Raw genomic sequence first — 72089 nt, 5'->3', positions numbered from 1 at the left:
GTATTTTCTACGCTTTCCATTTAAGATCTCGATCTAAAATGCGCCAAGTCATTGCATACGTCAGTTCGAGTTGCTGTGAACGGCGCCGAATCGACTCTCCATGCACTTCGAGTATACTCTCAGCTACGGCTGTGATATTTTCTTCACTGCGTGCTGGACGTGGTCTATTCGGTCGAATATTATCCAGTTGTGACCATTAGTTGACCGAAGCGCACGAAACACTGTTTTTACAGAACGTGAACTTTTACAATAAAGTTGAACGATTTGTAAATGGTGTTCATGATGAAATGTCAAGCAATACAGAACAAAAATAACATGACAGCTTGATAAGACTCACGCCTGATCTGTCAATAAAGGCTATTGGAAAGAGTACCTCTACTATCCCACTGAATATATGTATAAACTTATTAAGATATAACAGCTCCTGTTTTTTTGTATACCCTGAACAGGGTATATTAAGTTTGTCACGAAGTATGTAACACCCAGAAGGAATCGTCGGAGACCTTATAAAGTATATATATAAATGATCAGTATGTTGAGCTGAGTCGATTTAGCCATGTCCGTCTGTCTGTCTATATATATACGAACTAGTCCCTCAGTTTTTAAGATATCGTTTTGAAATTTTCCAAACGTCATTTTCTCTTCAAGAAGCTGCTCATATCGGACCACTATAGCATATAGCTGCCATACAAACTGAACGATCGGAATCAAGTTCTTGTATAGACAACTTTCACATTTGACAAGATTTATTAACGAAATTTGGAATGTATAATTTTCTAAGGCAACAATGTAATCTCCGAAGAAATTGTTCAAATCGGTTAACTATAGCCTGTAGCTCCCATACAAACTGAACAATGGGAATCAGGTTCTTGTATGGACAATTTTCACATTTGACAAGATATATTCACGAAATTTGTATTATTATTTTCTAAGGCAACAATGTAATCTCCGAAGAAATTGTTCAGATCGGTTAACTAGAGCATATAGCTGCCATATAAACTGAACGATCGGATTCAAGTTCTTGTATAGACAACTTACACATTTGACAAGATTTATTAACGAAATTTGGTGTATGTTATTTTCTAAGGCAACTATGTAATCTCCGAAGAAATCGTTCAGATCGATTAACTATAGCCTACAGCTGCCATTCAAACTGAACGATCGGAATCAAGTTCTTGTATGGAAAACTTTCACATTTGACAAGATATATTCACGAAATTTGGAATGTATTATTTTCTAGGCCAACAATGTAATCTCCGAAGAAATTGTTCAGATCGGTTAACTATAGCCTATAGCTGCCATACAAACTGAATGATCGGAATCAAGTTCTTGTATGGACAACTTTCACATTTGACAAGATTTATTAACGAAATTTGGTGTATGTTATTTTCTAAGGCAACTATGTAATCTCCGAAGAAATCGTTCAGATCGATTAACTATAGCCTATAGCTGCCATACAAACTGAACGATCGGAATCAAGTTCTTGTATGGAAAACTTTCACATTTGACAAGATATATTCACGAAATTTGTATTATTATTTTCTAAGGCAACAATGTAATCTCCGAAGAAATTGTTCAGATCGGTTAACTAGAGCATATAGCTGCCATATAAACTGAACGATCGGAATCAAGTTCTTGTATAGACAACTTACACATTTGACAAGATTTATTAACGAAATTTGGTGTATGTTTTTTCTAAGGCAACTATGTAATCTCCGAAGAAATTGTTCAGATCGGTTAACTATAGCCTATAGCTGCCATACAAACTGAACGATCGGAATCAAGTTCTTGTATGGACAACTTTCACATTTGACAAGATTTATTAACGAAATTTGGTATATGTTATTTTCTAAGACCACAATGTAATCTCCGAAGAAATTGTTCAGATCGGTTAACTATAGCATATAGCTTCCATACAAACTGAACACATAGTTACTAAAAGAAATGCACCTGTGAAGGGTATTTAGCTTCGGTGCAACCGAACTTAACGTTTTTTCTTGTTTTTGAATGACATTAAAAATACCCAAGAGTTCTATTTTATTTTGATTTTTTTAGTTTCCTTTTCGTATATTGGTAGTCTAGCAACAAATAAAGTCTCATGCAACATTTAAATACATACTTCCTAGTTTTATTTCCCACACAAATCTTATTTGTTGAAGCACTAATTGGCAAAATATCTTTTGTGCGATTTCCAATTACTAGAATCAATGGTGCATACATTTGTGGCATAATTTGTGTTTTTTTTTTTGTTGGTCCGCTGACACTCGAGATTTTACCCTGCACTTTTCCCGCGTGAATATCTGGTGAGTAAAGGTATACGGAAGTACTTTTTGCGTAGTACTAACTCACATAAAAGCCAACAAACAAAAGTAACCGCTTCTCATTTTTCACCAGCAACACACAAGAAGAGAAATTGTAAAAGGAATGTGTTTTTTGTTTGTGTTGAGAGTTGTTGAAAATTTCAATTTCCCTCATACAAAGCGAACGCAACATTAAATGTGGTTTTTTAATTTCGCTCATTCAAATTTTCAAGCACTTCAACTCAGTTACTTGGATACTTCAACATCACAAAAGGCAAAGGCATATTATTGTTTAATTTTCCTAACCCAACAAGCAGCGGAAAGAACGCTTCGCAAGGGTGCAACAGTATATCGTAAGGTAAGCAAAGAAATGTCGCGCATGCGCATGCGTTTGTAACCCATAGTAGTGGCAGTAGAAGTGAAATTTACCTAAATGCGCATAAAAGGCGTCAACAACTTAAGTGGCAATTGTTGTCAGAAGCGTCACGGCTTGTCAGCAACATCAGCAGCGTCAGGGATCGTCTTTTTAGACATGGAGTATTATTGTTCTTGATATATGTAATTCATAAATTGTAAAGTATACCGAATAATGGAAAAGAAACAATGAAAATAAAATATGCTGGCTTGATAACCGCAATAGGGAACGTACGCATGAGGACATAACTTATGTCAGGAAACCTAGTTCAGTTGTTTTAAAGGACTTGTAATACTTTTTTTCTTTGCTAGATGTAATGTTGAGAAATTAGAACAATAATGTTGCAAGCTGATAGCGTAATGAGGAAGTAGGACAGACAATTTATAAGTAACAGGACGAGTTTGATCTAATGACCATTATGTACATATCATTCATAAGGGATAGGTATTTATAAATATATAAAAATGGTGTAACTTTGTACTTGGTTACTGCTAATAATTTTCTAACTTCACTTAAGTTTTAATTAGTGAAAGGTCTACCACCTAATACTGCCAATTCTGTTCTATGGTGTGTTTGTCTGATAGAGGGCGCACGGAAAAGCCACAATCGCTAAAGAGCTAAAACGTGTTCAACGACAGGCACTTATTAGTATCTATGGTGCACTACGTACAACCCTTAATACCATTTTATACACAGTTCTTGTGAACATATCTGCTAAATGCATTGCTGCGAAGGTTACTACTTTGGGAAACCGGGCCCCTCAAGAGTCCCAGAGAGGGGCAGTCCGAAATCATCAAGAGCTTTTTTACGGATGTATCTAAGCTTAAAGAAGGGAAGGTTGGCGTTGGAATCTCTTGTTTCAGACTACCATACCACTGCAGTATCTTGCAAGCAGAAGTGGAAACCATCAAGGTAGCAGCAGCTGTACTTTTCTGCAGTGCGGCTTCTTTCAGAGGGTAGGCATCCAGTCCGTTAGCAGAGCTGCTTTACAGGCATTGAGCTCACAGCTAGATAAGGATGATGATGTAAAGCCAATGAGTTTGTAAGAAAGAGCACTCAATTTCGAATTATATTAAGATGGAAATGAGCAGGTGTTCCACGATCTTTGTGCACTCGGACACTGAATCTATGAATCTCGCGCGAGCTCAGTAAGTGTTGTGTCAGCAAACGGCACTTGTAGGGTTGCCAAAGCCTTCTATCCAAGAGTGCTACATAAAAGGTCAATTAAGATCTCAATTTGATCATAAGGAAATCAAATGATTACCACATGTACAAATTTGTTTTATTCGAAAAATAAAAACTCAGTCCCAAATTTAGCACCAAAATACAAATTTGTCTGCGAATGTCCCAGTTAGAAGGCGCACTCGAAGTTTTCAAAGCCTTAAAAGTTACTACTACTAAAGCTTTACCAACCAATCTCTGCGGAAACATTTTGTTTTACCATTCAATGATATACTAGATTTGAAATAAATGGAGAGAATCAGGGCGATAACCACACCACACTCAGTAATAACGGTAATGTTCCAAATTAAAATAAAGTGTGATTATCTTCTGAAGAATAACCTCTGAACACACAAAATTTAATTATAAGATGAAGCAGTATGCTTTCTGTTTATCCGTGGATTTTTCAACAGGGCTAATTTCTAAGGGGTTTGATGTATGTACATATATAGGATTTTCAAAAAATCGATTAATTTACTATTTATTTCGACCTAAAATCGAATTTTTTCTTCATTTTGTGAAAAATTGTTTTAAATTTTATTTATAATACAACGTGTTCCTAAAATCACGGTCCGATAGCCGTCATTTTATTTTAAAATGTCAACGCACATTTTTTATTCGTTCAAAAATTTAGGTTGGGACATTTCCATTTTATATCTACATTAATAGTGAATTTATTAATTTATAAACGAAGACATTTTTATTTTTTGGTTTTATATAGCATTTTTTATTTCATAAATTAAATTAATAGAGATAATATTAAATTTAAGAATTATTCTTCATCAGGTTTATTTTTTCAACTGGTGCTCTACTATCTAGAACATTAAGTTATTTCTAAGGAGCCGAAAATAGTTCATTGCATCCTCGTTAACCGTCTTGCTTGCTCCACAAAATAATGCTATCCATATCTGGTACTAATAGTAGTTGTCACAATTATAGTACGCATATTTTATACGACCTTTATCAAGTAATGATCGAATGAGTAAAATTTTGATAATGATCTCGGCTTTTAAACCAATCAGAAGTGTAATTTTTTCACAAAAAACTTCTTTTTCTTTTGAGAGGCCGTCATTTTATCGAAAGTAAAAAATTTTATTAGTCTTTCGAGCTTTATCTGTATCCACCTACCGTAAAAAAATAATTATGGGATTTTGGATTAACCTCTTCAGACCCTGGGTACACATATGTGCACTTTAAATTTCACTGAACTTAATCATCTTAGTGACATCTTATGGTAAAGGTTTGTACTACAAATTCTTCTAAAGCTATCAAACTTTCCACTATTTATCACTAGGTGGCCCTAAACACTTAATTTTTATGTATTTATCTAATTTGAATATGACAGTTGAGAATTTGTGCAAGAGACGCCTACTCAGTAATTTTGAAAATCAATAAAAAATCAATTGTTCACTTTTTTTTTGGTAATTCAAAGTGGATACTACAGTTGAAGTGTTGGATTATCGTGTGAAAAGGTAGGTTTTACATTTTTCTTAATTCCACCCGCGTAACTTTTCCTTATTTTCTGTGGTGCACATATGTGTACCTCAGGACTAAACATTAGTTTTGTGTAATGTATGACCGATTTTCAGTTTCAACATGGACGACCGAGAAATTGAGGCGTTATTGAATGATAGTGACTTGGACTTCTCTGGAGATAGCGATGACGAGTACCTACCATCAGATTTCATGGAAACGGACCGCGAGGAAGGTGCAGATATCATGGAAATGAGTGGCGAAGAGGGTGCAGATGTCATGGAAATGGATGGCGAAGAAGATGCAGGTGTGGAACTGGTACAGAACGAGACGAATTCAGGAGAGGAATCGCAGAATACACTGCGTTCAGCGTTGTGGCGCACTACTGAAATGACTCCTCGTGGGCCAGACATTTCAGAGGATGTACTTGATTCGGAGGGTACTTCAGACATGAATATATTGTACTGCTTTTTTGAGTATCTGGGCCTAGAATTCTGGGAGTTAGTAGCAGAGCAGAGCAACCTATATTCGGCACAAAAGCGGGATTTAAAATCGTTGAACACGAACGCTATTGAAATGATTAAATTTGCAGGCGTGCACTTGATGATGGGCAACCTCAAATATCCTCAAGGTAAGCTTTACTGGAATAGAGAGTTATGTGTGCCTATTATTGCGGATACAATGAACCGAGACAGATTTTTTGAGCTTCGAAATTATCTACACTTTGTAGATATAAATAAGCCAAATGCTGATGACAAACTATGGAAAATAAGACCACTAATAGACCCCATTTTGAAGAGATGCCATAAGTTGTCACGGTCTAAGCATATGTCCATAGACGAACAAATGATTCCATTTTCAGGACGATGTGAATTTCGCCAATATGTGCCTTCTAAGCCAAATCCTCTTGGTCTTAAGAACTTTGTACTGGCTGCCCGAGATGGGCTGGTGTTGGATTTTGAGATTTATGTTGGCAAAAATACTCTACCCCAAGAGGTTGTGAAAAGTCTTGGACTAGGAGCAGGCATGGTAGAAAAACTTTGTCGCACAATTGTAAACAGCTGTGTTCTGTACACCGACAGGTTTTTTACTAGTCTAAAACTGGCCGAGCTTTTGCTACAAAAAAATAATGGCATTTTTCATCCAGCATCCAGCAGTTATTAGAAATTACAACACCTGTATGGGTGGGATTGACTTATGCGACAGGCTAATTGCTTACTACCGGTGTAGTATGCGAACAAATAAATGGACAGTTAGAACTTTCTGTCATTTCCTTGACCTAATTGCCGTCAATTGTTGGATTATGTACAGGCGTTGCTGTGCTGAAGAAGACATCCAACGCAAGGACAAATTAGAACTACTCCCATACAGACTTAATCTGGCCAAAGCGATGATGAACTATGCAGGCGGAAGAGTTGAACTTCCTGGAACCACTTCTCGTTCCAGCATCAGTGCCTCTAAAAGATCCCGTTTGAATGCTACAGATGACGAATTAGACAATGTCGATGAGCCTCCTGCAAAGAAACGCCGCCAGATTATCCCACAGCCACAAACCGAAACCAGACTGGACAATGTTGGTCATCTGCCGAGATTCGTAGACAATAACTTCGCCTCAAAATGTCGTCATCCGAAGTGCTCTTCACGCTGCCGCACCATTTGTGTAAAATGTAATATCTACCTATGTATATTAAAAAATAATTGTTTTGAAGACTATCACACCATGAAAAATCTCAACTCGAAATAACATAAGTGAGACCTGAAGTACACATATGTGCAACCGATTTTTTCCATACTTACAAATAAAATTTTTTATATCTTTCAAAGCATGTGTTTTTTTTATACCTCCCCAACTACAAAAAAACCAAAAAAACCTTAAAACCATGTTTAGATCATGCTCGGGTCTGAAGAGGTTAAAGGTATTAAAGCAGTTAATCCGGATTAATTCAAGAGTTAGTGAAAATAACTCCGTAGCTAACACCCATTTAATCCTCAAAATTTTAGAGTGGTAGCTGCATTTTCGTTCGCAACATTGTTAAAAATAGACAATTTTTATCTATTGTTAATGAAAAACAAGCAACACTGACAGTTGTTTTTAAAATTTTCTATAATAAAACAAGAAGTTTTATGTTACGATGCAGTTTTAAAAATCAAGCGAAAAGGACTCAAATTCTCGGATCTTGTGGAATGGAATGATGAATGCAAGTTTCATGTTTTTGGGAATGGTGGTAGACCCTATATCAGGCGACCATCGCTATAAAAAAACTGTCAAGCATGGTGGATCATCAGTCATTGTATGAGGATATTTTATTTCATGCGGAGGAGAACCACTTGTACAAGTTGAGGGCAAACTAACCGGCAGTATGTACAGAAACATTTTACCAGAATATTTAAATGGAAATAACGCCGATGATTTGTCACTATCTTGGATTTTTCGGCAGGATAACGACCCAAAGCACTGCTCAAAGATCGTTAAGAACTGGTTTCCAATAAACCGATCAAGTGTCTTGAGTGGCCTGCCAAAGCCCGGACTTAAATCCTATAGAGAATCTATGGGGGATTATTAAAAGACCAGTTGCGGCGAGGTAACCGTCAAATAAGGCAACATTGTGGCAAATTTTAAAGGAAGAATGAAGCAAAATTACTCCGGACCAATGTAACACACTGGCCCGTACAATGAGCCAATGCTGCAGGGAAGTAATTTTGCAAATGAGATTCCTAACAAAATATTACTCCAAATAAGGTAAGTTATTTTGGACATCGAATTCTTTTATCTGACAGTTTATTTTTGCAGGTGACTTAATTATATGAGCACGAAAAATACATACCAAAGAAGAAGAAGAAAACAGGTTCTGGCTTTTACATTGAAATTTAGCTTTAACAAAACTATGAATACAGTAAAGTTTAAGTAATTTCTTTTAAATTTGTGAAACATTTTTTTCGTTTTATCAATAAAATTCAACATTTATGAATTTGTACACCTTAACGTTTATGTGGCTTAATTATGTGAGCACAAGCGTATATTAATCAGAAATGTTTTTCACTGCCTTCATGGGGATCGGCTACGCGTTAAACGAAATACAAATTTTTCAAAATCAATCGTTTATTATTACAAAACATTAAAATCTGTAAATGTTTATTATTTTATTTATTTAATATAGTGCTTCTTCAACAAACTTCTCTTTTCTTTCTTGCAAGTTCTTATAACCCCTTAAACGAATTACATAATATGCACAGTAATTGATTGACTCCACCTAAATCCTACTCGTCGGTTTGGTGGAAAAATTTACCCCTTCCTTACTAATATACATATATCAAAAGATAGTCCTTAAATAATTAAAGTTAACTTATGGAGACATCTTTAAAAGTAATAATCGTAGCTGCCTCCAAGCGCCTGAGCATCGAGTAATCGAGAAATTTAAATCCTCGACTCATGTATGTACTTATATACATACATATTTCGTCTGGAAATTCAGTGAAACAGCATAAAAAGCACACAAAAATAAAAGCTTAAAGGAAAATTAACAAATCTATATGTATGTATGGCATCCGCTCACAATTTAACGCTAGTTTACGACTTTCCACCAATTCACATAAGCAACAGCAGTCGGGCATAATTTGCACCGTTATGAAACTAAATATTTCCTTTGTTATAACATATGTATGTATGTATGTATGCACACATGTATAACTGTTTGCTCAAGTATTGCGGTACGTGGTTATTTGTTGCAGCTGCGAACAAAGAAAAAAATATTCACTCGCTGAGCAAATATGCAGCGTTTTGCAATTGTTGCTCGGCATCTACCCCCAAGATTTGCACGAAAAAGGTAATATTAGCAACATGTTTTCCCCACTGAAACTATTGTTTGTGGGTAAATGCTACAAATAGCATTTCAACGAGTGGTTGGGGATTTTTTTACGTCGACGAGTATATGCACAATTTCACATTGGTGTAGTGATATGGAGGAAGAGTGCTAAGATAAAATAACTGTGTATTCCTTTAACGCTCCATTTATAACTTCTTTACTTTATAAAGTCGCACTTTGCAACAAATCTCCCTCACTTTACTACTTATACCCACGCCAAGAGGTCCTTTAAACATTATCCGCCTCCTGTGTATTACTAACTTTTGTTCGTGCGCTTCGCAGGGTTACATATAAATTCTACCTTTCTCTTGTATGTTTGTATACATGATGAGTCGTTTTGTTCCAGTTTTGGTTATCTCTAGCACGCTTAACTTTATTTTATGATTTTAATGAAATTACTTCTTATTCCACCGCACAGATTTTTTCCTTTATGACCTCCTTAAGTTCCTTTTTATGCTCACCCTTACTGTTTTAGTTTGGTACTTTTTTATGTTCTTTTTATATTTTGAGTGCGTTGCATTTATGACCAAGGAAAAGTTTTTATTGCTTATTAAAATACTACACAATACCCACAAGTGAAAATATGCCAGAATATATACATACTTGCTGTGTTTTTGCTTTTGTTATCTGCACCACTTCTTATACCAAGGTCTTGCAAGGTAGACACTAAAGCGAGATGTAAGTCGAACGCTTCAATGTGTATTTTTGTCGAGTTTAGCAATCGCGACCAGCTGAGCCTAATAGGTGCTTGAAGACACATAGAAAGCATTGTGAAATCATCGAGGAATATATGTATGAATAGAAATCTGGAATACATCAGCGTTGTATATTGATCAAATATTGGGAGAAAATATTTTAACTGCAAAATTTTATATAGGTACAAACTTACAAACACATTTCTGTTTAAAATAGATATACAGACCTTTTTCTTCTTTACTGGCTTAGATTTCATTGTGGTCGTTTTTTATGTGATGAGTCCCAACCCCAGACAACCACAACCCTTAGGAGGGATGGTTCGCCTCACTTTAGCTCGCCTTCAAACGCATGTCCTTTGGCTACCTAGAGGATACTTGGTCTAGGACCGGAAGTAGTGAGCTGTTTGAGCCATATGTTAAAGAGTCGTTTCTGGCCACTCCCAAGTGATTGGCAATCAGAGAACTTTCCTTAATTGCGTGAACTTCTACACATTACTCCAATTAATTAATTTGGTATTCGAAATAATCGGTTTGCAAAATATTTACAAAAAAAAGTATTTAAAATATTTCAAGGATTAAAATTCTTGACGATTACTGCTGCATTGCAAAATTTCTTTCGAGTGAAAATTTTATTGACGATAATAGAAAAACTACGCTGGTGCCAAATCTGAAGAATATGGTGGATATGAGTTCATATCGAAGAGAATTTGTTATTGTTTTCATTAGTTCGAGACACGAAACATTGAAAGCACGCATGGTACCGACTTTGTATTGAACTTTCGCAAACCTCAAAAACCATGTTCAACACGTTAGGTTGAAATCTTCAGAATGTCTTTTTGATGTTTTCGTCCCCCGGCCCTTTATTCATAGAAAGTTGGTATTTCACTAACTCATGCAACTCTCATCGATCCAATTTTTCAAAATATGTGTACTAAATGATATTCTAAGGTTGACGACTCTATGTCACTATGTCCTATGTCACTAGTTCCGATAAATGAGCAGCTTCATTGGGAAACGTGCAAAATTTCAATTTGCGTATATAAAAGGCCAATTGAAAAGTCCCGGCCGACTATAGTAAAATACATTTTTATACCCTGAACAGGGTATATTAAGTTTGTCACGATGTTTGTAACATCCAGAAAGAAGCGTCGGAGACCCTATAACGTGTATATATAAATGATCAGTATGTTGAGCTGAGTCGATTTAACCATGTCCGTCTGTCTGTCTGTCCGTCCGTCCGTCTGTATATATACATACGAACTAGTCCCTCAGTTTTTAAGATATTCTTTTGAAATTTTGCAAACGTCATTTTCTCTTTAAGAAGCTGCTCATTTGTCGGAACGGCCGATATCAGACCACTATAACATATAGCTGGCATATAAACTGAACGATCGGAAACAAATTCTTGTATGGAAAACTTTCACATTTGACAATGTATCTTCACCAAATTTGGTATAGATTATTTTCTAAGTTAACAATGTAATCTCCGTAGAAATTGGTCAGATCGGTTAACTATAGCATATAGCTATCATACAAACTGAACGATCGGAATCAAGTTCTTGTATGGAAAACTTTCACATTTGACAATGTATCTTAACCAAATTTGGTACAGATTATTTTCTAAGGCAACAATGTAATCTCCGAAAAAATTGTTCAGATCGGATTACTATAGCATATAGCTTCCATACAAACTGAACACATATGTAGTTACTAAAAGAAATGCACCTGTGAAGGGTATTTAGCTTCGTTTTTTCTTGTTTTAATGCGTTTTTTTTATTCAACATATCAAAGTTCCCTTCAATGGTAATACACTGATTACAGCGACCCTCTAACTTTTCGATATCATTTTTGTGGTACGATTTGTTCTTTGTTTCAAAGTAGGCTTCATTTTCGGCGATCACCTCTTCGATGGACAAAGATTTCTTCTGAGCTACTACTTTTTTGAAATCTGAAAACAGGAAATAGTCGCGGGGCCTGATCTGGAGAATACGGTAGTTGCGGAAGTACTTTGAAGCCTAATTCATATTTTGATTGTTCCTCCTTTTTAGTCAATAAAAATTATTTAATGCGCATTCCAAAATACAGACGCCACACCCTTCCCAGCCGACCGTTGCGTTTTCCAATATTTTGAAGCGGGTTCATCATATGCAGTCTACTCGGATGAATGTTGGTTGGACTTCGGAGTGAAATCATGGAGCAAATTTTCATTCATTGTCACATATAGAAGCAAAACCTTGGGTTTATTACGTTTGAACATATCCAAACACTGCTCCGAATCAACAACTCGTTTATGTTTTTCGTCAAAGTCAGCCAGCGGGAGGATGGAGTCATGTGTAGAAGTTCACGCAAGTAAGGGAAGAAACAAACGAATTTTTTACATATTGACCAAGTTAGTTAGAAGGCGAAACATCCCGGGTTCGGGACCCGCCACGTAAGAAACGACCCAATTAAAAAGCGTAAACAGCCTCGAATGCGAGAACCCCCTTTTGACGACGACATCACCGCCGTTCAAGAAATGTGATGGACGGGACAAGGACTGAGGCGAGTAGGTCCTTGTGGCCTTTACTACAGTGCCCGTATAAAGGAGCGCAAGTTTGGTGTGGGATTCGTGGTGGGAGAGAGACTCCGTCGCCGAGTACTGTCATTCACCCCGGTGGATGAACTTCTAGCCACAATCCCCATCTCCGGATCGATAAGTCACCAACCAGATCGATCATGTTGTGATAGACGGAAGACACGTCTCCAGTGTTCTAGACGTGCGTACGCCTCGAGGTCCTAACATCGGTAACAGTGGTCCCGCACTATCTTTTTTCAGCCAATATTGGCACCCGCCTCTGTGCACAAAACGCACGTCAACAAACACAACGAAAGTTCGACGTCGAGAAACTGCAAGCACAACAGACAGCCGAACGACGAGGAGTGCCGTTTCGCAGTGGAGAGAAAACAGACTGTCTACCTCGCAACGTTACAATCGACCACAACGCGTGCGGGATGGGTAAGATACCGAAAGTTGAAGAGGGAAGCGAGACGCATTAGCAGACAGAAAAAGAGAGAGGCCGAAAGGCGTGAGTATGAAGAGCTTGAAAAGCTGGCCGACAGGGGTAATGCTCGAGAATTCTACGAAAAGATACGGTGACAGAAGGTTTCAAGACCGGAGCATACTCTTGAAGAACCCCCAGAGGTGATCTTGTTATCGATGCCCAGAGCATACTTAAATTATGGAGGGAACACTCAAGCCTGCTGAATGGCAGTGAACGTACAATGCCAGGAGAAGGAGAACCCGATTCCCCAATCGATGACGATGAAACAGATGTTCCATTGCCTGACCATGAAAAAGTTCGAAAAGCAGTGTCCGACAACTCGTCATCAAATCAAGTTTTTGCTCAACTGTGCCTTTTTCCTTCAAAAACAAATAACACGGGAGAAAAGTATATGAAAGCTATTTTAAACAGAAAAGATGTATGTTCAGCCCATATCAGATATACCTTGGGATATTTTTTACAAATATGTACTTCTATACGTACTATATAAACATCTCTTTTCAAGCGAAGCACTATGACGCTTATTTGAATTTATTATACTGTGATGGCATATATTATATAACTACCATATACAGTATATAATGTAATCTATGTACATATATATATACTTACAAATATTGACAAAACCACGGCGTCAATACCATCGCCGTCATCGCCTGGACGTCAACACCAATGTCGTTGTCGTAGATTGACAGATTGCAAATTGATTTTCATGCCAGTGTCAAAATTCTGTCAGCTCGCAAGCCCCAAAGCAAAACGCTATTTGACATGAGTGATACGAGCATCGAGTGGAGTGGAGGAAAAAACATTTAGTGCGAGAATGGATTTCAGAAGGAGAGATAGTAGAAATTATGCAGAAAAATCCCATGATAAAGCAATTTTAGGTTAGAAAGGATGTTGAGAAAAATGTGGCATGGCGCTTTGGTTGGATCGCATACGAAAATGGTAGCCATATACCACACTTACAAGTTCAGGCTGTGCTCTGCGTATATGTGTACCCTAAAGGAAAAGTTTGGGACTACACAAATTGTTTTCTAGCTGTGTCAAAGTTTCTTTGATCTCGTAGCCGATCTTAAATTAAAAACAAAAAACTATTTTATTACAAAAGATGAAAGGTAATGTTTATCGATGATCTGTGGAGGATAACAAAAAGTTGTGTTTTTTTTTATATAAAAATTTATACTACAAAGTGGCTTAAATACTTAATGCTTTTATCAATACCTGACAAATATATCTGTGAAAGTTGGTCCAGCCATTTCGGAAAAAATTTCCTCACTCGTTTCGGTTTCGGGAGCAGATTACACTAAATTAAAGAATCCTAACAAATACGCTCATTTCTCCGAGGCAGATCAATTGCAAATTTTCGAAAAATATTTTCAAATTAGGTATAATTTGAAATTCATAAGTGTATGTAACCCCTCAAAGCATACGTTTTCCTACAGGGCGAACCAACATCAACACACCAACATAAGCGTCGTTGTATGTGTATGTGTATCGGTATATTTGAAAAGCCAACGCGCAACCCATCAACAACTTATTGGCATGCAATCCAATATGTATACGGATATGTGCATACAAACGTGCCACCATACAAAGCGGTGACTTGTCAAATATGTCATTCAAAATGTTCATACTTCTACTTTCGCATAAAGCTTCGACTTTTTGTTGTTGCTGTGGTAAATGTTGTGGTTATGGGTTTGTTCTTTGTTTTGCTGTGGAAAATTGCAGTCATGTGTGAAAAATGTTATTTGAACTCACACAACAGCACATATAACAAGAACACAAGCAAATATATGGCCTTACAACAAACACAACAACACTTACTTTGCAAATATTTGCACAAATTGTAAAAGCAGCACTCTCAAATTTTCGCAAAATTCAATTGACGATGGAATCAAAATTGGCAAATACTAAAAGTGGTTGTTGTACCTTAGCAATAAGCTGGAGAACACTTGCATTGAGATTGAATAACTTTATGTCAGTCAAGAACTAGTTCTTTACGGCGTTGTACTCGTCCAATAATCTGTGCCGACTTTGAGCGACTTTTCTAATCTGTTTGAACTTTTGATTCACGATATGGGGCTACCAATGAGGTTGTGTTGTATCTGGTACGTATGTTGCTTTATATAATTCGGGATTTGGCAACTCCAGTGTAGGAACCCGATGATTCACAACTTGATCGCATATTTGACATTTTATTCAGAGCGTTTTGACATACGAGTGTTATTTGTGTTGTTTACAGTTACCTAAAATATACATTTCGGCCAAAATATGGAATTAAATCGCGAACATTTTTTACAGTTTTCAGCCTAGATTATCTCTGCAACAGTGCTTCGATTAACTTAATTTAATTTAAGTCCGTTCGTGGTCGTAGAGCACTACAAGAAGAAGTTCTGATGTTATTCCGGAAACTATTGAAGGTGTGCGCAAACTGATATTGCAAGATCATCATGTGTCCTATCGTGAGATTGAGACTACTATAGACTTTATTGGGAGCAGCACACAATTAATATTGCAGGATAATTTGACTTTAAAAAAATTAGTTCGCGTTGTTTACATTTTTGTACCAGTTGTGTTCGAGAAATCAAGAAAACCAACTGCCGAAGACCGATTTCTCTTCACCACGACAATTCGAGCTCTGAAATTGCACTTTTGAGGTCTTAAAACAGGTCTTTGGTAAGTAATCCACCGTAAAGTCTTGACTTGGCACCGAACGACTCCTTTTTATTTCCGTAAGTAAAAGAAAAGCTAATAAGTCAACGTTATACCTGATGGTATGATTGCTACTTTCAGAAGGTATGTTTTGAAAAACCTCAATCAGAGTGGCAAAAGTGCTACGAAAATTGTTGCAAACGCAAGCCAAATGCATATGGTACTTACCTTAACGGAGAATATTTCAAAAATAATAAAGCGATTTTCGATGATTGAAATTGTTTTTGCTCTCTAATCCCGAAATATAAATGATAACCTTTTTCACAAAAGTTTTCTTGGCTATAAAGCTAAGCTACTATGTATTGGTTATATTTCCAGGAATTGATATAAATTTTAAATATATTCTATAAAACCAAGTTACGATTAGAAAACTCACATTACTCAACTACTAAATGCCAAAATGTTCTTTTAGTGTGTTTCAGGTAAAAGTTTTGCCAAAAAATTCAATATCTTATATGGCATCTAACATAAACTATGGGTCATTTAACCGTTTAATCAGATATGTTTATGAAAATATTATATTTGTTTGGAGCTTAAACCGATTTATTTCGTATTATTATTTGATAATAACCATTTATTGGACAAGGACAGACAATAATGATAGAGCCACGTTCCAACTAAAAGATTGAATGGGGTCCACAACGGCTCCACAACGGCATAGAGAGTTTGAAAAGTTATAGTTCGACTTCGTGATTTTAAGTCGTGTGTTTTATGCCAAGCTTTATTCCAACAATATCGTTGACTCTCTATTTAAATACTGTATAATCAAAGAGTCACAAATTGTAGCGAACTAATCAAGAACTTTTCCACCACTTACGCATTTCAGACTAGTTTTAAAATAGTTACTTAATGGTTTGTAAATAACTAGACTTCTTAAGGACGTATATGTATGTATATAACTGGAACGTATATGTATGTATGAATATTTTCATTTACGTAATCGCATGTACCTCTCTGGATGCCTGCAGCCTGATCAAAGGAGCTAAAAATTAATTTAGCCAGCTTTCAATAATACGCCACAAACATGCCCTCAAGTTAGTTGAATGTTGTATTCATAAAATTTCGTCGGTGCGTGTGGTTGTTATTATGCGTGTGCATAAGAGAGCTGTCAAGTTGACGTAAACATACACCCACCATAAGTGACAGCTATGCTAACAACAACAACGTGCATAAAAGTACTGCAGCATGGACGCTGCCTTTTTATTGCTGTCACTCCGTTGTGCAGTTAGTGATGTTGCTATAGCTGTTGTTGTTGTTGCCGTTGTTTAGTTTTACCAACGAGATGTAATAAATTCTTTGCCTCCCCTTTCGATCTATTCCTTTACTTTCACCAATTGCCGCCTTGCCAATATGAGAAATGTCATCTGTTTATGATGGCTTTTTGACATCTCGTTATTGAAGTTGGCACAGCAGTTGCGTAGCATAAACTATAGGGTGCCACCATGAGCCCTATCCGGTGAAAAGTTTGGTGAAATGGAGCAACATATTAGATATACATATGTATATATGTACATGCATATATATATAACTGCATATAGCAGCCGCTCTTTATTTCAGGTTTTACAACAGAGGATGGAGTTGCCAGATAAAACTGTAGTACTTATTACTTTTGGTCTATTAGTGACTTGAAAAAATATTTCTATCACTTCTTACATAAGGGGTTATATCCACTTGTGATTTTCAAAAAATCGATTTTTTTGTTTTTTCATTTTTTGAATGTACATATATTCAAGAATATTCTCTGAAAATTTCAAATCGATCCGACAATTAGTTTCGGAGATATGAGCGTTCGAAAGTAGGCGGAGCACAATCCGGAGTAGCCGTTCCCGAAACTTTAAACGCGTTTATCTCAAAACGGTGTTTTCAGAGTCGGTGAGGAAAATTTCTCCGAAACCGCTAAACCGATCGGTTTAAAATTTTCACACGACTAACTCAGATATATTTTTCAGGTAATGATCGAAGGAATAAGGTTTTGGACAATAATTTCGATTTTTTAAGCCACTGTAAAAAGTTTTCATGAAAAACTGAATTTTTTTTTGAACAGCCGCCACTTTGTCAAAAATCAAAATTTTGACTAGACCTTCGATCATTACTTGCATTTGCATAAATAAACCGCTGATTGTTAAAGTACATTAAATTCTGTTTAAGTACATTTTTTCCATTATGTATAAAATAAAATACCTCTTTGGAAAAAATTCACAAAAAAACCTTTTTCTGCCTCGCAAGTGGATATAACCCCATAATACAAGTATACACATATGTAATTAAATTCAGCTGTTGAACTTATATAGTTATTCTTAATAATTAACTTCCGTAATGGTTTTCTACGAAATTTTATTAAGAGTATGAATTCATAGAAATATTTGTGATTCATCTAAATGTTTAATATATCATAAAATAAAGGGCCAATAGGACTGCGTCACTTTAGTTACGGTTTTTAAGAAAATATAGAATATACCCATGTGTACTTATTACGTAATTATAACGTAATTTTGAAATTAATTCTCCAAACTTATTGAGATCATCTTGGAGTTAATGCCATAAAGTAACAAATGAGGTAGTTTTTCTTGACCGTGATGTCTGGGATACAGCAATCCTACCCTTTCTTGTCATCGTGCTGTTTCCTCCATAGAATAGTATTCTTTTGAATTCCATCATAAAGACTACAGTGCCCTGGGTATTTACTCCCTACCAGTTCTGGGAAAAATTTGCGTTCCGACTTTCCTTCTTCTCTCGAAATCTGCTTTCCGCTTATTTTTTGTTGTCGCGTTCCGAAGGGTACAAATTCAACAAAGATGGGAGAGAAAAGTCCTGTGATGTTCGCCTTTTTGTCTTTTGAATTTCGCGGCTATGTATAAAGCGCTACAGAGGTCGTATCTGGCAATACTATACATCTTGGAAAGTTCTTGACATAACCTACAAAATGACTTTATGCATAATTAATTTAGATATTGCGTCCAACAGTTATAGACGTGTAAACATGGTTTTGTGGGATGGTACTCTATCACTTCGAACTGCGGAGGAATGGTTTCGACGATTCAGAGCGGGTGAAAACGACACCATGGATGAGCCAGCCGGCGGAAGACCTGTACCGACGAATACCGATTAAATCATGTGGCATCTCGTGACATCGCCCAGAAGATGAGAGTTAGTCACCAAACCATTTTAAACCATCTGCAGAAGGCTGGATACACAAAAAAGCTTAATATTTGGGTGCCGCGGATATATTAAAGCGGATGGTAACTGGCGACGAAAAATGGACCACATACGACAATAACAAGCGAAAATGGTCGTGGTCGAACGTCGGTGAATGGTCCCAAACAGTGGCCAAGCCGGAATTGACGGCCAGGAGGGTTTTGCTGTGTGTTTGGTGGGATTGGGAGGGAATCATCTACTATGATCTGCTTCCATATGGCCGGTCGCTTAATTCTACCATTTACTGCGAACAACTAGACCGCTTGAAGCAGGCGATCGACCAGAAGCGTCCAGAATTGGCCAACAGGAGGGGTGTAGTGTTCCACCAGAACAACGCCAGACCATACACTTCGTTGATGGCGCTCGTCCGAAGCGACGAGAGCTCGGAAAGGAAGTTTTATCGCATCCATCATATAGCCCGGTTATATCGCCAAGTGATTACCACCTGTTCCTGTCCATGGCGAACGCCCTTGTTGGTGTAAAGTTGAACTCAGCAGAGGCTTGTGAAAAGTGGCTATCCGAGTTCTTCGCAAATAAAGAGGGGGGCTTCTACGAGGGGGGTATTATGAAGTTGCCGTCTAGACGGAAACAGATTATCGAACGAAACCTCGCATATTTAAACTAAATCCGATCACTGTAACACTTTTTATAAAACATTGAATAAAGAGCAAAAAAGCGGAAGGGAGATATTTTACAACCTTATATGTATTTGCACGTCAACTATATCTGTTTTGTATCACTCCAAAGTATTCAGCTGGCGTAAGACCAAACCACCAGCGCAGGGTCCAAATGATATCCAATAAAGAAATGAATAAGACAAGTGCACCGTGTGTATATGATTTATTCGTGTGCGATTAACCATTACAATTTCTTAATAATATAAAGGAAAAAGAGATTTAAATAAATTTTTATGCTACATAGTTATGTGATCTATTATATAAATTAAGTTCTAAATGATTTTTATTGTTTAATAAATCTTATATTCTCCATGAATATATATTTTTATAAATATGTTTGTGGTTCTATTTTGTTGCTTTTAGAATTTTGATACATTTTAGTTATATAAGTATGTATTGGGAAATAGCAAGTTTTTCCGAGTTTAGAATCAAATGTTTGGTTCATTCTTAAAGTGTTCGTTACATTGTTTATATATTTAATATAGTATTTGTTATATGCAGTCAATATTTTAAAATATGATCTCAATTTTCCTTTACCTAAACTTTGCTTTTGCACCATGCTCTCTACTCCCTTCTCCACTGTTTATGATGTTAAGTTGCTTGCTCTTCCTTTTGCACTTCTTCATTTGCTCGCTTCTCCAAAGCTGCTTATTGTTGCTGTCAATTCCGTTCAATTTTCCACTTTGAGGTTGCTGTGGCAGCAACCATTGACATCACAGTCCAACAGTTCAATATTCACTCTCAATTGCTAAGCAACCAACAGCAATTTCGTTGCTGCCTTCTGTGGCCTCCTGTAAGTACACACTCGTTTACGGCTCCTTCAATTTGCTTTGGCTTGTATTGAATTTCTTTCAGCTGTCAACATAGATTTCATGCACTCGCATGCCTCCAGTGCCGATGCTTAAGTGGCGCTGTTTTTGCTCTTGTGGCTGATATTATTTTTGTTGGCACTTTTAGCATCTCCTCTACCTATACCTACATACATATATTTTATTTTTACAAGTAAGTATTTTCCTTCTTCTGCTGTTGTCGTTTCCATCAAAGTCTGCCAGCATTTGTTCGGTTTGCTCTGGTTATTGTTGTTTTTGTGTTGTGTTGCTTGGCCTTGGTTGCCGGTATCAACATCCGTACAAGTAACCACAACCAGAGAGCGGCTCCATCATCATCGCCATTATTATTGTCATTCTTGTCGCTGTCATCGCCAACGAAATCGGTATTGCCATCATCACGTTTGCTATTATTATAATCATATTGTTATTGTTGTTGTTATTGTGTAATTATTATAGCCATCGCGCGCGCATGATCCTTGTCAATGTCAATTTGATCGTTTGTTAGCCACAAAAACCACTTGTTTGTTTGCTGTCGTTGATTATTTTGACATACTGTTAGTTACCACCTAATAGAGTATGAATTAGAAAGCTTCCGAGCTTAGAGAGTGTTATGTACTACCATGGTATCATGGCGGATGGAAACGCTTTAAGTGTAAAATTGCTGGTGTTTTTTATATTATTTACTAATATAGCATTACTACATATGCTAATATTACCTCTATCAATCTATGGATATACTTAGCTCAGTAGCAGGACCAAATAAGTTTTTGTTCAATAAAATTTACAAGTCGAAAGACTTAGATAGTTTAGGTCAGCTTAGGTTAGTAGGTTGGTTTATGTGAGGTCACGAATAATTAAATTCCACTTGCACACATAGAGACGCTTGTCCGTTGCGATACTCAGCACTCTTAAGTATGGAACAAAAAAACCTTCGCATATCTACAACTCGCATGGAGTCGACCATCAATTTATTGAGCAGGCTAAACTCTACTCCAGTCTATTCGCCGGGTTCGTAGTAAGTATGGCAACCGATATGCTCCTAGCTTAGTCTCGCGAGAACTGGACAGCGCGTCCTTCAAATAAGTTACGTTCTTCAAAATCTTTTTCCTCATTGCGTGAGTGCCAATGGGACAGTGTTCAGTTAGGATACCTAAAATTGCGGCTATGTTAATCTTGTTGCTTCATGGATCTTTTATATTTCATCATGGACTGGAACCCCACAATGGCTGGTTGCTGACCAACGCTTATTGAGCACGCACGAGGTGGATAGATCCAGCGCCCAAATGCACGGAGACAGTTAAACACAAGCTCGTTCCAAACCTGATGTGATTCGGGTACCAGTGCTTTTCCTGCAGGCTCATCGGCTTTCCAGTTTTCAACGATTCTGGCATGGTCAGGCACCCAGACAAATTTAATATGGAAGTAGTGTTGCCATGCATTCTATGAAGAGACTTGAAACTAGGATATATTTTCTTCTAGAAAATAATTTCTGCATACATTTTAGTTATTCAAAGGAATCGTGGAATATTATATGTATTCTCGGTTTCTAAAGGATCTAGAATATTTTTTATCTCGGAATAAATACAAATGTAGTTTATAAAAGTATTTTTAAAAAGCCCAAAGAATTAGTTGTGTCTTTAATAGGAAGTTCCCGTAATCATTACTTTTCCACCTGGATTACAATAATGTCATCTTGAGAGAAGGTATCAAAAACCGAAGCAAATATTGATATTAAAAGCGGCGTATGTACAGCTTTGATAGATTCTGTCTTCACACTGGAATTTGATTCAAATGGAAGGCACTAAAGTTAAAATAGAAATTGTATGAGGAGGCGTAGAGGCTTCCTCGGGCTTCATTTTGCTACCAAAATAACCTCGCTTTCTCGGTATTATAAATTTACGGCTTTTGTTTATTTAACGCAGTCTGGATACGACAGATTCCTGCGCAAATCAAATGTAGTCTACTTTTCACAAAAAAAAATTCAAGTTTTTTACTGCAACAGTGCGACATAAGCACGGCAGAAGTCATACGAATCAGCTCATAATACAAAGTCAACTAGCAAAACACCAACAAACATATCCAGGACCTGCACGCAATGCTATGTATATGCAAGACAGACATCCAATAATTCCAGTGATTTTATTGAGGTCGTAAAAAAACTACAGCGACACCAATAAAACTCAACAACAACAATATGAAGAATAGAGCAGCCTAATAAAATTAAAAGCGAAAATGAAATGTGGAAGCTGATGAAAAATGGCAATTATTGACAAAAAATGACAGCCGATATTATGATCGTAAAAAGAAACATTTGACGCCAACAATAAGATGGCTAGAAAAGCAGAACCCTCATAAAAAGTTAACAATGTAGGTACGCTGAACAAGGCAAAGAACGATGGAAAAGAGAATACATTTGCTGGTTAGGATGGAATCCAAATAGTTAGCGTAACCTACGCACATGACAGAAATATTGACATTTCGGATAAACCGCTGGTCTACATATAACCGTTACATTTGAGAATTTCTAAACCACGCACACAATGCTGTTGTGTCAATAAAACAAAAACAAGTCGTAAAAATATCACGAAATGAAAAGTAAAATAGATAAACAAAGAAACACTTGGACAATGACAGGTCCCGCAGCTCCCGTGACATACGAAATCCAACTAAAAAGCCAGCATTAGAATCCGAGCTGACGTTTCAAAATGACAGTTGTGGCGATAACACGCACACGAAGCTCTGCGCACATCAATAAGCATAAAATTGACTTTTGTATTACTTTTTTACGACACTTTTAAGTCTCACGTTTGTTGTCTGCAGCTAAGAGCTGTCAATAAACTTTCAGATTATGACATTATTTATATGACACTCCCTGACAAGGCTATTGTGGCCGTATCATGGACATGCCGTTGGTCAGCCCAGCCCATTGTAGACATCTATGCCAACGCCAGCCTGGTTAATGTTTTGAAAAATACATACATACATATATAGTTGAGTGAGTATGTAGATAGAGTAAAGGCTAATGGTCGCCAGTTTTTGAATTCACTTTACTCGAACATATGAAATGACTTAATGTGACATGCAGCACGGTTGGCGGTCGACCTATCATAAGCGGCCTGGCACAGTCAAGCTGGCTATTCAGTCGTAAGACCATCAACGCCGAGCCACAATGTTCAGCCGCTTGAAAGTGTTGTCATAAAATATTATTTCGCTATAAAATTAAATTCATACACGACCAATTCCACCATTAGCCGATGAGCACCACACGAAATACATGCCTATCACTTTGGCAGTGTTTTTCATTATATTATATTTTTGTGTCCATCTCTATTGATATCTTGTGTCTGGATTAGCGCAACAGTGCATGCCGTCGCCCGTGCTGCGCCAGTGAGTGAGGTCGCTTTTGACATTAAGTGTCAATGAAATCAATTTTCAAATCGTTAATCTGGTAATTTATACGCCACGAAGAGGCTACCAGTAATGGCTGTGTTTAGACGCTGTTGGTGGCATGTCCCCAAAAGAAATGATGTGTCCATTATGTATGTGTGTCTATAATTGGTTATTTATATAACTGAATGCAGCTTTTGTGTTGCTTTTTCTTTTTTCGAATCTCGTTTGGGTCTTCCCCACAAAGGTGTGGAGTAATATTGCCTCAACATTCGCCATATAAAATACATTGTTCGCTAAATGAGTTTTTATTGTTGGTTAAATATTTGTTATTATTTTTTTAAACTGATTCAGAATATTTTCTACACATTTTGTGAGCGTGGGCTTAATGCATTATTATAAGTACAAGTAAGTTTAAAAAATCATTTGGATGAGTCACTTCATTAAAAAATATTTGGTATTCAAACCTAGGGTTTATAACAATGGTTTGTCATAACTGAAGTTACATACATAAATGGTTGTGGTGACTGCATGTATATTGTTCCAATTTGGTGAATTTATTTTATCTCTAAAGTTTTAATTATATGAATGACGATCAAAAGTACGGTTCGCCCAGATGCTATACCTTGTAAGCCTTCGTCATACGAGTACATGGGCCGCATCCATATTTCAATTATTAACATGGAACCCCAAAATTCCATTTGTCCGGATATTTTGTTATATATACATAGATAATTTAGGAATAGTCAAACGAAGTTTTTGTATATTACGCTTATCATAAAGCATCCCTAATAAAAAAATGTTGGAAAATATGTATTCACCTAGTAACGAATAAACCTATATAGATTCGTTAGTTGCTGTTAAATAGAAATATCGGATATTAAATGTATTATTATTCTTAAAATCAATGTAATAGTACTTAAACTATTTGAATTTTTGGGAAAAACAAACAAATTCTCCAAATCTTTCTCTACACTGAACGTATTCATTATTTTCGAATTTTAAATATAGTACACATGATCACAAAAGGGAGGAGCATTTGTAATTAATTTTTTATAGTCTGAACAGGATTATACGTGAACTAGGTAGGTAGGTACAGGTACATATCAATGCTGCCACTTTGGGCTCAACTACGTTAGACGCGCCATTTTGATGCGCTATTGTTGGATGTTATGCCTATTTTTGGACACGTTTGGTATCTGATGTGCTCCAAATATTATATGTCTGGTTTGTGTTAGAGCTGGATACTTACAGAGAAAGTGGAAGACTGTTTCCTTGCAGGTGCGTCAAATATTGTTTTAGGGCAGACCCATTTTTAACGTGTGTTCTCCAAACGGCCAACGCCCCGGTTTAGTTGCTGTAAGTCTGAAAATACTGTTCTTGGACCTATGTAGTAAGCCTGCTTCTAGAATTTATCATATTTGGGTCATATCTGTTATCTTGCAGTTGGTTATTGATCTCCATCTTCACTGAGCTATTTGTTTATAGTGAGTATAAAGCTCTCTTTTAATCGTTCCCAGCGAACATGATATTAACACCATTTAGAATTCATCTAAGGACGCTCCTAGCTTGGCAAGCTTGTCTGCTTTTTCATTACTGAAAGTGTTCCTGTGGCCGAGAGCACAAGCTAAAGACAGATGGAGTTGACTCCCCAGTGAGCTTAAAGTCTTTCTGCAATTTCTAACTGACCTGGAATTAACTAGTGGCGTCGACAACACCAGCAGTGCTGGCTATCCCTGTATATGGTTGCTCTCTGTGTCCCGCTGTTATACAATAGAACACCAAATGCCCTTTCTATACCTAGTACTTTCGCTTAGAATATGCTTGCAGAGTTTGGTAGGTGGATGAGAACCCCCCCCCCCCCTGCAGTCCAGTATGAACCTGTCGGTATAGATAGATACTGCATCAACTTCTACTACCAAACTTTTTTTCTGCTCACGTTTAGAGGGCATCCTCACCTGGAAGTGGCTTTTAAAAGCTAACCTTGAGGAAATATAGTCTGATTTATTTATAATATGTTTAGCTAGTTCTGAAGAGCGCTTTGTTCATGAACTTTCCTATTCTAACCTCTTAGTACTTGTATAGCATAATATGCTGCTACTCTCCGAGTAAATACGTCAATAGACTTGGACTTGATCTTATAGCACCGGTAACATTCTTCGTACCCCTGTGATTTTTCTAATATTATAGTGTTTCTTTAGAGCTGGCCACCAAACCAGTGCTCCGTATGTCAGAATTGGCCTTTATGACGGCCGTATACATCCACATAACAATATTTGGTTTAAGGACCCAGTAGCTGCTAAGTATTTTTTTGCAGATGTAATAGGCCATATACGTTTCTTTTGCTCTTTTTCAATGTTAATCTCGATTTCAACTCCCACATATATTGCTGGAAAGTTACGATAAGAGGATGGAGTCATATGTAGAAATTCCGCAAGACAGGAAAGTTCTCAAAGTACCATTCACTTGGGAGTGGCCAGAAACGATTATTTTACATAATGCTCAAGCAGCTCACGCATTCCGGATTTAGACCAAGTATCCTCTGGGTAGCCAAAAAACATCCGTTCGAAGGCAAGCTAATGTGAGAAGCGAACCATCCGTCTAGGTTTTTGCGCTGAGTTTGGGAATCGCCACGTAAAAATCGGCCCAATAAAAAAACCAAAAGCCTTGGATAAGAGACCCCCCTTTTGATGACGACTATGGCAAACGCATTAAGGATTACGATTTAAGGACATGCACTTGGTGTATCCGGTCCCTTAATTCGGAAGGAACCGCTGCCTAGCTGATTGATGTCCTCGTAATGCATTGTAAGTAAAAGCTGACAACACCGCCGCCCAAGAAGTTCGATGAACGGGAAAAGAACTGAGATGAGTAGGTCCTTGTGGCATTTATTATAGTGGACATATAAAGAAGCGCATTCGTGGTTGGAGAGTGACTACATCGCCGAGTCCTCGTATTCACCCCGGTGGATGTACGTCTAGCCACAATCCCCATCAAAGCGAAGTTCTTCAACATATCGCTGATTTTCGCTCACGCATCAAAGTAAGAGAAGGACGATGTGGCCAAATATGCCTTCCATGAGCGCTTGGAACGCACCTAAGAGAGCTGCCACTGCCACGATGTCAAAATCGTGCATGGCGACTTTAACGCCAGGGCGGGCAAAGAAGGTGTCCTTGCCACTACGGTCAATAAATACAACCTCCTTGATGAAGCATACCAAAATGAGTTGAGGCTGACCGACTTCGCCGGGGCCCGAAATACGGTTAACTGTTGTACTAGATTCCAGCATGGAATCATTCATCAAGCTACCCGGATGTCTCCGGATCGAAAACCACCAACCATTATGATCATGTTGTGATAGACGGAAGACATGATTCGAATAGCAATTACCCGTGTGAAGGACAACAAGGCGGCGGCGGCCGATGGATTGCCGGCCGAACTTTTCAACTATGGCGACAAAGAACTAATAAGGAGCATGCATCAGCTTTGCAGAATATGGTCGGACAAAAGCATTATCGACGATTGGAATGGAAGTCCGCCCAATCTCAATCCACAAAAAGGGAGACTTCACAATCTAGGCCAACTATTACGGGAGAAGCCTCCTCAACTACGCATATAAGGTTTTCTCGAGCATATTGTGTGAAAGAATAAAACCCACAATGAACAAACTGATTGGACCTTATCAGTGTGGCTTTAGACCTGGAAAATCAACAACTGATCAGATCTGCGCCAAGTCTTGGAAAAGACCCGTGAAAAGACGATTGACACACACCATCTCTTCGCCGATTTCAAAGCTACTTTAGACTGCTCGAAAAGGAGCTGCCTTTATGCCACGATATCTGAATTTGGTATCCCCGCTACTAATACGGCTATGTGAACTGACTTTTGAGGAATACCAAAAGCTCCGTCAGGATCGGGAAGGACCTCTCCGAAGCGTTCGATACCAAATGAGTTTTCAGGCAAGGCGACTTATTATCGCGTGACTTCTTCAATCTGCTTCTGGAGAAAATAATTCGAGCTGTAGAGCTAAATAGAGAAGGTACAATTTTTTATAAGAGTGTGCAGCTGCTGCCGAATGGCGATGATACTGATATTGATCTAAAACTAAATATCTCCTATCATCATACAAACAGTCGTCTCACGCGCTATGTCACTGCTAACAGTCATAATTTCGAAGCCGTTTCGTCTATCTTGGAACCAGTATTAAGACCATCAACAATGTCAGCCAGGAAATCCAACGCAGGATAACCCTTGCCAACAGGTGCTACTTCGGACTTAGTAGGCAATTGAAAAGTAAAGTCCTCTTTAGCGGCCAAACTCTATAAGTCACTTATTATTCTCGTTCTGCTATATGTCGACATTACTAGTTTCGAGAGAAATGTTCTGAGTAAAACATCGACATAATTCAGCGAATTAAGAGACAGCGGCTATAACCGCTAGGTCATGTCATCTGTATGTATGAAAACACTCCGCCTTTGAAAGTATTCGATCCAGTAACCACCGTGGGAAGCAGAGAAAGACCTCGACGATGTTAAAAAGACTAACAAACAGCGAAGAGGCAGAATGACTGGCACTAGTCTACGTAAATAAAGAAGATCACTGCTTCAGTGCAACTGAAGTTAAGGTTTTCTCTTATTTTTTGAAAAGTTTTTGTTTATACACTTTTCGACAGTTATTGCAAAAAATCTGAAAACAATTTTGCGGCTCGCCGGGCCCTCTGAGAACTCAGGACGCGAGACGAATTGCCTCCGATATCCCCCTCCTTCACCACATTATTAAAACTGTTGAAAACTACTAAAAGTGCCTGTTATTGCGAAATAAAGCATCTTGCAAGGCAATTTTTTGTTTTATTCAAACGGCATTCCAAGTTTCCATACAAATAATACGTAAAAAACTTTTTTTATAAAAAATGCCATAACTTTTGAACGGGTACAAGGTTTTACTTCGCTCATTCTTGAAACGCATAAAATTCTTCAAAGGAATTTTCTTAAATTCCCTTTGAAAGTGATATGACTAAAAAACAAGAAAAAACTTTAACTTCGGCTGCACCTAATATACCCTTCAAAGGTGCATTTATTTTAGTAACTATGTGTTCAGTTTATACGGAAGCTATATGCTACAGTAATCCGATCTGAACAATTTTTTCGGAGATTATATTATTACCTTAAGCAGTAATCCATGCCAAATTCCGTGAAGATACCACGTCAAATGCGAAAGTTTTCCATACAAGCACTAGACTCCGATCGTTCGGTTTGTATAGCTGTATGCTATAGTTAACCGATCTGAACAATTTCTTCGGAGATTACATTGTTGCCTTAGAATATAACATGTGCAAACTTTCGTGAAGATACATTGCCAAATGTGAAAGTTTTCCATACAAGGTATTGATTACGATCATTCAGTTTGTATGGCAGCTATGTATATGTTATTGTGGTCCGATATTTGCAGTTCCGACAGATGAGCAGCTCCTTGAAGAGGAAATGACTCAATGTTCATTTATATATAGACTTTATAGGGTCTCCGACGCTTCCTTCTGGGAGTTACAAACTTCTTGACAAACTTAATATACCTTGTTCAGGGTATAAAAATATGTGTCGGTGGCTTTTAAAATTGAACTAAAAAAAATCTTGCTTGAAATCTTGCTTGAAAGATTTTTTCCGATATATAGGTTCATTTTATCCATAATTTTTTAGTTTTTGGCTCACCCTTGGTATATCTACATACAAGTATGTATACGAAATATCATATGAAACAACCGCTGAGTGAAGAACTTCTTCTAAATATTTCACTTTAATTTAAAAATTAAGCTACTGACATTTAAAGATCGGTTCATAGGTATATTTTTCCGATTAAAAAGTTTTTAAACTGCAGGTTTTAAAGTTACGAACCGTTTTTACCGTTATTTTGGCGCCCTAATTTTCGTTGTTGTTTTGCAAATTATTTTTCGTTTACTTGCGAAAATAACCGTACCCTCATTTATACTCAAAAAACACACACACACGCGAATGTTGCATATGTGTATTTGTATTCTTCTTTGCTTTTCTGCCTTGTCAAATCAATCATTGTCAGTTTTATTGACATAAAACCATAATTTTTCATTGCATGCGCCAATGACATTAATTTTGTTGACAGTTCTTTTGCTAAGCCCATCATCAGTGCTGTCAACGACGCTCACAAATACGTACTTACACGCAAACATTCACACACACACACACTAACGGCATATTTACTGACTAAGTATTTGCGTACGTGTGCGGTGGCTCTGAACTTCGAAGTGTACGCCCATATTAATTGAACACATGCACTGCTTCATTCAGCGACGGCGGCGGCGGCGGCGGCTTGTGACAGCTGCGGCGTGCTGCATATTGCCTGCATGTCATTGTGGCTTTGCTGGCGGCAAAATACACACATACTCATAGCTGTGTCAACACATCGGCGTATGTAAATACGCAGCGCCGCCCGCCCTTGCAAACACCAACACACGCATTCAAAGAGCTGCGGCTGATTTTGTGAAGCAAAGTATTTTAACTCGAAAGTTTCGCATATCTTTTTAGTTTTTAATGCACACATACACACATAATCGCCCGCAATCACACATATGTATGTATGTGCGTGCGTTGCGAGCATCATGCAGCAAATTTTCCCTCAACTAACAGTAATTGAAGTTGTCATTTGTCATTTTGGGTTGCATACGAAATTATGATTTTGACATTTATGTCAATGATAAATTCCCTTTTCACGTTTGATAAGGGTCACTTTGTGACTTCGTTGTACAAATACATGCATGTGCCAACGCACAAACACACACATCCACATATATGTGCTCGGCAATGTTCTCATTTGCACAGTTGTTCAACCATGCACAGTGTGCCGAATAAAACCGTCGACCGCCCCGTGCGCAAGCGGCTTGTCAGACTGTCATACTGTGCTGAGCACATATGTACATACATACGAACATACATATATACTTACAATCATAGCCGCTGCTGCATATCGTACAAATGGGACTGCCATTTAAATTACCATGAATAATTTAAAATTCTTGACGATTTTCCGCTTGGCGGCACATTTACGCATCTGCAAACTGTTGTCACAGCGGTCTCTTTACCTTTCATATTTCGAAACCACATACAAATGCAAATTATTGTATGAACACACACATCCTGGCATACATGCAAACGCACTTGCATGCACTTGAGGCGAGTGTGTGCTCATTTGACATGCTGTGTTGAAAAACACTTCAGTTTCCATCTCAAGTGCCACAAAACAGTGGGAAAGTCGCCATATCAAGATGTATTCAAACACGTATGTGGTCATTTCAATTATTGAAAAGTCATTGTGTATTCAATGAAGATCTCTCCATATTTTTTTTTAAACCTATTCAGGCCATTTAATGCTCATGAGTGTTGGAAAATATTTTATTCCCACTTTTTTGTTACAGGAAGGCAGTTAAACTTTGCTTAAAAAAGCCTTTCTTAGTCATATATATTTGTACATTAGGGTGCGCAAAATTAAAATTATGCCAACTATATCGAATTTATGGATTGAAATGAAATAGGTACAAAAAAACATCATCTCTTCAAGGCGACATTTTTAGTTTAATTTTAAAAGATGTCGGTGAGCACTCAAAGTTGTAAATAACCTGTAATTTGTTTTTTGAAAGACCATAACTTTTGAAATATTTAGAATATTTTTTTTAAAGCTCGGAATCGTGTAGAGCATACAATTTCTTAAGGAATCTACCTCAAGGAGATTTTTTCAATTAAAAAGTATTTACCATATTAAAGAAAAACAAGAAAAAATTGGTATTCCCATCAGACCAATTTTGCCTTCGACAATATGTAGGGACAAATCTCGTGAAAATATTTTGGCAAATAAAAACGGTTTTTCATTCAGAGACTTTATTTTGACCGTTCAGTTTGAATGGCAACGGTTCAAACAAATGAGCATCATTTTTGGGAGAAAAGTGTATACAAAATGTTAGATCGATGTTTCACAAACTAAAGAATTAGTTCGCTCCTAAGTGCAGGGTATAAACAGATAATTTAAATAAAAAAAAGGACGAGGTAGACTAGTGCAGAAGTCTTTGAAAATAATAAAAGAGAAAAAAATTCGTAGTAGGACGAAACCTATTGGAAACGAAATATAAAATAATAAACATTTAGGAAAAAATACTGGCGATCTACGGTTGAATAAGGAAAGGGAGGGCGTTAAGAATGGCTTATCCCGATTTCTGGCAAAACTTCCAGTCCTGTAGAAAAAACTTATATGGCAACGTTGTTGGTAATAAAATTATCCATAACTTTTGCGAAAAAAGTTCTTTCGCGAACACGCTGTAATTTTTTTTCTTTATGCTTGTATATTAACCCAAATATTAGTCAAAATAATATTGTATATGTTTAAAAGTTTATAAAGCACATTTTTATAAAAAAAATTGATTTACGATTTTTTAAATAATTGAATATCTTCATGTTCTAAATTCAATAGCATAAGAAATGGTTTGTAAGATCAAAGCCAGTGGAAATACTAAGTGAAGACAAGTCTCATGCAGAGTCGGTCTTCCTGATACGGAATTCTGGTTCTAGACTAGATATACCTTGACCTAGCACGCTAATTTCTGGATTAATTAATTTGATACAAAGGTTTAACAGCAAATTTCGTCGATAAAGACTTTCCTAATTTTTCTAAGGTATAAAAATTACCATTTTTTTTGTGTTTAAATGAATTAAACTAGCGTCATAATTGTATATCAGCCAAAAGAGTGATAATTTATCGATATTTAAAATATTTCACATAATAATCGATTTTATTTAAGATAAAACATTAGAATAGGTACATGGCGACTGAGGAAGGTCTAGAACAATTTTTTTATTCTAGACTGCATGGTTACTAAACAAGTGTATTAGTTGGTGGTGTTATGTCCATTGTCAAATTAAGATTTTGGCTCCTCTGAAACCCTTTCATACCTGTTTGAATGTAAATCTAAATGAGTTACCACACTTTTAGTAGTTTTTATCTTAATTCACCCATTTTCGCTCTGTCGGAAGAGATACCGAAAATATTTGCCCTGAGATAATTTGGTTAATGTAACTTTAGCGGTTTGGGAAATATGTATTTTGAAGCTATTATCCAATTCCATAATCAATACCAAGCCCCTAGGGCGCCAAGGAATACTTGTACTAAGTTTCATCAAGCTATCTCAATACTTAGTCATGTTTTGGTTTGCACGGACGGACAGACAGATAGTCACTAGAAATTTAGGTCGGTTTGTTATATGAGTCATTCATATATATAACCCTATATTTAACTCGATTAATTTAGGTGATACAATCTACTGTTTAGTAAAAAAATATATGAAACTTTGAAGACACATGTTGCGAGTGTAAATAAGGGGTAACATTGTAACAAATTTGTAAAACGACTTAAAAATGTAAGTGGGATCAAACTCCGACTTTGTCGGTTTTATAGGTAGAGCTTTGTACCATATTTTTATAAGACTCGTCAAATTATTGATTTTTAAATCACTGAAAGTATCGACATGGACGTAGGCGACAACAGAAATATTAAACACTATGATTAACACATAATGCTCCTCACAATCTGTAATATTTACTTATAAAAATAAATACAAGTAGATCTGGCCAGGCGTGTCCGTGTCTGGGATACACATTAAATACTATTTCTATTATTGATACAAGTATTTTTCAAATAATGAATATTCCATTCGGACTTTCATTCAGATTCGTAAAAATAAGTAATTTTTAATATGTTTGTTCACATCTGCATTAGTTGAAAGCTGGATTTACGGTACCTAAATCAGTTCAATTACTTAAACCACGATGATATATTACCTCCTTACAATATAAAACATAAGCGCAATCTACAACTGAATGTGCACATGCCTTCATACATACATACATATATGAAATTTATTATTTGACAGACAAAAAATATGTAAAAGGGTAAAATTACAAAACAATTTGAAACTTCTTAAGCCTAGCAAGCCAGAGCAGATATGTGTGTGAATATGTTGGTGAAATAATTTTCACTCATTTGTCAACATTTGTCAAAGCTGTCAAATATTTGACATGCAACAAGCGAGTATGTGGTGTGCAACTGCAGGGTTGTCTACGCAATGCTGAGTTTACCAATAAAAGCGACTGAAAAAGTATTTTTTTTCTTTCGTAATAGGGTGTTGCTGTATATCTCCCACAGCGGATATGAAGGCGTAACCGGAGAGGAGAGGCAGTTTTCGAAAAAAAGGGTACCAATTTTGCACACATTCATTATTTTACGTTTATATATCAGCAACATCAACAACGCTATTTTAACTGGTGCTAAGTAAACACAAAGGGTTCTCGACGAGTGAACCCATATGCACAGTGGGCTGGTGCTCACACCTTCGCTGGAGTCGTGCAATTGTTGCTGCATTGGTTTTGTACGCATACAATGATTGAATCAGACATAACCCAGTTAGCAAATATTTAATGTTTACTTGTGTTTTACATTTAAAGAGAGAAAATTTGAAATGTATGTTAAAATTCGGATGAATTCGCAGAGAAATTACATTAGTTGAAACTGGAAGACTTACTTACATCTCTCTTAATATATTATTGCAGGTAGTTTCACGTCCAAAACTATGATATTCGGAATGAATTCTCACATTATTTCGACGATTTCGAGTAAATATTATCGATTCATGGTTATCGATCTAGCGTTAGAAGTGTATGAGATGAGGGTCTAAAGTTCCTCGTTATCTGAAAGATATGGAAAATTCTTACCGCCTTGGTAATAGCATAATTTCTTTATAAGCCCTTCATAGATCTGTTATTAATTCAAAATTTTCGAGACCCTCATGCTTAAGGTGAGATTCTGCACTGAAATATCTGGACGAGTGGTCTATATCTAAGAAAGAACGCTACATTTTATAGTACTGAATGTACTTGTATGAAATGTATTAGGCTTGTTGGGTGATTTCTTTACGTACTGCGACATCATATGATTGCTCTATATAGTGTCTGATAGGGGCTGACTGATTGTTTCGTTTCCGTATGTATGAATCTATATACATATTTATATTTATATACATATATACATACTCACAAAATTTCAAAGGGTATTATATCGTAGTTCAGTGAGATATGCGAGGGTAAGTTCCACCAACAATAGGTATACGTACGTAAGGGGTCGTGACAAACGGTGTAGGGAAAGAAGAAAAACGACGCCTGTCAAAAGTGAAGGCTGTCAAAAATACTGCCATGCATGCCCCCTAGGCATATGTGTTGCATCTGTTGTACAGCAGACAGATTAACTCAGGTTCTGTGCCGAAAGGAGGATAAGCATTTGTGTAGTTACGGTATATGTATGTATATGTGTTTGTTCAATTTGGCGTTTGTTCTCTGCGGTTTGATAATAATAATCCTTCATAAAAACTATCATCACTCAGCCACTTACCACTTAAGGCCGACGTGGCTGCGGGGTGTTGAGCGAAAACAGCCTTTGTTGATGGGGGGTGTTAGTCTGGTAACACGTTTGCAACCCCTGCAGAAGAGCCTTGCAAAAGCATATGTACATGTATTTGTGTGCATTAATAACGGTATGCTTTTGTAGGTTTTTGAACGCGTGCAGCATTTTTGTTTCAGTTTTAACTCGACCCTTTCCTTACCGTCATACATAATATAGAATTTCAAGCAGATTTCAATTTGATTTCATGCGATTTAGCGCTTTTTGATTTATGTTTATTACATCGTTTCAGCGCCGCAACTCAGTAGTTCAGCTGGAATATACAGCATGCATACGTATACTATACATGAACGTATGTGCAATGTACATCTGCATAATCCTATGCACCCTCCATTAAAAGGGGCGGCTACATCGGTTAGCCATGCATAAAGTGATTTGACTTTGTTCAGCTCATACTATCCCTTCCTATGGCAGCGCTTTTGAAATGATGATTGTTGCATCACAAATTACCGAAATTATTTTTCCTTAACAAGGATAAACATAAATCTGCCTAATTGTTAGAAGTGACAGATTTATTTTTCGTAGCATGCGTCGATATTCGACACCGTATATAATTGCATTTGCTCCGTGTACTTTTTACTGCTATGTCAGATTTGTTGGTGTGACGGATAGGAAGTGCAAATACCCGTTTCCGTGCTAGCCAAAAGAACAATATATACATACAAACATATAAATGATAAATATTTATTGAAAGTATTTAGTTATTGTATGCCAAACTAAGTGTTCTTCCTATAGAACAGACATATGTATTTTTACATATACAATATATTATGAATTTAAAACGCTAAAAAGAAGGGAAATTATTCAAAAGAATAAATATCTGTTGCCTCAATTCTTTAGCTGGGAGATCAGTTATTCAGATCATGGTAAGGCTTATAAAGTACCATTCCTGGAGCTAAACTCTTTTTAATAGAAGCCGCGATGTCGTTATGGCTGTGGTTTGTGCCTAAATGCAGGCAGGGCATTTAGTCCAGTGTGGAGTCGCATTGCGGCCGGGTGCCGGACCCAGATTACGGCAGAGATTTTAGGTCGGCCTCGTACCCGCCCGAACCAATTGGAACCAAGGTATAAGTGCAGAATGCATTCATACTTTTTTCTCCAAGGTATGAGTGCTGAATGCATTTATGCTTTGGGGCGCTGATCAACGCATTGTATTGATAGAATAGAAAGCACCGTGAGGTTAGGCCTTCGCAGGCAGGTACTCACGTAAACCACAATTGTTGTCTCTTTATTATACCCTGAACAGGGTAATTAAAATTTGTCACGAAGTTTGTAACACCCAAAAGGAAGCGTCGGAGACCCTATAAAGTATATATACAAATGATCAGTATGTTGACCTGAGTCGATTTAACCATGTCCGTCTGTCTGTCCGTCCGTCCGTCCGTCTGTATATATACGAACTAGTCCCTCAGTTTTTAAGATATCGTTTTGAAATTTCGTAAACGTCATTTTCTTTTCAAGAAGTAGCTCATTTGTCGGAACTGCCGATATCGGACCACTATAACAAGACGGAATCAAGTTCTTATATGGAAAACTTTCACATTTAACAATGTATCTTCACAAAAGTTGGCACAGGTTATTTTCTACAATAATTATGTAATATACGAAATAATTGTTTAGATCTGCTTACTATAGCATATAGCTGCCATACAAAGTGAACGATCGGAATCAAGTTCTTGTATGGAAAACTTTTGCATTTGACAAGATCTATTAACGAAATTTGGTGTGCATTATTTCTAAAGCAACAATGTAATCTCCGAAGGGATTGTTCAGATCGGCTAACTATAGCATATAGCTGCCTTACAAACTGAATTATCGGAATCAAATGCGTACATGGGAAACTTCCTCATTTGACAATATATCTTCACGAAATTTTGGTATGAGTTATTGCTCATAGAAATAATGTAACCTCCGAAAAAATTGTTCAGATCGGATTACTATAGCATATTGCTTCCATACACCCGGACACATAGTTACTAAAAGCAATACACCTGTGAAGGGTATATAAGCTTCGGTGCAGCCGAAGTTAACGTTTTTTGTTGTTTTAGTTTAATTTTCGGTTTGATCGTTTTTCTCCAGAGACTCAACAAATTGTCCATCTTTCTATGTATTTGTTAACCATATTCCGTTTTTTGTTAATACAGGGTTTGCCAGAAAGTAATATGACTGAGTCGATTTAAAAGTCGGAATAGCCTTGAGAGCCTAGGTAGTCGTCTCAAAATGCTTGCTTATCATCGCCGTTTTCAGGCAAGAAACAAAAAAGTCCGCGTTGAGATGGCGGCCTTGGTTAGGAATCTGTTCACAAGGCGGTGAGCCGAGGCGTTATCGTGGTGCAACTTCCAATCGGCTGCGATGTCTTGCCGGAGCCGATTGACCCTTCGTTTGAGTCTCTTGGGGACTTTCACGTAAAACTTGGCGTTGACGGTTTGTCCACGAGAAACAAATTCATGGTGGACGATGCTTCTTATGTTAAAAAAAAAAAACAATGAGCATCATTTTCAAATTGGATTTGGTCAATCTTCCCTTTTTTGGGTGAGGAGACGCCGGCGTGTGCCGCTCAGAAGATTGCCTCTTTGTTTCGGTATTATACTCAAAGATGCATGTTTCGTGACCTGTGATTACGTTATGAAAAAATTGGGAGTCCCTTTCACACATGTTCAAATTTTCTTGGCACACTTCCACTCGCTTTCGGTTTGCACCATTCACAGAAACACGTCGCGCAAAAATGTTTGTCCTGTCCCTCGAGGTGCTCGGAGACAACCAGCCGCTCGTTCGTTAACTAAGAATGCTCAGAATACGTTCTGAAGTACAGTCACGGCAGAAAAAGTCAGTCCGATTATTTTCCGGACAAACTCTGTATTTTTCCTAGATAAACCCAATGATGTTTAACTACAACAACTTATTAGCAGTTGAAAAGTTTTGATACTCTATTCAATCCCACTGTCACAGAGTTGAAAGCCGTAATATCAATAAATAAAGGTTGAAGTTTGAAAACACTTCTACCGAAATTTTATTTGACGGGTTGAGTTGAAAACCATAACTCCGAATTATAAACTGCAACCAAATGCATTTGGGTTGAAAACCGTAAGAGAGGCCTATGATTCCTTTATTATTCCTAAAATCCATTAAAAGCTACTTTTTTTGTATGTCCTTTTCAGTATATCGCAATTGCTTAAAGCGTAAACAACAATAACATTTTGCACTCAAACATGTATGTTGAACTTTATGTCCGAAAAAGTGTTTTACGATTTGTTTTTCCCAGACATATTTTGGTGAACGTTCTAGCTGAGAAAACAAAAAGGGGTTTGTAAGACTTAAAAGCGGTTATTTTGGCTTAGAAGATGAAGAATATCCTTTGCGGCCAGAATAGATTGAAGATGAGAAACTGAAAGGATTACTGGAAGACAATCTCGCGGAACCGTTAAAAAGCAACTGTATTCCAAAGCAGTAAATTTCGGTGTCATATAAATAGAAACCGAGAGATGTAGAAAGACTATTTGGCGTATAAGAAATGGTGCTTGAATGGTAAAAAGGAATCCGTGTGGATTGTCACTGGTCATGAAAAATTTTTCCATTGCGACAACCATGACTAAAATTATAGCATTATACTTTTAAATGAATATTTGGCTGATATTCATATACTTTACCCCCAGGCAGAAGAAACAACTATTATTACCTTATATTAAGGGACAAGTACTTTTGACAAGCAAAAGAGAACGACCGCAAAGCAACGAAATTTTGAAGCCATTGGCAAAGGATTAATAAAGCTAATAGATTTAGATATTCCTTAGAAACTGATGTACAATTCAGGGTTCCAATTCGAGATTCCCTATTTTTTTTAGGAAAAAATATAGACATTTTAAATTTGTGATATCACACAATCTTGGTGGCCAATCGACCGTCCCAAAGCATGAAATTATCTGCTTAGGAAAGGGTTCTTTCAATAAATCCATTGATTGATGCGACATGGGGGTAGTGGCGCTGTCTTTTTAAAACCAAATGTCACCGAGACCACGAGCTTCAATTTCGGTATCAAATAGCCGGTTATCATGGCAACCGTTCGTCATTGACGATTACGTTGTCACCGGCATCATTTTTGTATAAGTATTAACCGTTGACTCCACCGGCTCACAAGCACCAGCAAACCGTTGTTTTCCTAGACGAAATAACTCTTGAATCTCTTCAGGTTGCTCTTCGTCCCAAATGCACAATGTAGCATATTTTATATATACGAGCTGGAAATGGGTCCCCTTTCTGAACAAAATTTGGCTCGAAAACATCGGATATTCTTGGAACTTTGCAAGAGTTCATAGAGCGAAGTTATGTCGCTTGGGAAGGTCGAGCGGCTTAAGTTCTTGCACAAGCTGTATTCCATATGTTAGTTCGAGTTGCTAGGAACGGCACCTAATCGACTCTCCACGGTCTTCGTGTACGCTCCCAGCCACGTCTGCTATATTTTCTTCACTGCGAGCTAAACGTGGTATATACTTGGATCATCTGCTACTGGTTTTAGACTCGACATTAGTGAACTCTGGAAAAATATTCTGGTAACCATGTAATGATATGCACCACTTCGTTATATTTTACGGCAAATATTTCACTCCCACGTGACAAAAAATATTGAAATCTAAAGATCAATATAAAACTTAAATAAACCTTCTTACATACATACCTTTCATACACAACGAATCAATTTATTCTAGTTTTCATTGCATGTAAAGTGTTTCTTGATTAAAATGAAAATGCAAATAACAACTCAATCACAAATCAACAGTGTTTATGAGATTTTCCACAAAAGGCAATAGTCGTAATTGAAAAGAAAATAGATAAGAAGGAACATAGCAATCGTGAAAAATCGCCACAAGTACTTAGATTACAGTTCCACAATTCGAAACAACGTCATGCTGTGGCATAAATATGTATACCGTAAAATAAAACATATGTATGTATGTATGTACTCCCATATACATATATAAAATATATAAATATATTTTTATATATGTACATGTTTGTAGAGTTGTTGGCCCACAAATACTTGTAAGTGTGTCTACTTCAGACAGATTAAACAGCCAAATACTCGCATTTTGTTGGCACTCGTGTCCGACATGCAAATTATCAAAGCCAATTTGAGTAGTAATTGCCCATTGCAATCAAATCTACATCAAAAGCATACCAGCAAATCAACACCATTTTGCACCACAAAGCCAAAGCCAAACCATATCCCAAGCATCTCTGCTTTTCGCTACAATGGGTCGGTGAAGCGTTGAAAACGAGTCAACAACGCAACGGCTCACCAAGAGGCGATAGTACACCAACCACACTCGTTGAGGTACAGTGTTTAAATTGCGGAAAATATTGGAAAAGCTATTTGGGTAAAAGTAGGGAATCTTAAGAATAAAAAGCCTTGAAAACTTGATTTTGGTAGTTCAGTTCGTATGGCAGTTATAGTAGTTGTAATATATGAAAAATTTCAGAACGATATATGGAAACTGAGTGACTTGTTCTCGTGCAGACGGATAAAAGGAATGACGGGCATGGCTGAGTCGGTTTCACCTCGTCGAACCAATCATTTATATACATATTTCTTAGAGTCGCCGACGTTTCCATCTGGGTCTTACAAACTTCATGACAAACTGATTATATCCTGTTCAGGTTATAAATAAAAACGATAATGTCTGAATAGCGAGGTCTGAACGCCTGAAACTAATATATTATAAAACATAGCTTCCTTTGACGGAACTTCATCGCAACGTTGACACTATGTTTCAAAGATATAAGACAGATTATAGTAATTTTGTGCAGTCATACGAGGACTTGAGTGGGTTTCTTTAAGTCAGTCGCCCTAAACAAAAGCAAGTTACTGTTTCTCATGATTCAACATTCAACAATGAATAAATCTCTGTTAACTATATGTGTTGGTCCAAGTGTGAGCTTCTCTGCCTGAAATCTTTGTCTCGAATGAATAACGAGCGCAATTCCTCGAATATACTCTCAATCGATTTGTAATTTTAACTAATAAAATGCTGAATTATGAAGGTCAAACTTCAAAGAAGGCTTAGTAAAACTTCATGTCACTGTGCACCTACAGTCCATAACCGAAATATCCTTAGATTCCGATATGCCCGCTACCACTGTGAAATCGAACAAGTCAACCGTGAGTGCGTCAACCAGTCTATCCATTGCACCACTGTTGGCCCGTTTTGCAAATTTCGTCCGCCTGTCAGTCTATTCAAACGTCACCACGACTACTAGTCTATCTGCCAGTCTTGTTGGCCTTTCAACCGAATGTCTATCCGTCTGTTTGTCTGCCAGATTTTCGTTGGTCTATATGTTTATTAAAAGGAAAAGAAATAAAACTGCAAATGACGTTCGGGCTGCTGTCGTTTTGGTGCTGCTATTCGAGCCCGATGATTCGGCGCTCGGCTGCTGAGCTGCTGTCCAAAGTGTCGGCGGACATCAACGCTGACAAGCGCTGTCAGTTGTGCTCTGAATGAAGCAAGCTGAAGCGCAATAAGCGTAGCTATGTACATATGTATGTATGTGTGTGTATATAAGTGTGTTTAGTCCCTCTCATTCGCTAACACTTTGCACTTATTCCGAATTATTTCGGTTGCCTTTTTATTTTGCAGCTTTTTTCATTATTTTTTAATGAGGAAATTCGTGTAGTCGTATGCAGAATGCACGCAGTGGTCCGTTCGTCCGTCCAGCTGTCTGACTGTTTGTGTGATCTAACCTCGCATTTGCACATTTGCGAAAAAATGCTTTGCATGCCACTGCCATTGCCGTTGCTGACACAATGCTGATGACGTTGGCGGTTGCTTGACTGGCTGCTTGGCTGGCTGGTGACGGCTGATAGGTGATGGTGGCTGATGCTTGATGGGCACCGAGAGATGTTTGATATGCGCGCGAATTGTAGCTGCCGTTGAGTGTTGATGCCACACATTGTTGTTGCTGCTGCTGCTGTTGGTGCAGTGGTTGCAGGCCGCTTCATACCGCTTGACGTTTGACAGTTGACGGTTGATGCCTGATGTAAAAGTGAATGAGCCATGAATCACATCAGACATCTTTTAATTAAAACAAACAACATTGTTTCCTTCGCCTGTTGCTGCAATCACTTTGTAGTGCCTGTTAGTGTAGCGCTGCCGATTTTTTCCCGAAAAGAGTATGAAAATATGCAAAATTATGTGTTATTGTGCAAATATTTAGCATTTTACTAAATATATAGGCTCTGACGAGTTGTGTAAATATATAATGAAATGTGAGAAAGTTGAAATTATTAATTCAAAATGATAAATAGGAAACACTGCGTAAACCTATGTAATGTTATAGCTAAGTGAGAGAACCTCAGTGTGCATTGTGTTTAGGAGTAGTTATCATTGCAACTTTTTTTATCATATCCATTCATCAATCGAGTGCATCCAAAACCCGAAGTAAAGCAAAAAGTGTCTCATATCGCTTTTTATGTTCCTCATAGCTCTTGACGATGTGCCCAACAATTCACTAACTAGCAAATGTGCTGGTGGAACCTCTACGAACATCTAGAAGAAGTATCGTACTCGGATGATATCGGACTGCTTTCTATCGAAAGATCGATTCTCCAAGATTCGTTTGAATGATGATTTCATTCATTTCACTACTAAGAGATTAAACAAAGAGCGGAATTCTGCTACCTTGGTAGCACAACTATTTATAAACCTGGCGGCACGTGGCTGTTGCTGATCGCACGTGGACTGGTATTTGTAGTCTTTTGTGAAACCAAAGAAAAAAGGAGTTCCCGTGTTCGAACTTACAAATTAGTCAAACGCTTAGTAGCTAATACAAATCTGGACAGGCGATTAATTTCCACTCTCGCCAGTTCGGTGGGTTGTCTGAAGGTATGTGCTCCCAAGTGTTTAAGTCTTAAACTCCCAAACACGGGACAGTCAAGAAGGAAGGTCATCTTCTTCCATACAGCTTCCGCAAACGGCGTCTGGTAAGATTTACAACTTTACAGCATGGACGTCAATAGGACAATCTCCTGTTAAAAGCCTCACAACTAGGCAGAGGCCAGCCTTACTGAGAGTAAAGAGATCACTAGATCTCCTGCATTCGATCTCAAGTCAAAAGGCTTTTGCGACAGCACATTTACTGTTGGTAGCTCAGCGCTGGCCAAGCTTCCGCGAAGCCCAGCTATCTATTAGTAGAACACAAGAGAATACGGGAGCATCGACTAGCTCCTATTCTACCGATAGCAGGTTTAAGGTGCCTTTCCTTGCTAGTTCATCAGCTTTACAATTACCTGCGATTAATCTATGGCCCGGCACCCACACCAGTCTTATCACAACGACACTCAATGCTATTGATAGTGAGGTTAGGCATTCCTTGACCAACCCTGAACGCACTGTAAATGTGTTCAAGGCTAGTGTCGTCACTCTGCTCACTCGCTGAGTGAATGGACACTTCTCTGTAGAAGGCCGAACTCCGGAGCAGCAGATTTACTGCTACCTTAAGGGCTGCAACCTCGGCTTGGAAAAAAACTGCAATAGTCAAGAAGTCTGAAGCTGGAGTTTATAGAGAGCTCCTGACAATAAACCCCTCCACCAACATTCCCCAATCTGGCTCCTCTACAGCAGAATAAGGTAATGGATGCCTTTTTTGCTCTTTCTTCGCTATTCGGCTTCTATTACAGTTTCCTATCCAGATGAGCCATAGATATTTTATTGTATGCGCCGGTTGCAGACGGATGTCTCCCATTTGCGGCAGTGGTGCCGGGATCTTATATATTATAGTAAAAAATAAAAACCACTTCGGTTTTACTTGAGTTGATGGCGAGACCACTTCCGACCGCCCAATTTGCTACGACGTTGAGATACCCCTGCGTTAACTCGTATACGTTACTCAGGAACATTTCTTTGACCATAGATCCTACATCGTCTGCATAGGCAATCACCCGGCAACCACAATTTTCAAGTCGTAAACGACCAGGAGCCATAGTAGAGGAGAGAGAACTCCACCTAGTGGGGTTCCCCTACTCACATTTCGTTGAGCACATGCGTTGCCCCATTCTGTTTCAATCACTTTGTCGCACAGAAGACTGAGAATGAGGTGTCTGAGGCTTGATTCAAACCCAAGACCATCCACAGCAGTGCCGGCTGCTTACGGTAGGACATTATGGAAAGCTCCCTCAATATCAAGGAATGTCTAAACAGCGAAATCTTTAACCATAATGGTTTCCCAAGCCATGACACGATAGTATGCAAGGGAGAGTTTTTAGTAAAAAGGAGGAGAGGCTGATTCGCATAGATAGGTGCCAACCAGCTGCATGACTCCTTAACAATCTGTTGCAGCTGCACTGATATGATGCCATCCCGTCCCAGTCGTCACTGCAGGACGCTCTGATTTTTGCGAGTTCTATAGTCCACCATAGAGGTTTGTATTCCTAGGATTCTAAAAGACTTTTTATCCGGATATTGTCCGACTAGACTGAACCCAATATATCAGAAAAGGAGTGAGATCAGTGGGGCAATTCCGTTCGTTTTTTCGATCAAACACGACTTAAAAGAAGAGATATTCCTGCGTATTAAAGAGCGACGTATCACCAAAACAGCTCAATCACTTGACTGAGCCTGTCTAGTTTTTAAATAGATTTAAGATTTTATAACTTATTGTTAGGCTTGAAGAAAAAGCAGATCCAGCAGATCCAATAAATAAAATAATTTGACAAAAAAAAAAAAATTTACTAAATTATTTTTTTTCTAAACACATTTCATTTGAAAAACAAAATTACGAGCATACCCTTCACAAAGAAAAAGTTGTATGCTATAGTGGTTTGATCTGAACAAATTCTCACTTCGTCCGTCTATCGGTATATACATACATATGCGAAATAGTCATTCAGTGTTTGAGGTGTTGATCTACATTTTTGCACCCGGCCTTCTCCTACCAAGAAGCTGCATATTTGTCGGAACGGACGATATCGGGTCAGTATAGCACATAGCTGTCATACAATTTGAACGATCGCAATCTACTGCTAGTATGTCAAACTTTTTTATTTGAGGAGATACCTTTACCAAATTTGGTAAAAGCTACTGTCTTCTAGGGCAACTTTTTTGTGAAGGGTATTCTAGCTTCCTTGCAACCGAAGTTAGCGTTTATTGTTGTTTTATGTTATAAAATACACTATTTTGTTCGATAAATGTGCTTCAGCCAGATTGTTTTCCGAAGCATGCTTGACAGTAGAGAGTAACGTTTGTGCACAATTATTCTAAAAATAATTAACAAAAACAATTTCATATAATAATTAATCTCTCCGCATATTGCCAGCTGATAATACGCTCTCTGACGCTCATTGTTCACATACTGTCCAGCAATACCAAATCAAAGCAACAACTGAGTTGGCATGAATGTATCTGTTGCTTTTGCTATATTCTTTTACAAATATTATTTTGATTTTAATTTTGTTTTTACTTTTGTTCAAGCGTATTTCCCGCAGTTCGTGCCAAACTCTCTAGCGCAGCGTCATTCATGCGTATGGGGCTAATAGATTTTTGTTTAACAACAAGCGGCTATTCACTCATTACACCTTTTGGTGCGCTTACTCATCATATTATTTAAACCATACGCTTGGCGGTGAAGCTATTTACTACCTTTTGATGTTATTGTGTGCTCATGGGGGTGTAGCTCAGTGGTAGAGCGCTCGCTTCGCATGTGAGAAGTCCCGGGTTCAAACCCCGGCACCTCCATTTGTACTAGTGTGGAATGGGATTAGTATTTCTCTACTCCCATTCCACCCGTGCGATAACATTTATGCGCACACTAGAGTAAAATGTAGTATTTTGAGCAGCCGTTTAAGTGGAATTGTTTTAAAAAGTTTTTGCTTAGAAAGTATTTTGTATAATCGTGAATAATGAAAAAAGATAATGAGCACATACTCGTAAATTAATTCGGAGTGAACTATTTGGAGAATATGCTACTGTGATCAAATTGAAAGGTGAATTTTTAATTTATCGCTTGTTTTTCAAATCGGTAAATATTTTTTCTGAAAGTTGGTAGTACTGTTAGTGACATCTATGCTAAATTTCACGTCAAATATTCATTAGTAGTTGAGCTACGCGTCGTTTTGTGAGTTTCTAAAAGTGAATACTTCGATTTTTACTATGTATGAATTTATTGAGCAATTCTTTGTGCGATAATGCCCCTTCTCATACTGCATTGGTTATTCGTGATCATTTCGGCACATTTTCAACTAACATCGTACCGCAACCACTCATCCAGCACATTCACATGACCACTCCGAGGAAACCGCTCTGACTCAATTGAGCATATAAAAGCTGAATTAAAGAAGGCCATCACGACGAAGGATTTTTCCAAGTGCTATGATGACTGGAAAATTCGTTGGCAGTATAGTTTTGCTTACAGTCATCTAAAGGCTGTTTCTTGCTAATTTTGTGTTGCTTAAAATCTCGCCAATTTATGCTCCAAACTTACTTGTCTCATCCTATATTCCAATAGTGTCAACCTTTCTAACGTAACATATCAGATCATATGTACTTTTGCATCTTACTTGGATTATAAGCAACTGCTTATTTTATGGTATATTTTTTGTTACTTCTCCTCTCTCTCTTTTGGCACATGTTTTCTTTTTTGAGCACAAAATGTGGATAAGCTTTGGCCAAAACTGGCAATTACTTTTATGACCTTAGAATTGTGTATGTAGGTATTTACATGTGTAAGCCCTATTTGCACCGTTAACATGCGCATATGGCTAGAATATCACGGGGGTGTAGCTCAGTGGTAGAGCGCTCGCTTCGCATGTGAGAAGTCCCGGGTTCAAACCCCGGCACCTCCAGTATAACCGAGAAAAATTTTTTACGATGACCAGAAGGGTTTAAAGTCCTCTGATGAATTATACCTTCTAAGCACTGGAAAAGCTTTCCACTTTAGAATTCTAATATTATAATGTTAAAAATCATCAAAATTCATTATTAAGAGCAGTTTTCTCAATATCTGGTTAGCTATCATTTGTCAGTTAAGTTCTGGTTGACCATTAACCAACACTACTCTTTCGGCAAAAAACTTTTTTGAAACCATAACTTAACTGGCTACTAATCAGACATTGAGAAGACGGCCCTAAAGATGTTAAGTACATAAGTCCCATGACTTCTGACTTAATCACATTGACTTGACAATAATATTTTAAAAATTTTAATATACACAAAGTTTTTACGTTTCTGCAAATCTGAAACATTTGTATTAGCTAAAATAGTACTATTATGTTTTATTATATACATATGTATATACATATATTATGTAAACACTCTTAGGAGCTATACATTGCACTGTTTGGAACCGCTCAAAAAAGGCTTAATACAAATAATAATTTATGGCTGCCACACAAGTTAGTGTAACCAAATTTTATGGATTGAATTTGGTTTTGCCATCCATTTGTTACTACTGACGAAAAGTAGATCACTCACGGCAATGTCAAGAGAAAACATGGGTGATAATAGTGGCCAATCCAAGATTGGCGGTCAGTTCCGCCATTCGGACTCGTGTTGATCACAATTGACAGAGATTTTCCAGAAGTTTCGGGATGGGATGTTCTTATGCATCCACCTTATAGTCCGCTATAAAATAGCTTTGACCATTGCTGACCTTAATAAGTGAAAAAAAGGTATTTTATCTATAAATTTTTAAGTTAAGTTCTAAAAATATAATTTTTGCCCTTACTGCAGTTAACAAAATGTCCAAAATTTCAAAGATACATAAAAGGCAAGCCATGTCTTTGAAAGTAAAATTAAACATTTTGGGCTGTCTGGCAAGAGGGGAAGGTTCAACGTCTGTGGGCAAGGATTTTGGCTTAAACGAAGCTACTATCAGGACCATTAAGAAAAATGAGAATGAAATGCGGAAATCTGTCATCAGTTCATCAAAACATAGTTCCAAAAGATTGTCATACATTAGAGATGAAGTGTTAGTAAAAATGTGTAGTGTTTTGGATTGAGGATTTATTGCAAAAGAGTATACCTGTAGATGGAAATATTATAAAGAAAAAGTCACTACGAATTTACAAGCAACTGCGGATATCTGAGCCATCAACAAGTCGCCAAGATAAGAGAAAGGAATTTTCTGCGAGTGATGGATGGCTAACAAGATTTCTCAAAAGAAGCGCATTTCATAATTTAAAAATTAAAGGAGAAATCACATCAGCAGCTGAAAAGGCAGCTGAAACCTTTCCAGCAAAACTAGCCAAAATAATTGAAGATGGGGCTATGTCCCCGATCAAATTTTCAATGCCGATGAAACGGGTTAGTGGGTTTAAAGTTGCTAAAGATCGGGTAACATTTTTAATTTGTAGCAACGCTTCTGGTGACAAAATTGTAAAGTCTCTTCTAATTAAGACTAATTAAAAACATGCAAGAGTTCCCGGTTCATTGAAAGGCGAATAAAAAGGCCTGGTTGACAGCAGGTTTATGTATTTACGGAATGGTTTGAAGAATGCTTTGTTCCTCTGAAGTTAAAATATAACAGTAATATCTTGATTTTAAAGTGCTTTTGCTTATAGATAATGCGCCAAGTCATCCCGTTTTAGAACATCCAAATGTTCAAGTAATATTTTTGCCACCTAATACCACTTCCTTGATTCAACCATTAGATCCGGATATAATTGCTACGTTTTAGCTTAGTTATATTCAACGGGCATTCCAACATATTTTAGATGCAGTAGAGAAGGACAACCTCACGATCGTTGATGAATGGAAAAAATATTATATTTTGGATTGCATTACATCTGCTTCAATGGCCAAAAAAGAGTTAGGGGTATCAACATTAAATTCCTGCTGGAAAGCACTTTGGCCAGAATGGGTCAAGAGTGATACCTCAGTGCCCCAATCATCGATGAAGACTTCTGAAATAAAAGCCTTGGCACACGAAATCGGAGGAGAAGGATTTGAGGACTAACAAATTGAAGCTGTCGACGAATTAATGGTAGATAAACCTCTAGATGATGATTGTGTGATAGAATTAATAACAGATGACGGCAAAACGACGGCTTTTAATAGCAATAACGACGAGGAGACCGATATATGTCAACTAACTGCTAGTTTAATTGATGACGGTCTAACAATTGGTAAAAGTATGATGAATTATTTCTTAAAAAATGATCCTAATATGAAACGTCGCCTGAAATTCGAGCGAGATGTTATAAAGAGTTGTATAAAGAACTTCAAAAATAAATAGGTCAACTTTGTATAAAAGATTTTTTAATAAAATGTCGACGGCGCAAGACCTTTCGGAAAGTAGTCCAACAATTCAAAACTCTATTACCGGACGAAAGTCACCATTGGATAATTTGATGGATATCGCCAGTGATGATACCGACTTTAGTCCAGTTCGTCGCAAACAATTGCGCTTGTTATCAAGTAGCGACGAATAATTATGTATTATGTAAATATTTTTTCTTTATTTCTATTCTAATTTTTCGGTTCTTAATTCTAAATTCGCAGTTTTCTTTTGTTTTTTGCTTGCTCAAACCAAAAAGAGTTGGGTGTATATAACCCTATATTTATTTCAATTGGCTTTAGGTGGCACAAACAACCGCTAGGTGAACAATTCTATCATACTTTGTAGAAACATGTTGCAAGAGTATAACAAATGTAAGACACATCTAACCATGAAATCTGATGGTACAGGTTTTCTTATAGTTAGTATATGTATAAACCTTAGAAACATTTATACAAACGAAGCCTTGAACATAAAGCACGCCTAAGTGGAATTAATTTTACCATACTTATGACATTGTGCAGCGAATCAACTCATAATTAGCTGAGAGAAATTAAGTTAGCGGTTCTTTTGGCTTCTAATTTCAGTGTTAATGGCAGTGGGACGCAGTAAAATCTCTGCGCCCCTCCAAATATCGAAACGAGGATACGTCAACGACAGATCGACGACAAATAATGATGACAGAATGTGGAGTACAACTCATTTGATGTCAACATTTGCAAGCCCCCTACAGCTATAGACCCTAAACACACACAAACACACTTGTATGGCACATTTGCTCATTCAGTTTAATTACACACAAAATCGCATGCACAGCGGCATTTATTGCCGACAACTTCAAAACGATCATAAACATCATCATCAACAGCAGCGTTGATGGCGGGCAAAAACAAAAACAAAATCAAATAACAGCACAACAAAGATGCAATCGACAACAGGAGTCGTAACGATAATATTAATAGCGACACATGAAGAAGATATTTCCAGTAGCAACAACCCATCCGCACATCCAGACATTGTGACGAAAGAAAAAAAGAAACGACATGGAGCACACACGGCCCATGCTGCTCCAATGTACAATGTTGCGCTCTTCTTCCTTATTCAAGGTACTACGTTTTGAAGAAATTTGAATGGGGCACTCAGCCTCATAAACGGCAATGCATTGTCGAAGGAGTGAGTATTGTGTTGCTATAAAAAAGAACAAAAAAAATAGTTAAGTCGTCGTAGACGTCCACGCAGCAATGGATGCGGCAGTAGCGATGGCAGTGGCAGCGCCAGCACTTTTCGGCCGTTTGATCTTTGCATTGTTTGTATACAAGTTGATGGCTTGTGTTGATGGATGCGAGCGCACAATTTGCTTTGATCATTTCCGCGGCGTACCGAATACGACATGTACAACAACAACACCACCGATTTTACCAACCGCACACAATGCTGCATTGTTGCTGTTGTTGTTGATGATCATGACTCGTTTCGTTTAGCTCCTTGTTGGCTGCTGCCGGTCAAAATCGAAATTTACGAGTTTCCATTGAGCGCCGTCTATTAAGTTTTTCTTCGTACGACTTCTATTCGCGTACACATACATACGTACACACATGGGTAGATACATATGTATGTATGTATGATTATATTTTTTAACGTAGGTGTTAATGCGCTTGTGGCAATTATGAAAACTCACAGACTCATCCTCCCACATAAATATAAGTTTGTAGATACACACACATACATGCTCTGCTGCACTTAATTTGATGGAGGTATTGTCCATTGAATTGTGAAGCAATATTTTATAAATCACTTTTTTCTATACTGTTGCAACATGTTGCTACAGAGTATAATAGTTTTCTTCACCTAACGATTGTATGCACCACCTAAAACTAAATTATCAGGATGAAGAGACGCGTCGATCTCAGGGTGGTTCTCTGTCTGTTTGTCCGTCAGCGCAAGCTGTAACTTGAGTAAAAATTGAGATATATAAATGAAACTTAACCCACATGTTCCACCGCAAAAAAGTAAGGCAGAGTTCGTAGATGGGTGTAATTGGATCACTGTCCCGTCCCCAAAACTCCTTTAATAGAAAGCGTATAAAGTGTCATATCTAAGCATTTAATTAATCTGTAGTACTGTAATTTGGTACAAAGGTTTGCAATAGTAATGGCACCGCCCTCTCGCTCAAGATAAATCCTAGGAACCCCTATCGACAGTATGAAAATGTACGACATCGGACCATAACCACGCTCACTTTCCTTATTAATTATTATATTATATTAAAAAATATTTAAAGTGCGATGAATCAATAAAAGACATAAGATTTTACACTCGAGATGATGTGAGAGAATGCTCGATAAGAGCGGTGGTAAAAACTGAACGACGGACGTGGGACCGCCCACTTTAAGATGAAATTACGAATTTTGGGATCCGTCCTACCATATTTGGTACATGACATACTTATGTAATATTGAAAAAATGGGCGGACTGCAACCACGTCCACTGTCCATATAAATACAAGGTGCTTTCGAAAGTAAACAGGACTTAAAAAAAACAAACAGAACAAATGGTTTTTTCGGCAAAATCAATTTATTTTATTCAAAATAGTCTCCTTCTGCTTCATTACAGCTTTTTGCATGGTACAAAAGCATGTCGAACGAATGTTTTAGCTCGTTGGCCGGTATGGCCGCCAGTATGCCGGTGCAAGCCTTTTGAAAGGCCTCTACGTCTACATAACGCTTTCCTTTCTATGGAATTTCCGGTGATCACGGATTTTGATTGTCCACATGTGAACCGTCATTTATGTCCTCACGACCATTTTAAAAACGTTGAAACCACTCTCGCACTCGTCTACGGGATAGGCAATCATTGCCATAAATTTGTTTCATCCATTGAAACTTTTCGGTAAAAGTTTTACCAATTTTAAAACAAAATTTAATGTTGGCTCTTTCTTCGATGCTCATTTTCGCACGACAACACAAACATACTGACATTTCAAACGCAATAACTTCACTTCCAATCAATAAAATGTCATGAAATTCTTACTGGACAATCGATAAAGATAGCAGATTCTAACGCATTATTATTACGAATATTTGAACCTCAGTACCTATAGTTGCCTTTCTACCGCATATATCGGTCAATGTATGAGTATGTATGTATGTATACCTGTATATACTAATTGAAATTCAGGAATAAGCATTTCCTGACAATGGTGTGTCTGTGTGTCAAAAATAGGTTTAAGTTGATTAATGCTTTCCTTAGCTCCCATTTACCCAATACAACGTTTTTCGTACTTCCAGGCGACTTTATACCGCATGTATCGGCCAGCATGTCAGTTATCTAAACGAAAATGAGAGCGTCTTTAACTGACAACAGTGTGACTTTGTACCTAAAATGGATAAAATTGGGGGAAAACTTTACTTAGCTCCCATATAACTAAGAAATAACATATGGGTGACTTTATTCCATATGATTGGTGAGGGTATGTGAAGCATATTGATGAATCTCAGGAAACATTTTATGTTTGGTATAATGATTTTCCGTTGTCTAACAAACCTTATGTCGAGTACGTTGGTCAAGGTGAGAGTTTATTATGTATATATGTATATTGGTGTAATATAAATGATATGAAGGAGTAAGTAAAATAATATATATACTACATCTTCAGTAGTCAAAAAATAAGGTGACATTGTATTTATTTTGAAAATTTTTTATTTATTCTTCCAAATCAATTTCATCCCCTTCAAAGTAATCCCCTCCGAATGCATTGCATTTATGCCAACTGATTTTCCAAGCTTCGAAACGCGGGTTGTAGTCACTTTCCGGGATGGCCTTCAGTTCCGTCTTCGCTGCGGCTTGAATCTCCTCTATCGTATAAAAACGGTGTCCCCGGAGCGGTCTTTTGAGGTTGGTGAACAGCCAGAAGTCGCACTGCGCCAGATCAGGTGAATACGGTGGTTGCGGAACGATATGGGTTGAGTTTTCGGCGAAATGATCACGAATTCCAGTATGGAATGGTGCATTATCGTGGTGTAAAAACCAAGAATTGTCTTTCCACAATTCCGGCCTTTTTAGGCGGATAACGTTACACAAACGACACGTTCACGGCCGGCTTGGAACTCACTACACCACTTGTTTTATTTTTTTTTTTTAGGCATAGCCTCATCACCAAAGGCTTTCTGCACCATCCTCAACGTATCCGCAGCAGAAAATTGATTCCGTAAGCAAAATTTAATGCAAATTCTTTGCTCAACAAATTTCGACATCGCAAAAAACGAAAAACTCACTTTTAGCAGCCCACAAAACGAAACGTATCTCAAAAACTAATGAATATTTTGACATAAATGTGACTGACAGTACTACCAACCTAAAAAAGAAAATAATTCTCCAAATCCTTGGTCGCGCGCAGTTTAAATTCAAATGTAGTACACACAAAAAAGTTTTGGTGTCAAAACAGCACTCTTCGGTGTTGCTGTATATATAAACTAAAAAAGGTGTAAACTTAACACCAAAAGGAGTCAAAATAAATAACACTAAAAGGAGCAAGTTTGACACTAATGCGGAGTATTTGTAAACAGCACCTTAAAGTGTGATTTTAACTCCAATAAAGTGTTAATAAGAATTACACTAAAAAGTGTAATTTTAACTCTATTAAGTCTTAAATTTTGAGTGCAGTTTTAGCTCCAATAAAGTGCAAAAAAAATTTACACTAAAAGGTGTAATTTTAACTCTTAACTATTCCCCAAAATTTGCCCCCACATAAAGGCTGGAATGAAACGAAACTCGTTTTTAATTCATTTTTTATTCAGTTCAAAAACTATTTACATATATTATTTAGATAAAAATTACATCCGTTATTATTATGTATATATTAGAATTAATATGATAACAATCATAAGGCTTTTTAAATTTCAGGTTGTCAAAGGGGATTATCTCCTTATTTTTCGAAGGAGACACCTCGTAAATATTAAGAATATCATCAAAAGTTGTGGTAGTATAATATTGAACATAAAATAATATATTATTATTAATAATATAAATATCTTTTATTTGTGCAAATATAAGCGTTTCGTTTTCTCGTTTCAAATAAAGCATAAAGTCAGTTCTATAACGATATCCGTATTTATATTCAATCCAAGTTGAAGAATATATGTTACATGTTTCGTATTCTGGTAAAACCTTTGATAGACAAAATTTTACATTTTCATTTAGATTAGTACTATTTATAAAACTTTTTCTCCCTACTGATAATGCATTTATTAAAGTCGCTTTCCACAGCACGCTCATTTTCATCTGATACTTTTTCGCTAGCGATTTACATATGTTTTGAAAATTATTTGTGAGTTTCGCCTGCCTTAGAATTTCATGATGTTTAGCCTCATATCTCATGGCCCATGTATGGACAACAGGACCTAACTTTCTAATAACCGATGGGTAGTGCGTTAAAAAGTGGTGTTTAGGTAACAAATTTACTTTATATTGTTGTATAATACATTTAAGATGATCTTTTATGTTTTCTTTTAATACTTCAATATACTTTTTATGAATAATTGGAGACATGACTATATTAATAATTTTTAACAATGAAATTACTCCGTGCCATAAATTTGGCAAACGCGACTGAATATCGAAGAAAATTAGTGGAAAATGTATTATGAGGCATAAATTTTGAGAAGCAGTTAGTCCTATTGAAGTGTTTGATTTTTTTATAACAACCTTTGGGGGAACTTCAGTCCTATACAAAAACCCAAAATGAAAAGTCTGTATTTTATAGTTTATATTATCAATTGAAAGAATTTTTTCCTGTATTACCTTTTCAAAAAAGTGTTTTAAAATAAAGGGAACAGCACCTTCCAAAACATCATGCATTACATCAACGTTATTGTTTTCTATGCTGTGGTAAAAAGTTAATTGATTAAATGCCGATAATTCCTTTACACCTTTCGAAGCTTCCAACTCAGAATTATCAGCATGTGTACCTACAGAAAGCATTTTATCATATTCAGTCTTTTTCCTTAAAAGCTGAGGATTTTCCTCCAAGGTATGACTAGCTTCCTCACGGCTTGCGGTACAGAATCTGCAGTAATGCTTTGCACGAAACGAAGTGACAAAACCTAGACATGTATTCGCACCTAAATTGTCATGTGCTATAGAAACGATGGTACCTTTTAGATTAATCCCATTAACATTAAGCCCTACGCTTTCAAGAACTAGTAGATCCTTTACAATTGGATGAAGAATATCATTGAAAGTAACATTTTCATTTTTTAAATATGCGCAATTAAAAAGAGCCAACAAGTGAATATTCTCCAACTTTGAATTGTACTGATACGGTAAATTTCTAATTGTAAAATATAGTGCACCGATTTTATGCAAACCCTTTTTGCTTCCCAGCGGATTAACAATTTCAAAATCATCATAAAAAATTTGAATTTGTAAAGCGTTTGGATTCTGCTGAAAAAAATTGGATGAACTGAAATTCTCTGAACAGCAAAAATTCTCTAGCATCTCTAAACTGCACGTGTGATCATTATTAAAATACAAATTCGTAAAGAGCTCATTTTTAAAAAGATTTCTTAGTGTTTCGATTATCGGAATATATTGAAAGTACGTTTGAACGAAAACTCTAACTAAAGAATTACAATCCCTTCTTTTTTTCATTATCCAGCGACCTCCTAGAGAGCAAGGTATGGGTTGTACAAAATGAGCCGATTTTGAAATTATACCCTCTCTTTTAAATTTACTTGAGTATTTACTTAACTTATTTTTATAAGAAACTTTGAATCTATCGCAATTCATTTGGAAATGTCTCGTTTGTATTTCACTGTGTGCACATAAAATATAGCTCTTTAACTCTTCTATACCTTCGAAAAAAGCATTTTCAAAGTGCTTAATTAATTTGTTTGCACTGGCTTCTGTATTAGCATTGATGCTCAACTGTTCACAAAATACTGATAAGTACGATAATGATTCATCATTTTGTAATGATGCAGGAGGGGATTCTTCACTCGGGCAATGCAAATTAGTTAATGCGTTTGAGCATCCGGGGTTTGTATTTAGATCGATGCCATTTTGTGAGCTTTGGTTGTCCTCACAAACAGTTTTCGTATTTTTATCAATATCACATTGTGAAGAATGTCGACGTAATGAATTAAATGTACAAAAAGTCTTTTTACAGTTTTCGGAAGATGCACAAGCCAGCTGTAAACCATGCCTTTCAGAAAGAAAATGCTCGTGTCTTAAATGAAAGACAACAAATGATAATTTTTCAAAGAGTTTCTTACATATAAAACAAAAATATCCCATTTTTTAAATTACTGATCGTTCAGCATCAATTTTGCTTTTGAACTTCATATAGATCTCAAGAACTCGATTAGAACACTTTACATTCGGTTCAACTTTGTAAATGAACTTAGAAAAAAATTTTAAAAAGTTTGACAATGCTGGATCGAATTCTATATGGAATACATAAAATGACTTAAAATATAAATCAAATACCTCAATGAAAGTATATGTTATAGGCACATGTAAAGCTTTACCGTCAATTAAAATAAAATACTGAACAATTTCCTCCGTACTTTTTCCAGATGCTACGATTGTGGGCTGCTTGCTGTGTAATTCGAAGTCGTCTATGGGTGTATTTATCTAAAATTATAAAGATAGTTAAATTATTGGTTTTCTTATAGGACAAATTATTGCTACTTTATAATTTAAATTTGAATAAAAGCAGGACAACAGTTATAGTTTTATCGCAAACGTTACTCCATACATACTTACATTCTGAAAATTTATAAATTTATTGATGGTTGATTCGAAATTTACTCGTTTTTGTTTATTTTCCTTTGAGCGTAGTGTAAATGAAGGTAGTAGTCGTAGCAGATGTAAAAACGGTTTGATTTCAATAAACCACTCTAAAAATTCAAAATTTAAATCAGAATTTTTAATACATACATATGTATTTCCTAAGTGAAGATGCTCACCTGGTATTAAACAGCTTCCAATAGTATCTTTCAAAACGTCTCCTGTGAATTTTAAATAACTTCGCCAAGAAGTAATTAGGCTGTTGGCTATTAAACGATTGTAGCGCAGTTCAAAATCGAATGAAATCTGAAAATTGTTTACTAGTAATAAAGATTATTTTACAAATGTTGTCTTATATACCAGGGATGGATCGTATCGAAAAATCGGAAAAGCTTTCAAAACATCAAGATGTAGGGTGCAATATCGAATTCTCTCATTCAGCGTTGTTTTCAATTTTTGCTTTATATCTTCAGAGTTCCCTCCAACGACACAATTTCTGAAGAAATCTACATCAAATTCCTCTGCTGTGCTCTTACGTCCATCTGTATTTGATTCACTTGAACTCTGGCTAAGATTCGTGCGCCTTTTTCTATTAAAATTTTTTAGCTTTGAAACCAGGTATCCTGAATTTTCCGCGGGATTGTAAAAGAGATCCTGTGAAAAAAAAGATTATAATCGCCGTCCGTATTAAAAAAACTCACTTACAATTCCTCCTATCTCGCTTGCGCTGCATTTGTAAACTGGAAAATTGGCGATAATGGCTTTTGCAAGAGCTATTTTTTGTTGCCGAGATGGATAATTACCACAAACTTTGCGCAGAAAGTTTACAGCTTCACGCACCAATATTCGGCGTGAGGCATCACTTAATGTTTTTGTTTGGTTGTATTCCTCCAGTATATGAGCACCATCACCTTCCTTAAGAAAGTCCAATAATGCCTATGTAAATACAACAACTCAATATTTATAAACATTCAAATCTTTTATACTCGCTGAGCAGAATATGAACATTTATTGAATGCAAATGAACAATGCGACTAATTTGCGTGCAAATGCGATGTATGTAGCTAGTAGTTCATATTCTGCATATACGCCCATTTTTTATACTCACTTCATTTCCGATAGCTTCAAAACTAGAGCTTATTGCCTTGTCATTGAATTTATTTTCTGCTTAAGATTGTACATTGTAATTCATATTAGCACAAATAATTGGGATTTTGTCTTAGCTTACCTTTGTCTAAAATTTCTAGCAAAAAACAGGAGCAACTTCCAAACTGCTTAATTGTAGATACTATTTGGTCTTCCTCTATTGGAACTTTATCCCGGTCCAGAAATTTTATTGAGATATTGTACGCAATGCCGAATTTTGAACAAACTGTTGAAATGATAATGCAATAAAGGTTCACAAACTTTAACTATCCCACAAACAAGAAAAAACTTACTGAAATCACGCACATCTTTCGCTCTGGTATCTGTGTTTATATCAATGAGTTTTATCACATTCCCACTTTTCACTTTCACCAACATTTGCGTTTTTATTAATCAATTCTTTATTTCTTTAAAAATTTTAGTTATTTTGTCTGTTGAAGCACGAAATTTCCCGACTGATTTCAGATGAAGACAAAGCAAGCCATGATGAGCGAAATGAGATGGCACCATGATTGCCATGCATTTTTTCATGTGTAGTAGTTTCGAAAAGCAAATAATTTATGCGGGATTTTAATTGTATTTAGATAAATGCATATATTGCGCATAACCGCAGATTAAGAAAACCACATCAATTCCAATTATTATTGGTGTGTATTTGTTAATATTGAAATTGAAAAATAAATTCTTCTTAAACTATACTGTCGTTTGGGATTAAATTTTGCACCTTTTTACAGATGAACATTTATATATTATTCAACAATTTTTTAATACATACAGATGCACATAACAGCATAGGTACTATTAATCCGTGGTTGCTGAACATATTCTTTACCTTTTATGCTAAATATTTTATTATAAAACTAAACAAATATCTACTCATAAATGCACAAGTAACATATGTATGTACATACATTTGCTCCCATGTATGGGAATGTAAATATACCATAAGTCAATGAAAATATTTCATACTTAAGGTATATCTTGCATTATTTGATGGCAACCCTTTCTTTGCGGCCACGAATAACTGTTAATTTCGCTTGTTATATACATACAGATGTACGTACACTTGCGAGCACTTGAATAGAAACAAAAACTGATGTCGGAATAATTGGATTTTTCTATTTTTCAACATATTTTTTCTCGTTTAAAATGAAATAAAATTGTCCGTGGCTAAGTGATAGGCCTCAACATTTTACCATTGTGATTAAACGCTTTTTTGTCTTAGACCTTTCGAAAAATGAACAATTTTTATTTTTCGTATAGAAGAATTGACGTGCACATACAAAGAATAACTTCCTGCCTTACCATTAATTTTGAAATATATTTAAGTAGGCGCTTCTGTCTCTAGACAAATACAAACAAATTAAAAAACCGTCGGTAAATCGTGTCTGTAAAACATCATGATCCATCATTCAAACATTGTCTCTATCCATGTGCGAGTTAGTGTATACTGCCGATCATACATGAGATGGGAGACAGAGAGCGGTTAAAAGCGATTTTGAACATCGCGAGAATTTATTGCCAGATTGGGTAATTAATAAACCATAAGTTTACTCTAGGGAATTTTCGCATTGGTATGAGATGGGTATAGACGTAATCAGCAATTTGTCAACAATTTTTCAAGTTAAAACCAAATTAGTCGACAAAAGAAGGATATAAATTTTTATATATATAATTGTGATACTTTGCAAGAAAAGCAATTTGCATTTATGGCATACATCAAATTGCAAGTGGTGGATTGGTATTGTAGTCAATTTTTTTCTAACTTATGGTAACGCCATTTGTAATGAACAGCAATGCTGACTACCAAATAGTGTTAAGCTTATACTTTAAAGTGCAGATCAGCGAGCAAATTAGTAAAATGACTCCACATTTTCTCACGTTGCACTGTTTTGGTGTTACAAATGAGAATGACACCATAAATTAGTGTTAATATTGCTTCCAAAGGTGTAGAATTCACACTTTACTTTTTTGTGTGTATAATTGGATGCTTGGAGTTTGTAATGCTCAGCTTGACGGTTTGCACCTTGTGGTAACTATTACTTTGGCTTTGATTCTTGCAAATTGTACCCGAACATAGCCCCTTCTTAATTGTTACTTGTTATAATAAACTTTTTAACCTCTTCGTTCCTGCAAAACTCTTTTCAGTGAATATTCTCTTTAAGTTTGAGGACAGGAAATTTCATTGATTTCCGACTTAGTATCTTGATAAAACATGACTTTCTTAAATAGAATGGTACAATAAACGATGTTTTTGGTTATTTTTTTTATCCATTTAATTTAGGTTCGTCTGCTGCTGCTGAGATCGCATTTGGACACTATATGCAGCCCAACGTGAATTCATAAAATATAAATCTTGTAACAGATCTTTTGAGAAAATTTTTCGAAAACATTTAATTTCTATTCCCAATAGTTCGGTGGGATATCTACAATGGTGATCCCCCAAGCATTTATGTTTTCATTTCACAAATGTGGGACATTGAAAGAAAGTAAATGAAGTGAAGTAAGTTTCTCACTTTAGACAGTAAACATTGACATCGGACCACTGCCACGTCCAAAAAACCCCATTAAACGAAAACTTATAACCTAGTAGCAAGGTGCATCTGTGAGTTAAAATTAAAAAAAAAAACAACGTGGGGGTTGCCTCGACTTCTATAAGGTTTAATAGACATATCTCATAAAGCACTTAAGCACCTCAACGTTGTAAAATGGGATAAAATCGGGTAATAACTCCGCCCACTCGCTACTAAAAAACGGTTAAAACGGTTAAAAAAAACTGTTAAAGACTAATAAAAGCACGTTAAATAAATAAACAATTAGTCATATATGTATATACATATATAACAGATTTAATTTTTGCAGATGCTTCACCACACTATAAATCAGTATTTGATGTGTTTGCGCCACCAGATCAAAGCGTTTGTCTTCGACTCGATCATTTTCCAAATGCATAGAGCAACAATCAATACTTCACACCTGCCATCTTTATCCTCTTAGGCACAAACATCTCTACAAATTCATGTAAATGTGTTTCGCCTTTTTTATGGATGGAATTTTCTTTGCTTTCATGGCCAAATAAATTTATGTATGTATATGCTTATCATCTGCTCTCATCGCACTACAGCAATTTCGTGGAAAAATTTATTAAACAGAATTTCATTATTCACTAGATTTACTTCTTTCTGGCAGCACTCGCTGTTCGCTGTTTTGACTGCTTTATCTGCAACGCTTTTATTAAAAAACTTCCGATTTGTTTAAATTTCGGGCGGCTTGTTTAATTGTGAAGGCCCTCTGATGGAATTATATTGCTTGGCGTACCCACACACATTCATATTGGTATTTACGAATTTCTAACTACTACAAACACATGTATGTATGTATGTATTTACACAGGATAGCCCGCCCATATTTCAAGCAATCTAACGAGGTGTGCAGACCAAGCGTGGTCTTCGCCTCTACCAATGGCTGCTGTGGTAGCTCTGCTTTCAATCAAGTCGGTTAAAAAACCAGATAATTTTTTTTTCGTTGAATCGCCGCTTTTGATGTAAAAATTCGTAGAAGTGTCTATTTTGATTATAAATTCTTTTAACATCAATATTCTGTTCATCTTTATGTTGCTTCAATTATTCCATAATTTCGTAAATGTTTTATGAGGTGTAAAATTCGATAGGGCAACAATGTTTATTGCTGTGATATTTTAATTTTCCCCTCCTTCTTCTGCGCCTGCATTTCCCATACAAATGTAAATAAATAACACAAATTGCTTGGCGGTGCGCTTTGTTGGATTCGTAAATAAAACGTTTATGATTTTATTGAATTTTTTAGCATTTGGTCTGGTGCTTTATGTTAAACATAAATTATTTTCTGCTGCAGCCAAAGTAATCATAAATCCTTTTGACGTGTGTTCTCTGGAGAATAAGGTATGAAATTTTGCACTATAACGCTGAATAGAGGAAATTCTAACCTAAAGAGTTTTTCATTTTGTAGTACTAGTAGTAAATATGCTTTGAAAATCTTCGTTGTTAACTACAGTTGTGGGATAATGCAATACAATATTTCATAAACTGGTAAACGTTTATAAGTAGTATAAATAAATACATCTGAAAAGTTTTGCATATCTAACCGAGCTAAAGTAAATGATATGTTGGAGAAGATTGAGAAAAAATGTTGTCGGATGATTGCCAACGCAGGCTCCGTAGTTCTTATGGTGAATGGAAAATTACTGGCAAACGTAATTTAATATATTGGAACACGTAGAAAAAATCACTCTCGCTAAGCTGCTTAAACCTGTAAACCGATTAGATCACGACATTAATTGTGGTGATCTGCCACCTACGCTAACAATGGCACTCGTTATCAATGACTTTCTCAATGCTGCACTCTATCAAACCCAGAGGAACTCGATACTTTGAGGGCTGCATCTTTTTCAATTTGAAATCCTCAACAACGTCAACACCCTTATCAGACCGTCGACCCAAGCTCCAGTCGTTTCTTCTCGGCTCTCAAATATAAGTATATCATAGAATTGAAAGAATGACAGTAAGCTACGAAACTAAGTTTGGGGGAGTCTACTGACATGAACTCTGTATCCGTTCTGGTTTTATGTCTCAATGGTTAAATTAGGTTAGGTTAAGAGGTTGATCCTAACAAATATTACAATTGAATATCTTACAGTTACAAACCGTTGTGATACCCAAAACCTTATCACAAATTTTTTGAGACGGCTAAGGTCAGTTTCGACTATGTCTTCTGGTTCACCGAAAGTAAGACTGTCGACATGTTTTAACGTCAGTCTCGCAAAGACTGAACAATTGTGGTAAGATGAGCTTTGCTAAGGATAAGTTGTTCAGTAGATCTCCTGCGTTATACTCTGGGTCAAAAGGATCTCGTAGATACACAGTGGGTAGAGGATCAATGCCTGCTAAGTACACGTGAGGTCCATTGGTCCAGAATCCAAATGAAAAATGGAAACGATTAAGATTGAGAAAGGTCCACTGCCATCTCTTACAGTGAGGTAAGGTCATCGTGGCCCTCATCTCGCTGAAAGACCATTTGAGACTAGTTCTTCTTCTTCTTAATTGGCGTAGACACCGCTTACGCGATTATAGCCGAGTTAACAACAGCACGCCAGTCGTTTCTTCTTTTCGCTGCGTGGCGCCAATTGGATATTCCAAGCGAAGCCAGGTCCTTCTCCACTTGGTCCTTCCAACGGAGTGGAGGTCTTCCTCTTCCTCTGCTTCCTTCGGAGGGTACTGCGTCGAATACTTTCAGAGCTGGAGTGTTTTCGTCCATTCGGACAACATGGTCTAGCCAGCGTAGCCGCTGTCTTTTAATTCGCTGAACTATGTCAATGTCGTCATATATCTCGTACAGCTCATCGTTCCATCGAATGCGATATTCGCCGTGGCCAATACGCAAAGGACCATAAATCTTTCGCAGAATTTTTCTCTCGAAAACTCGTAACGTCGACTCATCGGTTGCTGTCATCGCCCAAGCCTCTGCACCATATAGCAGGACGGGAATTATGAGCGACTTATAGAGTTTGGCTTTTTGTTCGTCGAGAGAGGACTTTACTTTTCAATTGCCTACTCAGTCCGAAGTAGCACCTGTTGGCAAGAGCAATCCTGCGTTGGATTTCCAGGCTGACATTATTAGTGGTGTTAATGCTGGTTCCTAAATAGACGAAATTGTCTACAACTTCAAAGTTATGACTGTCAACAGTGACGTGAGAGCCAAGTCGCGAGTGCGACGACTGTTTGTTTGATGACAGGAGATATTTCGTTTTGCCCTCGTTCACTACCAGACCCATTTTCTGTGCTTAAGTTAAGACTAGTTATGTCTATGAAATGTTTTAAGCGCTTCAAAAATTATCCACGATGATTAAATCCGTCACCAAATAGTTTACCTTAATTGTCGAAAAGTTTGAGACCAAGTATTTTAATATTAATCTTGCTAAAGTAGACGGTCAAGAAGAAAGTGCTGAGATGATTTTATTGAGTGACACTCCCTACGATGTCAATGATCAAGAATCCTAGTCGCATTACAAAAGAATAGCTACTGCTGTCACGACTGGTAAGTCCAAGATTGGGAATCAGTTTCAAAAGAACTCTGTCTAAAATTTCTGGATAAAATCCCAAAAGAAGTGTTAGTTATTTTAAAAACTCAATTTTTTTGGCATAACCGTACATATATTTGAAAATTTTCTCTGAAAATTTATCCGAATTTCGAACGTATGAGTATTTTTAAAAGTAAATTAAACTTAGTTTAATAGGCTTCCAATATTTTAAACGTGTTTTTCAAAACGTTGTTTTTTGCTGTGTTCCGATGAGCCGATAATTTCTTCGAAACGGCTGGACTGACAGACTTTGAATTCCCATACATCCTTCTAATAGTAAATATTTTTCAGGCAACAATAGAAGCAAAAAGATTTTTAAAAATAATATCGATTCTTTTAGCCACTATGAAGTGCTATTTTTTCCACAAAAAAGAGCTTTTAAAATTTTTGACTAGCCTTTCAGTCATACCTAAAACCGTCTATTTTAATATAGAAGAAAAATTGACTTCTGTCGTCTGACACCGGTTTTCGTAGGTCCTCCAGGTAAAGTTGCGACTAGTAAGTTAATACAAATGTGAAAATTCTTACGAATATTCACGTATTTTCATATGATCAAAATGACCTCTCAAAAGTGTCTTCGAACTCATATGCAGGACAGACCGCGGGATATATTTCGGTATTAAAAGGGATGTCAGAGAACAAAGTCCTATAACAACTTAATCCACACACTACATAGCACACTAAAATGCCTATAAAAAATTTCATCGCGTCTTAAAGAACTACAAAAGCGAAAAAGTGTAGCTAATCTCTTCAAGAAATTAACCAAACGTTCAAAGTAAAATTTATGAGCTCCCATAATTCCGTAGTACCCAAAGGCCACAACACAAAAACGACACCAGCACACATACATATGTAAGTAAAGCGTGTATGTATAAGCTATAATGCGTACAACAAACCAAAAGAAATTAATCAAAGTACATTTAAGCCGACCGGTAATTATAAGCGAATATAAAATGAGGCAAACGTATAAGGACTGAAGTGGAAGAGTGGCATTAATATAAATAACTTGGTATGAGACGAACAAGTAGAGAAGCACAAGCACATAACAATTATTTAGCAGGTATTTTACGGTGCCAGCATAATTTATTTCATGCCACTTGAGATCAGTTGGTAACCAACGCCACCGCCGCTCTTCAATTTCACTTTGTATGCGCGTTGTGAAAGCAAAATCACTTAAATCACTTTAATTCAACTTGTAATTCCCACTTGCTACATACAAAAGAAAGTGGTTAAAATTAGAAACCAATTGAAAGCAAGTGCCGCAAAGCTGCGAGATTGTGGTGGCGGCGTGGTGCGACGGCGTGATTACTCAATAAGGGAGCGCAAATCCTTCGCAGTCTGATGTGACACAAGAAAACAAGTATTTTGTTTATCTTGTTGTGTTGGCTTTAGCGTAGCACTTGTTTGTCCTAATTGTACGCTCTAATTTCGATGGCAATGAATTGTGATAAATAAAATACTGAAAAGGGTCTCAAAAAAGGCTCCAATTTTATAATACATTGCTACTTGCTCTGGAAAAAATAAAGTTCCGTATAAACTCCGAACCATATTCTCGAAGTTTTCCTCGAACGATAATAAATATTTGATACTTGTATGTTACCAACCAGACGCATACTAATAGGAGAATTAACATCAGCTGACACTGAAATATCAGTATGTTATACTAACACACTAAGACGGATTCAAAAAATATGAGCGGGGTGTCAACGATTATGAAGTAAAAATTTTCCAAACCAGTTTGTTCCCTTATTTTTATATTTTTTACACCCTGAATAGTGTATATTAATGTTTGTCACGAAGTTTGTAACACCCAGAGGGAAGCGTCATCTCTTCATTCGACGAAAATATCTTCTAGCCTTCGTTTGAGATCTAAGATCTAAGAATATGAAATAATCGCTGGGGGCGCAGGAGAAAACGGTGGATACGGAGGCCTGCTATCTCAAACAACTTTACTTTACGGTCATCCAAAATTACTTTCTGGATGTTTGATTTTCCTGGGCCAGCCTCTGGAAACCTGTCAACAAGCCAAGTTTTTGCTTCAAATGTATTTTCCCCTTCAGAAAGCAATTTTTAATTGACCTGTTATTAAACTTGTGTTCTATTCGGAACTAAATTAAAATCACTGACCAAAACTCAGTTGAAATCTCCAGAGGTAACTTATTTCTTATCATGATTTTAACAACTTCGCTAGAAAATCAACAGTTATTATACCCTGAACAGGGTATATTAAGTTTGTCACGATGTTTGTAACACCCAGAAAGAAGCGTCGGAGACCCTAGAAAGTATATATACAAATGATCAGTATCTTGACCTGAGTCGATTTAACCATGTCCGTCTGTCTGTCTGTCTGTCTGTATGTCCGTCTGTATATATACGAACTAGTCCTTCAGTTTTTAAGATATCCTTTTGAAATTTTGCAAACGTCATTTTCTTTTCAAGAAGCTGCTCATTTGTCGGAACGGCCGATATCGGACCACTATAACATATAGCTGCCATACAAACTGAACGATTGGAATCAAGTTATTGTATGGAAAACTTTCACATTTGACAATGTATTTTCACAAAAGTTGGTATAGGTTATTTTCTAAGACAACAATGTAATCTCCGAAGAAATGGTTCAGATCGGCTCACTATAGCATATAGCTGTCAAACAAACCGAACGATCGGAATCAAGTTCTCGTATGGAAAACTTTCACATTTGACAATGTATCTTCACCAAATTTGGTTTAGATTATTTTCTAAGGCAACAATGTAATCTCCGTAGAAAGTGGTCAGATCGGTTAACTATAGCATATAGCTACCATACAAACTGAACGATCGGAATCAAGTTCTTGTATGGAAAACTTTCACATTTGACAATGCATCTTCACCAAATTTGGCATAGACTATTTTCTAAGGCAACAATGTTATCTCCGAAGAAATTGTTCAGATCGGTTAACAATAGCATATAGCTACCATACAAACTGAACGATCGGAATCAAGTTCTTGTATGGAAAACTTTCACATTTGAGAATGTATCTTCACCAAATTTGGCATAGACTATTTTCTAAGGCAACAATGTTATCTCCGAAGAAATTGTTCTGATCGGATTACTATAGCATATAGCTTCCATACAAACTGAACACATAGTTACTAAAAGAAATGCACATGTGAGGGGTATATTAGCGTCGGTGCAGCCGAAGTTAACGTTTTTTCTTGTTCATTCTGCAATCACATGTGCCGCAAAAATATAAATTAGATTTGAAAGATTATTTCCTTCAGTGATTGACAATAACAGATTTTTATCCTCTTTAGTTGCCCGAAGATATAGTAGCTTAGTCTTAATTATATGTACTTATATTGGTTTCACATATGTTTTGACCTAACCTCCAAAAAAAACACTTGTAGACAATTTTAACAGTTAGTTTTCTTACTGAATAAATTTATATGTTCATAGGTTAAAAATAAGTAAGGAAGGGCTTAGTTCGGGCGTAACCGAACATTTTATATCATTGCAACTTGCAAGGATCAATGTCAGGAAAATATGTATATATATTTAAAAAAGGTAACGAAAGTGTTTAATTTGATTGTTTAGCGAAATCATGAGCGGTTTACAATCAAATTTGAAAAAAAACACGCTATCATAAAAATAACTAGCATATTAACCGATATATGTATGTGGTACAAAGTCAACTGGAAGTTCGAAAATCTTTATATTAGGTATATGGTTGAAGTATTAATACCATTTTTGATACAAGAGTATATTATTTCAAAGAAACATTTTGAACGAATTTCAATAACATATCTTACGGATTGACTGATTTTTTCGACTAAAAGTCAGCTTTACGTACTGGGTTAACATTTTTGGCGTCTGGGTTTTGAAAAGCTAAAGTCCGATTTCGAAAAGTTTTGGGTATACGCTATTTGTGCAAAGGTCTATCCGGATACATTGATTCGTTCTTGATTTGCATTTTAGAATGTGAAAGAATCAGAGGAAATTGACAAATGTGTTATATGGAAAATGTAAGTAGTTGTATTTTTATCCGACCATTTTCACAACGAAGTACTAAGAGAATGTTAATGTAAGCCAGTTTTTTAGATCGCGATATATAGGTTTTCTCCCAAATGAGAGCGGTGTCACGCCCTTCGTGTTATTTTAATGGCGTCTCCTATATTATTCTCTCATATTCTCTCGAGTTCGAAATTAAATGTATTTTAGGAGATTTGTACAATAAACCTCTTAGAGGCTGGGCCACTTTTTTTGTTAATTTTTAGCCCACAAGTTAATCTTGCTACTGAAACTCCCAATTATGGCACTTCATAAAATGTCGCATTAAGGCATTTTGTGAGCGCAGCAATGGTCCCAATACTCTCATCTATGAACTCGTCTTCGCTTTTTTTCAGAGAAAACATTTACCAAGTAATTAATAAAAAATACCGTTCACCCATTTAGGAATCATTATTACAATTGACATTTTAAAATAGTCGCTGTTTGTTTAAAAAATAACGGTTTTACTTTTAATGTCATGATCCGTTGAAGTTTCTTTTATTAACCCCCAAATGTAGTCCCTATAATGGTTTCCGTATACATTGTTAACGTTTCTCAAATTCCATTATATCTAGGTGAAAGCGTTCTCTTTGTCCGAATATGCTCTCATATTATTTTAAAATTTATCTGAATTATGATGTGGCATATGCATCTTAGAGACATTATCTATCCTGTGATGGAGAAATTTTAATCATGTCAGTGGTCAGCTCGTTGTAATTGTCAGCCTCATGATTTCCACGGAAACTATGCATCACTGTTTTGAAAATGTTGTAGGCTTTTTGCTTCTCCTCTGTTAGTAACTTATCTTTTATTATATCCTCTGAAAGCTTGCTTTGAAAAAAATTATTCAAAAATTTGGGAACTTCGGACTGATGATAAGAGCCTTTAACAATTGTTTAATACGACCGAATTTAGGCGGTGTACATATAGTTTTGGAATCGACAGTTGCTTCCAATTTAAGATTGCAATCTCCCACTTTGTAATCGGTACGTACCGGCCAATGTTGAGCAACACCATTCCTACTATCTGGCAAGAACAGATAAGGGACAGGAGTATTAGCATATTCACCTTACATTCCAGTCAAAACCCACACCATCTCTAACAACTTCCCACTTGTATTCCATATATTTAATTGCCGTTAATAGCATTTTATTACTGTCATCACTTTTTTTCATATTGAAGGAATGTACCAATGGAAAATTTGGAAATTTGTTCCCAATGTGTAGTAAACAACTTTTAGACTTTTCATTGAGCTATCAATAAATTTAGTTCTATGACAAGGAACACGAATTTCTCCAAATAACCTTTCACGTCATGACAAAAACAGAGTCAATCTTCCTTATTGTAGGAATAAGATTCCTTCTTGAGCGAGCACGAAGACCGACATTATATGGCCGCGATAACTAAAAATGGTCAAATCGGTTGAATTGCTTTAAAGGTAAATTTTTTCGATTTGCGATTGTCATTTTCCACTTATATATGCTTTTATAACCAGAATATGTTAAGTATACTTGTGCATTATTGTTCACCTGTGTAATTCCCCTCTTAATACTGCACCTGGTTGCTCCCCCCTATAAAGAGCTGATTAATAAATTTGTAGATTTTACAATCCTATTTAATTATCAACCATTATTTATATGATTACACACCGTAACCTTTAAAGAACATTTAGTTTTTATATATACAAAAGGGGTCTTTAAAATCACTAATTAACGAGCGCTCGGCGGAAAAACTTTAGTGGGAGGGAAAACGTATAAAGTGACTAGTTCAATTGGACTGCCTTACGCATAGGCGGTGAATTTCAAAGGGAGTATAATGATCAAAGCTGTCATTACAGATCACTTGTCGACCTTTGAAGTTTAGCCGACAAACAAATTTGTATTGAACAGACGTTTAAATGTGAAATTCTACAAAAATTTCGGTAGAAAAGTGAAGCTGTTGTAACTTCCACTTCCACATTTTTCTTACGCATTTCACGCCTTGGTTTGATGTTGCTTTTTATTTGAAAATTCACATTTTACAGTTGATCCATCAGCACCTCTGCACAAACGTCAAAAGGATGCAAACTCACAATCGCGAACAACAACAACACCACTGTTATTCTTCAAATAGCTGAGAAATAATGTGAACCGAAATTACTGGAATTCTTTTTGTTGAAACTCATTCCATAGCAATTGATGGATGTGTGGCGGACAGCTAGATCTATGTGGCGTATTGATTAGCATGTTCACTCGCATTTACATTTGCATTTCAATTTTAATTTTCACGCGCATTCACATTTCCAGCAGCATTTAAATCTTGTTCAAAATTTCAAGAATTTCCTGTTATTTTTACCGCTTTTAATTATTGTTGTTGTTGTTGATCTTTGATTCGATGGCTACAAAGTATGAGATGCCTTCGGATTGGGTAATTTGCCGTTGTGTACAATATATCCATTTCATTTTCACACACACAACATGGGAAAGCAATAAATATTGGACGCGTTTAAGAAAACGTTTTCCCGTTGTTGTTTTCATTGCCTGCGGAAAATAGCAAATTTTTAATTTATGTAAATACGTACTTCTTGAAGAATCTCGGGGGCAAGCAATTGGTTGGCAAGTTTTTCCTTTTACCTTGTGCCGCCCAGATTTTTCGTGAACAATTTATTGCCAGAGAAAGTTGATTTGAATGGATAGTGGAATATTTCATAAATTTAGATTTATGACAACTTCGAGTTTTGCTAAATTGAAGACCGTTACACTTATGTTTTTATACTCTTGCGCCCAGTTGCTACAGAGTATTATAGTTTTGTTCACCTAACGATTGTACGTATTACCTTAAACTAATCGAAAAAGATATAGCGTTATATATATAGTACATAAGTGATCAGGATGACGAGAAAAGCGAAATCCGGGTGATTGTCTGTCTGTTAGTCCGTCCGTGCAAGCTGTAACTTGAGTAAAAATTAAGATGTCTTACTGTAACTTGGTGTGCTAATTCCATGGTACAAAAAAAATTTCGAGTTCGTAGATGGGCGTAATAGGATCACTGACACGCCCACAAATCGACATTAACCGAAAAAATATAAAGTGCCATAACTAAGCACTAAATTAAGATGTATAACTGTAATTTGTCAGAGGGGATCGTAGTAGCAAGGGGCACCTGCGTGTAAAAAATGTTTAAAAAGTGGGAGTGGGTACGCCCTCTAATATGTTTAAGGTACATACCTCCTAAAGAAAGAAAGCTACAACAACCAAATTCACTAAACAGGAATATTATGATGATATGATTCTAACGACAGTGTGATAGTGAAACGAAAGATAACTTCGCTCTCTCTCTATATAACGGTACTGTTCAAAACTACTAAAAGTGCAATAAATCCATAATTAATTACGCCAGAGACATTAAATTTTACCTCCTAGATGGTATACAAATGTTTTATG

General features: G+C 36.7%; 1 protein-coding gene and 2 non-coding genes across 4 annotated transcripts; 2 read left to right on the top strand and 1 right to left on the bottom strand.

Annotated features, from left to right (window-relative positions):
- Nucleotides 1–45981: 45981 nt before the first annotated feature.
- On the top strand, nucleotides 45982–46053 carry Trnaa-cgc. The gene has a single exon. It is a non-coding gene; the product is annotated as a tRNA-Ala (tRNA).
- Nucleotides 46054–47087: 1034 nt separating this feature from the next.
- Nucleotides 47088–47159, top strand: Trnaa-cgc. Its single transcript has one exon. It is a non-coding gene; the product is annotated as a tRNA-Ala (tRNA).
- Nucleotides 47160–56815: 9656 nt separating this feature from the next.
- Nucleotides 56816–58948, bottom strand: LOC120769348. Of its 2 annotated transcripts, none has more exons than XM_040096310.1 (8): nucleotides 58819–58948; nucleotides 58608–58751; nucleotides 58488–58546; nucleotides 58085–58315; nucleotides 57740–58033; nucleotides 57559–57685; nucleotides 57356–57489; nucleotides 56816–57223 (listed from the first exon to the last, which is right to left on the bottom strand). In XM_040096310.1, exons 1-8 carry the CDS (start codon nucleotides 58901–58903, stop codon nucleotides 56888–56890), a joined length of 1410 nt encoding a protein of 469 aa, XP_039952244.1. In that variant the 5' UTR covers nucleotides 58904–58948; the 3' UTR covers nucleotides 56816–56887. The 2 variants fall into 2 exon arrangements, with proteins under 2 accessions (XP_039952244.1, XP_039952245.1); XM_040096311.1 differs by having other exon boundaries at nucleotides 58488–58543.
- Between the last annotated feature and the right edge of the window lie 13141 nt (nucleotides 58949–72089).

This window comes from Bactrocera tryoni, chromosome 2 (genome assembly GCF_016617805.1).
Source record: "Bactrocera tryoni isolate S06 chromosome 2, CSIRO_BtryS06_freeze2, whole genome shotgun sequence".
Classification (NCBI taxonomy): Eukaryota; Metazoa; Arthropoda; class Insecta; order Diptera; family Tephritidae; genus Bactrocera; species Bactrocera tryoni.
The sequence above is the reverse complement of the archived record's forward strand: the minus strand, read 5'-3'. Positions and strand labels throughout refer to the sequence as shown.

Excerpts from the sequence above, each read along its gene's own strand:
- LOC120769348 (XM_040096310.1), bottom strand. The coding sequence starts at position 58,903 with ATGTTGGTGAAAGTGAAAAGTGGGAATGTGATAAAACTCATTGATATA. Across the intron at positions 58,752-58,818 it reads GAAAGATGTGCGTGATTTCA|TTTGTTCAAAATTCGGCATT; the intron begins GTAAGTTTTTTC and ends TCATTTCAACAG. Across the intron at positions 58,316-58,487 it reads TTGAAGCTATCGGAAATGAA|GCATTATTGGACTTTCTTAA; the intron begins GTGAGTATAAAA and ends GTATTTACATAG.